The 72,089-nt window shown below is 45.8% G+C and overlaps 1 protein-coding gene and 1 non-coding gene across 2 annotated transcripts; both read right to left on the bottom strand.

Moving 5' to 3' along the window:
• Positions 1–7,954: 7,954 nt before the first annotated feature.
• Positions 7,955–37,674, bottom strand: HRH3 (histamine receptor H3). Its single transcript, XM_056845262.1, has 3 exons — positions 37,428–37,674; positions 20,177–20,343; positions 7,955–8,851 (listed from the first exon to the last, which is right to left on the bottom strand). The coding sequence occupies exons 1-3, from the start codon at positions 37,672–37,674 to the stop codon at positions 7,955–7,957; spliced, it is 1,311 nt and encodes a 436-aa protein (XP_056701240.1).
• A 24,346-nt stretch (positions 37,675–62,020) lies between these two features.
• TRNAA-UGC (transfer RNA alanine (anticodon UGC)) lies at positions 62,021–62,092 on the bottom strand. The gene has a single exon. It is a non-coding gene; the product is annotated as a tRNA-Ala (tRNA).
• Between the last annotated feature and the right edge of the window lie 9,997 nt (positions 62,093–72,089).

Genomic DNA, 72,089 nt, shown 5'->3' on the forward strand with positions numbered 1-72,089 from the left:
TTCCTAACTCACGAGATCAAGCATTCGCTCAGTGAACGCCTTTGGGCAATATCTATAGGCTATGCTAATTAGAGTAGAGTAGACATGTAATGTGTATTGGTGCTTTTGTGTATCAATCTGCTTGTCAGCAGCTATGGGCTTGCCCCATTCAAATGCATAAATGATACTGAGTTTCCTTTGTTCTCTGGTGAGTAACCCTGCATCTTATCTGTGGTTATTTCGCCCCAGGTCTGTGTTTAGCTAAATAAAGAACTGTTGCTTTTAACTTAACCTCCTCCTTGTTGTCTATCATTGGACTCTATAAGACAACCAGGCACATCAATAGTAGTTTACTCATTGAATTTATTATGCAGTATGTGATATAAATGGAAATTAAGGCATTCAACTAAGGCATCCACTATTCCACATTTATAACCTCACAGGTTAATACAGATCACAATGCATATAAGGCAGGTGTGTGTAGCTTTCGCTGCATTGATAGATACTTGGGAAATATTAAGTTGACTTTGAGGTTTTCTGTTCTACTACTAAGTATGTTTTAACTCCCCAGCCAGGGTAGGGATGAGAAAGGGAAGGGAGGACAAGAACAGAATAATTAGATGGGGGCCGGGAGAAAGAAATGAAGGCATACCAGGTTGGTTGATGATCTTAGGAACAATTCATGATAGGAAAATGGTTTCCTCAGCCTTGTAGTTTAAAACGTTTGCATCCCTGGAGAGCTTTCTAAAATAAAAATTACTGCTAAAAAAAGGTCAAAAACAGCATCAGGGACAGTTTCCTTCTGTTTGCCTTGCCTGTGCCCCTAGTGGCTGCAGTGGGGAATTGCATGAAAAAAAAACCCTATTTTGAAATGTATTGTGAAATTTAAATTTCACTATAAGTTTCTCGATTAGAGAGAATCTATATAAAATGGTATATATGTGGCATCTATCCCCTATTAGTATACAGAAAATGTCAAACTCAAAGGAAGAAGCAAATAAATGTTGGTTTTGTAATACGGATAAGGCAGATTTTTACCATATGTGGAGGGAGTGTATTAGAGCTACAGTTTATTGGGAAAAAAAGTGATAAATATAATATCTAAAGGTCTGGAAATAGAAATACTCATGAATCCAGAAATAATCTTGTTAAACTGTTTACCAACTATGAATAAGAAACATCTTGATGTATTCCTCCATATGGTAACATTAGCAAGGATAGATTTGGCCAGATGCTAGAAAAGAGCAAACTCTCCAAACTTAAACAGTTGGTTCGACAAAGTAAGGGAGACCTATGTATTGATTAAATTAACTTACTATCAAAATAACAAAAATATAGAGGAATTAGATGGAATATGGAATGCCACAATATCCAGAATGGAGAACACGCTTAAAAATCTAGACTCTGTTGGTGGTGGTTCATAAAGAAAGAGATTATTTAGAAAGTTATAGGTTTTATAGGTTTTATAAGTACTGGTCAATGTTTGTTTGGAAAGAAATTTGTTTTTAATGCTATATTATTGCTAATCTTAATAAATTTATTTTAAAAAAATAAAAAAGGCAAAAAATGGCATTGGTTGAAAGCAGGATGATTCTAGGTTCTCTGGGCTATCAAGCTGACGAGAATTTTGTATACCCAGTGTCCCCACCCCACCCCCGGAGCTCTGATGAGAGAGAAGCAACAGGTTGAAATTAAATCAAAAGAGTTTCCATCTAGACATTAGGAAGAAATTTCTAACAGTTAGAGCGGCTCCTCAGTGGAACAGGCTTCCTTGGGAGGTGGTAAGTGCTCCTTCCCTGGAGGTTTTTAAGCAGAGGCTAGATGGCCATCTGTCAGCAATGCTGATTCTATGAACTTGGGCAGTTCATGGGAGGGGGGCATCTTGACCATCTTCTGGGCACTGGGTGTGATTGGGGGAGGTAGTTGTGAGTTTCCTGCATTGTCCAGGGGGTTGGACTAGATGACCCTGGTGGTCCCTTCCAACTCTATGATTCTATGATTCTAAGTACGTGATATTTCCTGATACCCCCTCATCACTGCAGCACTCCATCCTATGGTGCACTTTGCTTGTGGTGGCCTCCTGACCCTCATGGGGCATTTTGGGCAAACAGCAAACTGCTCAGGAAAGGCAGGGAAAGATGCACACTGCCAACTCCTTCCGTAAGATTTTTGCTGGAGCAAACTCTGCCAGCTTCCACCTGCGTGGGATTGGCAGGAGGTCTTCGAGCTTTAAAAGGTGTGTCACCCCAGTGGATTTCTGCTGAAGTTCTTGTCCTTTTTCATTAAAACACTTCTTGCTCGTCTGAAACAGAACTCCGTAGCTTACTCAACATGGTAATTTATCCAGCCCTTTACTGACATAGTATGGATTGTACATCCTTGAAATGTCTCCAAAAGGTGAAAGTTCTGGCAGATTTCATTGCTGGCTCAAAGACCGGTTGCCAAAAAGAATGCCAAGTGTATTCCAGTTCCTGAAGGAAAAAGAAGGCTAAAACACCTGTGTTGGGTTGTTTTTTCTTGCTCTACTGGGGAGAAAATACAAAAGCCCCCCCCCCAGCTTCTGATATTCTCCCTAGTGAAAAAAGGGGGAGGGGGAGTGATCTAAAAGTGACACAAAACTTTAAAGCAGAAAACCCTACTAGGGCAATCCTCCTAACACCATCCCTGCAATTTTAAAATTCAAAAATCTCAGCATCTTTCTTGGAACTCTTTCTAGTACTCTGATAGGATAAGGAAGTAAGGGGATGGGAAGGAAAGAAGAAGAGTTGGGTTTTATACCCCGCTTTTCTCTACCTTTAAGGAGTCTCAAAGTGGCTAACAATCACCTTCCCCCCCCCCCACACACACACACACACAACAGACACCTTGGCCATTACCGCACCAAGTTTTTATAATGCTTTGTGAAATGTTGCATTCCCATGTGTTCGCACCTTATTCCCCCCGTTTGCTGTTGGAACCAATTTTGCAAACGTTTGATCGCCATGTTATCTGCAAACACTTTTATGGCGATTTATTAGAAACCTCCGTTTCTGCATGGGGGCTTATTGTTGGGTTTTGAGAATTTGGATGGGGAAAATGGGCATCTAGAGAGCGGCAAATCCAAGGCAAAACCTCCCATGCATAAACGGCCACATGGTTTTTTTTTTTAAAAAGCACCTTGTTTTTCTAGAAAGCATATTAAAAACATTAATGTAAGAAAATATCTTTATTGAGTTTCTTGCAGGTGAGTAGCACAGCAAGGAAAGCATACATCCAACACTAGACAGACAGGCACGGCAGCAGATCTCCGTAGATATTACATTGCTTTAAAAAGGCATGTTGTTGATAACCCATGTGCAATTATTTGTTAGGCTGACCTCATTACCAGTGCAAAACAATGCGCGTGCGCAAGAGACGAGACGTGGACATAATACGGCAGAAGGCATATTTATCTAACCAGTGAAGGTCACGGGGTTACCTCGATTATTATAAGAGTGCCTTTCATTTTCAGCAAAAATCAGCAAACATCATTATTTTTGTGGCAACAAAACAAAGCAATTGTAGATTTATTTATTTATTTTGTTCAAAGAAGGCAAAGTGTTTTAGGGCAGGAGCGCTCCTCAGCGCATAGATATGTGCCTGCAATTATCCGATGAATGAACTCTTAATTCCTTCTTGCATGCAGTTAATTGGCTGCTGTTCGGATCTGAGAACAAACTGTACTCAATATTGTCAATCTGTAATGAAAGAGTGTTTGGGGTGCATTGAGCTTTATTTACAAAGCATGCCAGAGAAATAACCGAGTACCCCAGCTCGTTCCGAAATACACCATTCAGATGTACTACTGCTTCTATCATACTGCTGCCCTTGTACGAACCTGTGGTGAGACCACTCTTGGAATAACTGTGTACAGTTCTAGTTACCACACCTGAAAAAGGATATTGCAGAGCTTGAGAAGGTGCAGAAAAGAGCAACCAAAATGATCAGTTAAAACGCTTAGGGCTGTTTAGCTTGGAAAGAAGGCAGTTAAGGAGAGACATGATAGAGGTCTATAAAATTATGCATGGTATGGAGAGAGTGGACAGGGAGAAGCTTTTCTCTCTCCAGAGTGGCCATTTTCTCCAGGGGAACAGATCTCTGTAATCTGGAGATGAGCTGTAATTTCAGGAAATCGCCAGGCCCCACCTAGTCATCTTGTATAGTTGTTGTTTAATTTACATCGTAAGCTGCCTTGAGTTCCACAAGGTAGAGAGGCAGTTAACAAATGTTGAAAATAACTAAAATGAATCAGTCTTCTCAATAAATAATATCAACCCACTTTCTGCTGCTCCGTGGGGACTCAAAGTGGGCATGCCAATAACAACAGGAGCCATCAAATACCACCAATATTTAAACCTAAGACTCTTAACAACCAATCGTACCTGCCATCAACAGACTTATCGGTAGCATTGCCAACCTCCAGGTATGGGCAGCAGTTCTCCCAAAATTACAACTGAATATGATGCCCCTGGAGAAAAGGATAACTTCGGAGGATGGACTCTATGGCATCACATTCTGGCCGAACTCCCTCCCCATGTTCCACCCCCAAATCTCCAGGTATCTCTAAAGCCAGAGTTGGAAACCTATGAACAAGGAGAAAGATGAAGATGAATATGATGAAGAAGACCTATGAACAAGGAAGAAGAGGAGGAGGAGGAGGAGTTAGTTTTTATATGCCGACTTTCTCTACCACTTAAGGAAGTATCAAACCAGCTTACAGTCACCTTCTCTTCCACTCCCTACAACAGACACGTTGTGAGGCAGGTGGGGCTGAGAGAGCTGTGACTAGCCCAAGGTAACCCATCTGGCGTCACGTGGAGGAGTGGGGAAACAAATCCAGTTCACCGGATCAGAGTCCGCCACTCATGTGGAGGAGTGGGGAATCAAATCCATTCCTCCAGATCAGAGTCCACTGCTCCAAACCACTGCTCTTAACCACTACACCATGCTGGCTCTCAGAGTAGAGACAGCTCTGCCCTAGATGGCAGTGGTGTCTTCTCAGGCACTTCCTCATCCCATTCCACCACTCCATCTGTATGTAATTCTATGAATATAATTTGAAGTAAGTCCAAATGTATTCTGTAGGACTTGCTGTCTGCAGCCATTCTTCTGAGCTCATGAGTCAGGGCCCAGGGGGGCTTCAGCCTATGATTGCCAACTCTGGGTTGGGAAACTCTTGGAGATTTTGGGGTAAAGCCGGGGAGGGTGTGGTTTGGGGAGGGAGGGACCTCATTAGGTTATAATGCCATAGAGTCCACCTTCCAAAGCAGCTATTTTCTCGACAGGAACTGATCTCTGTTGTCTAGAGATCAGTTATAATAGTGGGAGATCTCCAGGTGCCATGGGGAGGTTGGCAACCCTAGAGCTGTAGAAACTGCCTAGCAAGGAGGGTTAGCGAGTAGGGTTGCCAACCTCCATGTGGGGCCTGGAGATTTCCCAGAATTGCAACTGATCTCCAGAAAACAGAGATGTTCCCCTGGGAAAAATGGCTGCTTTGAAGGGTGGGCTCTATGGCATTATACCCTACTGAAGTCCTTCCCCTCCCCAAACCCTGCCTTCCCCAGTCTCCACCTCCAAATCTCCAGAAATTTCCCAGCCTGGAGTTGGCAACCCTAGTTAGCAGTGACCAGTTCTTCTCTGCTTCTCAAGACTCGATTGTACTGAACAGCTCAAGTGTGACAGGAAACCCCCCCCCAAAATTCATATTCCTCAATCACTTTTTTTGAAGTTTGCTTCTTTTTACATGTCACTAATAATTTTTCACATAAGAAATACATTCTTTTTGTTGGTTTTGTTTTTAAAAAAAACCACATTGTTAAAAAGTGCTTCTCTTTTAAAGTGCCTTTCTGTTTTTTAAAGCTCTCTGTAATGGAAACCAAAGCTTTGCATCTGTGGTTGATCAAAGCGGGCTAGCTGACGGGGGCAAAAATTGGAGGTTGGAGAAACATTTATGAATGTTGACAAACGGGAAGTGCTTTGGCGTGCCCCCTCTCCAAGACAGGTAAGCTGATGAGTCTGAAATTCTGCTCTTTCCCCATAAATATATAATAAGCCGGCTATTCAATGAGAATCTGAGGCCCACATCAAAAAGTAATAACTCTCCCGGTTCTTCTTATCTCTTGATCGCAACGGGCTTTACAAAGAAAATTGCTTTCCAGGCTTGTTCTTCAAATGAGCATCTCGACAACACCAGTCCCTGGTTCAAATCTTGCCTCTGCCATGAAGTAGGGTTGCCAACCTCCAGGTGGTGGCTGGAGATCTCCTGGGATTACAACTGATCTCCGGGCAACAGAGATCAGTTCCCATTGATAAAATGGCCTCTTTGGGAGGTGGACTCTGTGCCATTATACTCCATTGAAGTTCCTCTCCACCCTATACCCTGCCCTCCTCAAGCTCCACCCCAAAAATCTCCAGGTATTTCCCAACCAGGAGCTGGCAACCCTATCATGAAGGCTTTAAACCCTGTCTTGCAGCCCCTTTCCCTTCCATTAAAAATATGGCATAAGGATGCTGACCTACCTTATGGTGTTGTAAGGTCAATGCACCTACCTTATGGTGACCTACCTTATGGTGTTGTACAGACAATGCACGTGAAGCACTCCAAACAGGCAGGCGCTTTCACATATGCTGAATAATGCACTTTCAATCTGCTTTCAATGCACTTTAACGGTCATGTGCAAGTGGATTTTGCCATTTCACACAGGTCTTTTATGCAGGGACGTTTCCCCGTGGCCACCCCTGCCGACTGCTTCGGGGCTTCCTTTTGCTTATGCATGCTTTTCCCACCTGTCAGAAGTGTCCTCGCTCTCCCCCTGCATTTTGCCCACATTTATCCAATTCTGGCTAAAACAGCATCTGGAAATCATGGGCAAAACAGGAGGGGAGAGGGAGGCGACCTTTGACTGTTAGAAAAGGCATGCAGAAGCAAAAGGAAGCCCGAAAGCAGTCGGCGGGGATGACCACGGGGAAACATCCCTGCTTAAAAGGACAATGTAAAATGCAGCTTCAAAGTACATTAAAAGTGGATTTAAAGTGCATTGTTCGACATGTGTGAAAGTGCCTCTCATTGTTCCCCCCCATCCTCCTCCTGGCAATGGTTTGTAGGGTTGCCAACCTCCAGGTACTAGCTGGAGATCTCCTGCTACCACAACTGATCTACAGCCAATAAAGATCAGTTCCCCTGGAGAAAATGGCCCCTTTGGCATCAAAGTCCCTCCCCTCCCCAAACCCCGCTCACCTCAAGCTCCACCCCAAAAACCTCCCATTGGTGGTGAAGAGGGACCTGGCAACCCTAATGGTGTGGGATGGGGGGGATTACCATCAGCAGTGGGAGCCCAGCGGTGCACCATCACCAGTGATGTGGTGACGTTCCCGAAAGTGACATTAGCACATCACCAGCAACACTGGTTTCTGGGCAAAAATTCCCAGGGTGTCACCAACCTAGGCCTTCCCCCACTGCTGGCAAGTGCCCCCTCCAACCAGCTGTTTGGCGGCGGGGACCGTGGGCAGGAAATTCCCCACCCCAGCAGGGGGTTGGCAGCCTTAAAGGTGGGAATCATGGAAGGTGTTTAAGAGGCATGGCTCATTGTTGGATCATTTATGCAGCAGGTAGAACATTGCTGGTTCTATCTCTCGTTAACGAATCTCAAGTAGCAGGGGCTGAAAAGGACCTCTCGGCAACATCTTAGCGAGTTATTTCATTGATAAAAGATTCTCTTCCTTTCATTTCCCCCCCTGCTAAGCATCAATATCAGTTTAGCTGTGACGGTAAAGCACTCTTCGCGTGTACAAATGTGGAGATCACAGCACGAAACAGCCTGCCCGCCTGGAACCCTTTGATCATCGCGCTTCCACCCCTCGCGCATCAACACCCAGCCCCCTTGAATCTTCTCTAATGCTTGCATTTCAAACTCCAGGAAGCTGTCCTTTCCGACCTACAAATGGCTCTTTTTTCAAATCACTTCCAGCATTTTTGGAACGAGCTGTGGGGCTGAATCTTTAATTTCTTGGGGCACAGGAGTTTCACGAACGCCCTCCTGAAGCTGTAGTGGCACAGCGGGTACAGGACGGGGTTGATGGCGGAGTTGATCCACAGGAGCCAGAAGGAAGTCTCGTACCAGAATTCGGGGATGCAGTGGCCATGGCACGCGGCCCGGATGATCATGAGGAGGGTGTACGGTGCCCAGCAGAGACCAAAAATGCCCACGATCACTGCGAGCGATTTGGCGACTTTCTTGTCCCGGGACAGCCTGAAACGTTGCGTGATATTCTGGGAGACCACCTTCATCCGTTTCTCCAAGGAGAGGGTGGAGGCGGAATGCTTATAGCCCCTTTTGGAAGAGGGTTTCAGTTTGTGGCCTTGAGGCCCAAAATTCTCCATGCTGGACGTCTGGGAGTCTTTCGTTTGCACCTCCTCCTGGCCGTTCTCCTTCTGCAGGTCCCATTTCGGCACGTCCAAGGTTGGCGCTGGGTTTCTCTGTTCCCATTTGCAGCATTTCAGGGAGAGTTTTCCTTCCGGGCTGATTTCCATCTCTTCCATGAAGTTCTGGGACTGGTTTTCATGGAGCACGTCCAAGCGGATTTTGGTGCGCCTGTGGATGTTCAGGTAGATGCTCAGGTTGAAAAACATCACGCTGAGGAAAGGGGTGAAGAACTCGATGGTGGAGGCTGTAATGAGGAAATACCAGTTGTAGAAAAACTCTGCGTAGCAGGCCCCATCGGGGATGATGCTTCCACCAGAGATGTATTCCCAGCTGATAATAGCGGGTCCGTAAAGTAGGAAGGCCAGAAACCACACCATCGCCATCTTGAACACGGCTTGCTTGGTGTCCCCTTGCTGAGCTCTGTAGGAGACCTGCAAAGGAGGGGAAAAGAAATACTTCCATCATCTATGGGCCTAGGGTTGCCAATTCTGGTTTGGGAAATTCATGGAGATTTGGGGGTGGAACCTGAGAAGGGGAGAGGGGAGGGGTATAATGCCATAGAGTCCATCCTTGAGCCTTGTGAGTTGGTGAATAAGAACATAAGAAAAGCCATGTTGGATCAGACCAAGGTCCATCAAGTCCAGCAGTCTGTTCACACAGTGGCCAACCAGGTGCTTCTAGGAAGCCCAAAAACAAGACAACTGCAGCAGCACCATCTTGCCTGTGTTTCACAGCACCTAATATATTCAGCATGCTCCTCTGATCATGGAGAGAATAGGTATGCATCATGACTGGTATCCATTTTGACTAGTAGCCATGGATAGCCCTCTCCTCCATGAATATGTCCACTCCCCTCTTAAAGCCTTCTGGGTTGGCAGCCATCACCACATCCTGGAGCAGGAAGTTCCACAATTTTACTATGTGTTGTGTGAAGAAATACTTCCTTTTTCCTGTTTTGAATCTCTCACCCTCCAGCTTCAGCAGATGACCCTGTGCTCTAGTATTGAGAGGAAGAAAAACGTCTCCCTGTCCACTCTCTCCAAACCATGCATAATTTTATAAACTTCTATCATGTCTCCCCTCAACCGCCTTCTTTCCAAGCTAAACAGCCCTAAGTATTTTAACCTCATAGGGCAGTTGCTCTAGTCCCCTAATCATTTTGGTTGCTCTTTTCTGCACCTTCTCAAGCTCTGCAATATCCTTTTTTAGGTGTGGTGACCAGAACTGTACACAGTATCCCAAGTGTGGTCTCACCATAGATTTGTACAAGGGCGGTATGATATCAGCAGTTTTATTCTCTATACCTCGTCTAATTATGGCCAGCATGGAATTTGCCTTTTTTACAGCAGATCTTACAGAATAAGTCTAGCAATTGTTATTAGCCATAACAGGTACAAATGTAGGCTTAGATCTGCTGGAGTTTTTCTGCAGGCAGAAGGATTTCTACTTGCGGAGCACAGTTCTCTTCAAGCTCTCTCAGCCCCACCTACCTCATAGGGTGTCTGTAGTAGGGAGGGGAAGAGAAGGTGATTGTAAGCCTGTTTGATTCTTCCTTAAGTGGTAGAGAAAGTTGGCTTATACAAACCAACTCTTCTTTTTCTTCTTCTTCTGTTAGAGGTAGTGCATGGCCAATTAAATCCAAACTGACCCTCTTTGGCAAGGTAGGTCTTATAATTCAGCACCTTAGTCGGCAAACTTGTTATGATCAATAGAGGGTTGCCAATCTCCAGGTACTAGCTGGGGATCTCCCGCTAATACAACTGATCTCCAGCCAATAGAGATCAGTTCCCCTGGAGAAAATGGCTGCTTTGACAATTGGACTCTATGGCATTGAAGCCCCTCCCCCTCCATCCTCAGGCTCCACCCCCAAAACCTCCTGCCAGTGGTGAAGAGGGGCCTGGCAACCCTACCTAAATAGCAAAGCCATATGACTGAGCCCCTGGAACCACGTTTGTTCTGAAAAACTACCTCAAAAGGTTGCTTATTAATATGTTACCACTTTATAGCTGGGAGACCTGTGGCCATGACTTGCCCCAAGCCAGACAGTAATTTATTATTTTTGAGACACAATAGGAAGGCTCCTGCATTTATTTGCTTATTTATTACTTCACTTATACCTCACTTTTGTCCCCTGGGTGGATCCAACCATGTTCCCCTTCTCCATTTTGTCCCCACAACAACCCTGTGAGGTAGGCTAAGCTGAGAGAGAGTGTGTTGCTAGGGTTGCCAACCTCCACCCCAAAAATCTCCAGGTATTTCCCAACCAGGAGCTGGCAACCCTATCATGAAGCCTTAAGACCCTGTGTTCCAGCCGTTTTCCTTGCCAACCTCCCGGTACTAGCTGGAGATCCCCCACTATTACAACTGATCTCCAGCCAATAGTGATCAGTTCCCCTGGAGAAAATGGCCACTTTGGCAATTGGACTCTGAGGTAATGAAGTCCCCCCCTTCCCAAATCCCCCTCTCCTCAGGCTCCATCCCAAAAATCTCCAGGTATTTCCCAACCCAGAGCTGGCAACCCTTCCCATGGCACAGTAGGGATTCCAACCTGCGTCTCCTAGATCCTAGTCAGATACTCTAACCACTACTCCACACTGGCTCTCACAGGCCCAAATGTAACGTATTGCGAGCTTGAATCACAAATAGGCTGACAGTGGCAACAAAGCCAGCATTTGAATTGTGCATTGCAAGAATGCTAACTATTTGGGAGCGTGGAATCTGCTCCAAGGACACCTGTGCTCTGTACTCAGATTATCCCCACGAAGCATTTGCATAAAAGCAATATTAATTATATCACTGATGTAAAAAGCCTTTTAGCCTCCTCTGCATCTACTGCACACCATTTGAGGGAGGTTTTTTTTGTCGCTGCTCTTTCAATTAGCTCATTCGTTCCTATGTTGAAATGTATGATGTTAAATACAAAATATTAAAGGATCCCCTAGCGAACCCGTCTCGGCCATTAAAGCATCGTTTTGTAAGGGGCAGTTTCTAGGGTTGCCAATTGGCTCGGAGAAAAATGTTCTGTTCCTTTAATAGGGCTTAATAGGATATTATTTCCCGACACGCCATGAAAAGCGCCAACTGCCCATTTCCACATATTAAACCTCTGTTAAAGGGTCAGGGCAGAGGCAGGCAATTGCAAACCGCCTCGAACATCTCTTGCCTTGAAAACCCTACGGGGTCGCTGTAAGTCAGCTGTGACTTGATGGCCCTTTCCATCACCACCAAAGGAACAGTAATTTTTCTTCTTCAGGCCAGTTGGCAACCTGAGCACCCACTCTGCTTTTTTGCCCCTTCTTATTGGTGACTTTTTTGGGTCTGTTTACATTTAGCAGCCCCGCGTGGCCTAGTGTTTTGTGGGCTGTGCCAGCTCAAGCTGCAGGTGTCACGGTCTCTGACAGAATTATGGTATTTTGTGTACATGTGCAGGATTAATTCCATGTAGAGCTTGAACACAACATACAAACTGAACCACAAACTGCAGAGGCAGACATGATAATGCAGTCCAGGGAAAGCATTGGTCACATCTGTCTCCTGCATGTATAAAATGGAAATAGCTGACAATGGATAGTTTCAAAGGGTCGCCGTGTTGGTCTGCAGTAGAACAGCTAAATTCAAGTCCAGTAGCATCTCAGAAATCAACAATATTTTTGGGGGTGTAAGTTTTCAAGAGTCAAAGCTTCCTTGGTCAGATATGGTATCTGATGAATAGGGTTGCCAGGTCCCTCTTTGCCTCCGGTGGGAGGGTTTTTTTTTTGGGCGGAGCCTGAGGAGGGCGTGGTTTGGGGAGGGGAGGGACGTCAATGCCATAGAGTCTAATTGCCAAAGCGGCTATTTTCTCCAGGTGAACTAATCTGTATCAGCTGGAGATCAGTTGTAATAGCAGGAGATCTCCAGCTAGTACCTGGAGGTTGGCAACCCTACTGATGAAGAGAGCTTCGACTCTCAAAAGCTCATACCACCCAAAACCTTGTTGGTCTATAAGATGCGACTGGACTTGAATCTAGCTGACAATAGAGGATTTAATACAGCAGATTTTCTTTTAATTGCAAGGCATCAAGAAATGCAATTTTAAACCTGACTCTACCGTAATTATCACATGTAGCAAATTCACCATGAAGTCATTTCATTGTTTGACTTTTGCAGTGTGAATATTTCACCTGAATGCATGCTGGGCCGGTACAATCCTTTGTTTACTGCACCTGGGTAGTTCCCAGGATCCACTGGTAAGTGGAGCGCATGCATGGTAATCCCCCGATTTTGCTACGGTGAATTCAAACATAATAATAGCTATCATCCCAAGCTTGGGTGTAAAAACTACCTTCTAGTAATTTTGACATTTCTAAGCTCTGTCTGAGCAATGGATCCCAAGGACAGTAAGAAAGGAGGAGACCAAGAACCTAGAGTGTTAATCCAAAATAATAAAGGGTTACAGTACATGTTTTTTATCAAGGCTGAAAGCTGTAAATCTGTGCATTCAGGGGATTAAAATGAGAGCTGTATCCAGCCTGGCCAAGGTTTTTCCCCCCTTGCCAGTGCAACGAAGTCCATGAGGTTTCCCATGGCCCCTCTCTTCCAAGATACAAGATGGGCCAAGAATAAACAGAAGCCAGGGGGAGATTAAATGTGGCGGGCAGCAATCTTGACTATGGCAAGGTGTTTGATATGGCTGATCTTGTTCGCAAATGGTACACTCATGTCTTTGTATGGGAGTGTTTAAACATGGTGCAATAAACCTTGGCTTTGTGTTCTGCCCAAACTGAGCCAAAGTCTGCATGGCTTGATGCTCGTTCTGTGCAAGAGTCAGCCGACCGATCCCAAATATTCTCCCAGCTATGTCGGAAATGCTTGTGGATAAAGAACGTGAGAGAATATCTACAGGGCGTCCTGGATTCTGTTGTCTGAGTGATTGCCAATTAAAGTTGCCAGTCTTTGCAGGCTGGAGCACTTGCTTACATTTGCCGGAGGAAATTAATAAAGACGGCTTTCCTGTCTCTGATTTGAATGCATCAGAGTTAATTTGAGATTTGTTTATTATATCTGAACTGAGCCCCACGTCTGCTATAAGGGGCTACTAACTCTAGCCAACCTTAAAGGTAAAGGTCCCCTGTGCAAGCACTGGGTCATTCCTGACCCATAGGGTGATGTCACATCCTGACGTTTACTAGGCAGACTTTGTTTGCGGGGTGGTTTGCCGTTGCCTTCCCCAGTCATTTTCCCTTTACCCCCAGCAAGCTGGGTGCGCATTTTACCGACCTCAGAAGGATGGAAGGCTGAGTCAACCCTGAGCCGGATACCTGAAACCAACTTCCGTTGGGATCGAACTCAGGTCGTGAGCAGAGCTTGGACTGCAGTACTGCAGCTTACCACTCTGCGCCATGGGGCTCTAGCCTACATTACATGGCTGTTATAAGGATTATAGCAAAATCTAATGGCTTTTCCCATTGAGTGACCCTGTTTCGGCCATTCTCTCTCAGCCTAACCTACCTCACAGGGTTATTGGGAAGATAAAATGGAGGCAGGAGAGAATAATATCTTAAACTGCCTTGGGTCCCCAGTGGGGAGAAAAGCAGGATATAAATATTACAGTTATTGTTACTATTATTATTTCATTCCTCCAGGGAGATCAGAGGGGCATACATTGTTTTCCCTTCCCATTTTGATTCCTGTAACAACCTTGTGAGGAAGGTTAGGTTGAAAAAGAAAGACTAGCATAAACTCACCCTGGTCGCTTATGCATGGGTACTTTCACGCACGTTCACCCCTGGTGTGTCTCAGTTGTTCCTTGGAGTTATGCACGAGTTTTCCATCCATTAGAGATGACTTCGCTGCCAGCTCTCACAAATCCTGGGACTTCCCATCCCTCCATTAGCCCGATTCTTCCATCTCCCCTGATCTCAGACCAGGTGAAATCCCCATGCATAAGGCAAAGCGCGGGACAAGCAAGCTTGGTTTCTCTCACAGAAAGAACTACAGCCAATTACAAAGCAGCTTATCCAGAGGCGAGGATTCAAATGCTTCCTGCTTCCTGGGAGTTCTTTCTGAGCAGAAGAAAGGTATTTCGAAACTAGGCTTGGATTTCTCCCCCCCCCCCCCCGTTTCTTTCAGGCAGCTCCGTTTTTTGTTTTTGTTCTTAAAATGCATTTTTTGGGGGAAGACTTTTCTCTCACAGTAAGCACTACAAAGTAAACCAATTACAAAGCAGCATTTCAAGGGGCGGGGACTTGATTTGAGCTTGGAGACTGCTGGTGCAGAGATTCCCAGCAGGAAAGTGTGAGTCCAGCGAGCAATGAACCTCAGGTAAAACTCCCATGCATAAACGACACCTGTGAATTTTGTGGGAGGGGCAGAATTTGAACCTGGGTCTCCTTGATCCCAGTCCAACACCCAAAACACTACACTGCACTGCTGTATATAAAACCCTTTGAGCATTGAATGTGCTTTATCAATTATTTTACTGTATTTTAAGTTATACTTAAATCCCACCTTTATCAAGAGTCCTCAAAAATCATGGTTTTAAATCTGATGTTCGATGTAAAATTATCTGTTAGGAACATTTTGAATCTGACGTTTCTTAGATGCCCACCTATTTTTATTAATTTATTTATTTTAGAATATTTTTATGCATCTATCCAGGAACCTGCCCAAGATGGCTTACAAAATAAAAGTAATTAAAAACAAAACATGAAAAGATACGAATTAAAACCCAGCATTAAATACCCAGCCCCTGCATTAAAAAAAAGACCAATCCCTTAATTACAACTTCAACAGAAATATTTTTGCAACGTAGGTGCCAGGTAAGTTGCCAGAGCATTCCACAAGCAAGGGGCCACTGCTGAAAAACCTTGTCTCTTGTTGTCACCTGCCTCACCTAGGGATAAGGTTGCCAACCTCCAGGTGGTGGCTGGAGATCTCCTGCTATTACAACTGATCTCCAGGCAACAGAGATCAGTTCCCTTGGAGAAAATGGCTGTTTTGGAATGTATATGCATTATACCCCACTGAAGTCCCTCCCCTCCCCAAACCCCACTCTCCTCAGGCTCCACCCCAAAAATCTCCAGATATTTCCCAAACCAGAGCTGGCAACCCTACCTAGGAAGGTGCGGGCACAGAGAGCAGGGTTTGTGAGGCAGATCTTAACAGGGGGCTGGACCATATGGGGCCTAAAGCACCTAAGATGCTTTAAGGGTACCTCTGAAAATATAAAATGTGAATAAGAACACCAAATGCCTGCAAACGCGGGTTGCCAACCTCCACATGGGTATTCAAAAAAATGTAAATTCAACTGTAAATTGGTAGTATTCAAAAATCACAGATGTAGGCTAACAATTCACTTATATCAATGTTTATAAATATAATTTCCTCAGATTGCACTATTACTTCATAGTGCCTTTTCAAACAACAAAATTAAATGTACGGTATTATATATACAACAAGGCAATACTCATAAAAAATAATAAATAAAATTCAACAGAAATTAGCAATTGACTTGTGGTGTCTTTCTTTCTTGAGTTAAGTATATATTATATCCATAAATGTCCTTGAGTCCAGTTGGGTAGAACAGGATTCCGGTATCTTTGCCCCAACCTCCACATGGGGCCTAAAGATCTTCCGCTATTACAGTTGATCTCCAGGCAATAAAGATCAGTTGCCCTGGAGAAAATGGCTGCTTTGGATGATGGATTCTATGGCATTATACCCCACTAAGGTCCCTCCCCTCCACAAAACTCACTCTCCCTAGACTCCACCCCCAAATCTCCAGGTATTTCTTCACCCAGAGCTGACAACTCTATTGCAAACACATTAAGGTACACTAGAGGGAGAGCCGCTTTGACCTGGTTGGTCCAGAGTAGCCTGATCTCGTCAGAACCCTACAAGTTTGCCGTAAGCCAGCTACAACTTGATGGTACTTTACAACTTCAGAGGGAGAGCTATAGTAGCCCTGACCTCCCATTGCATGTCCCTTGGGAAGAAAGACTGTGTTTGTCTCAGCAACATTTTGTGAAATGGCTCTTCCTGAGCAGGATAGAGTGATGACTGTCAGGCTTAGATGTAGGAAACCCAGGCTTGAAGCCTCACTGCGTGGGATGCTCATTGGGAAGGTACATATTCTCACCCTGCTTGCTTTCACAAAGTTGTGGTAAAGCTCAGCTCATATTCCTCAAATGCTTTTTTACAAAGTGTTTTTAACAAAGTCCTTGGGGAAAGGGCAGGGTACAGATGCAATAAATGAATAACACCTAGTGCAAGCCAAGCATCTGATTAGATAATAGATCTTTCCCTGGTAAATTGCTCCCGTTTTTTTACGACTTTAAATATCTCGGCTTATCTCCTGGTGAGATAATTGAGTTTTTAACACGTGTATGATAATCCATTAAAAATAACATATTTCCTATTTCAAATCTTTGCTCATCTTTCTTTGTACCATGACTTTGAACTGTTGTTAAAAGTTTCATGCAATCCTCCCCACCACCACCACCACCACCATTCTCCTCCTTTTTGGGGGTGAGTGAGACAGACAGTTGAATACTGATGAGTTGTCCCGGTCATGGATCCTTGAGTGACAGGAGGTTTGAAAGGAAAATAAAAACAGAGAATTCTATGGTTGGGAGTTGACAGCTGGGAAATGACAGCTGGAGAAACTGACAGGTAGAAGCTGAGAGTTAACGGGTAGCAGCCAGGGTAGAAGGAACACAGCTGTGGAGGATCAAGAAAGATCCCGTGTGACGGGAGTGAATTGAGTGTCCTTCCCTAGGGGAAATAGCTCCAAAGAAAAGGGGGTGATCCCTAAACAGTTTTAAGGAAGCAAAAAGGGGAACTGTGTGGTTTGTTCCTGATTCCATCAACTTTAGAAATATTTTTTCAAGAAGCTTATAACTGTTCAGCTAAGTAGTGACTGCCAAGAGTTCTTTATCTCATTCTAACTCAAAAGTATCAACATCTAGCTGTGAAATACACCAGTCACATACTGAATACAGAATATAGTTCATAAATATCCTAAGTTTCCTCCTTTCTGTTGTTGTTTGACCTGCCAACTTGATTTCCTGAAACCTCCCTGACAACCTGGCTTTACCATTTCCCCAAAAGAGAAAAATAAAAACAGTTTGGAGTTTTTATTTCATTAAGCCTCTCTTGTGCCATATTCTGACATAAATAAAGAATTTTTGGCGGATTCCTCATCATCTTAAGTGTGGAACAGGAAAACAAGAGACAATTCATAAGCCTCTAGAGTGATAGTGGTGGTTGGTGAGGCATCAGTAATGTATTCTCAGCTAGGGTTTGCTTGTTTGTTTTTTGCTGTAGCAAAAGAATGAAAATTAGTTTCTTGCACAAAACCAAGGACTTCCTGTTTCATAATAATGCCAGCCTTCAGGAGTTTTAAGGTTACTTTCTTGTCATAGTGTATAGAAAAGTTTGAAATCAAGTGTGTAGTATCCCAAATTGAAGTCAGCCTTGGAGAGGGGGAGTGATTCTATCTCAGTGATTCTCTGCAGGGCCTCAATCTTTCTCCCTTTTTATTCCTGTTAACTTTGTATCCTTCCTAACTTACCACTCAATTATTTGCAAAAAATATCTGAAAAGACCAAATTGTACAATCAAGTACAGTAAAACATACACATTAAATACTGTTGCAAACTTGGCTTTTGATCATCATGGATCCATGTATCTTACTTGACAAAGGAAAGGATTACATCTCTTTTTTTCCTGCTCCTCAAATTATCGAGGGCCAGGGACTGGGGGTGGGGGTGGACAGGAGATTGTTCCCTGCCACCAGGCAAATAGTAAGCCTAGGAAGAAGTGAACTTTCCATTCAGCTGGGAAGACATATATGTATATGTAAAAGAAGGTTTAAGTGATGGAGAGTCGGGGAAAAACAACTATCAGAAGTATAAGTTGGCTGAAGGCCCTTGAAGTGCAGGCTCTCTCTACTTGGGGATCTGACCTGGGGAGATCGGCTGACCCATGGAGATGCCTCTTCTCCTTCACCTCTAATCTACCTGATATTTGCAAATCTATTCAGAGAACAAAGTTTACATCATGTACGTGTGAAAAGTGCTGTCAAGTCACAGCTGACTTATGACAACCCAGTAGGGTTTTCAAGGCAAGAGACTAACAGAGGTGGTTTGCCATTGTCTGCCTCTGTATAACGACCCTGGTATTCCTCGGTGGTCTCCCATGCAAGTACTAACCAGTGCCAACCCTGGTTAGCTTCTGAGATCTGATGAGATCAGACTAGCCTGGGCCCTCCAGGTCAGGGAGCAACGTGTACACTAGTTTAGAATTCTGCCCACTATATGTCATCAAGTAATTGTCAGTCTTCAATTGGCCACCGTTTCTCTACCACTGCCTGAAAAAAATCTTTCTGCTTGGATCTGGAATTATTATTACAGAAGACCTAGGCTTTTCTCTGACAAATTATCCTCCCAGAAGGGAAAGTCTCGGACTGAAAAAGCAAAAGAAAAATTTGAAATCAACTTGTGCATCAACAAGGACTTTATTGTGGAAGGTGACAATACAGATTGTGATTCAGTCAAGGAACCACTGGCCATCTCTGTGTGGGCAGCAGCCCTTCTGGGGGAACCGAATGCTTATAAATAAATAAACCAGGAGAGGAAGGAAGCGGAATTGTTCTCCAAAGTCTCAGTTCAACTCTCCTTCTGAGATCTCTCTTTGTTTCCTTTTAACCTGATCTAGTTGTTAATGTTTCCAAGCCAGCCTTAACCTATAGCCTTGTATTGACAATCATAGCCAACCTGGACTCGACCTGAAGAGCATGCATTCTGGTCCATGTTTCCAGCACCTTGGACAGAGTACCTTGCTCCTGACCAGAGCTCCCCTTGACTCTGCTTTTTGACTGTCTGCTTGCCAGCAACCTTAGCTACTCCTGACCTCGCTACCTGTTCTTCCCAATAATTCTCAAGACTGCTTACCCAGTCTTGGTAATGATTTCCAAGTACATCTGCCTTTTTTGCTTCTTTTTTGCAGGCATACCCTGAGGTGGGGCAGCTGCCGGGGTCCAGGGTTTCGGGGGGGAGCACTGCTGCCAGCACCCCCTTCCCATGCCGTCTCTGATCCCCGTTTCTGATCCCTCACCTGCAGGGATTTGAGCTTCCGTTTCTTCATGCTTGGCTCCTTCAAGCTATGGTGGTTCCAGAGAACCGGGTTTGACTCCCTGGTCCTCCACATGAGCAGCGAACGCTAATCTGGTGGCTTGGGTTTGTTTCCCCATTCCTCCATGTGAAGCTAGGATTGCCAACCTCCGGGTGGTGGCTGGAGTTCTCCCGCTATTTCAACTGATCTCCGGGCGATAGAAATCAGTTCCCCTGGAGAAAATGGCCACTTTGGCAATTGGACTCTATGGCATTGAAGTCCGTCCCCTCTCCAAACCCCACCCTCCTCAGGTTCCACCCCAAAAATCTCTAGGTATTTCCCAACCTAGAGCTGGCAACCCCACTCCTCCACATGAAGCCTGATGAGTGATCTTGGGCTAGTCACAGTTCTCTCAGAACTCTCTCAGCCCCACCTACCTCACAAGGTGCCTGTGGTGGGGAGAGAAAGGGAAGGTGATTGTAAGCCACTTTGATCACTCATCAGGCTTCATGTGGAGGAGTGGGGAATCAAACCTGCTTCACCAGATTAGAGTCCACTGCTCATTTGGAGGAGTGGGGAATCAAACCCGGTTCTCCAGAGTAGAGTCCACCGCTCTTAACCACTACGCCACACCGTTTGTCGGCTCTTTGCAAGTCAGGACTCACCGCTCTTGTCACGGAGAGGAATCGGTCGTAGCTGATCAGCACAATGTTGAAGACAGAAGTGGTGCACAGCAGGTAATCCATCACCAGCCAGAGCTTGCAAAAGCTTCGCCCAAAGGTCCATTTCCCGGTTAGGACGTAGGGTACGTACAGCGGGATACAAAAGGCCCCTGAAATCAGAGAAGTTGATTTGGGTTTTCAAGCATTTCTCTGCTACATCCAGCATAGACTGAACACACACCAGGGTACACAAATGAATCTGCCTTATGCTGATTCTTGGTCTATCAAGGTCAGTATCAGGGTGGGTGTCAGCATACCCTGAGGTGGGGCAGCTGCCGGGGTCCAGGGTTTCGGGGAGGGGGGCACTGCTGCCAGCACCCCCTTCCCATGCACTTGCTAGCGCTGCACCACCCATGGCCCATGCCACATGCACAGTCTGATGCCACTAAGGAAAAATCTGCAGGCAGCTGTGAGTATGGGCTGTGGGAGTGCTTGTAAGCAGACAAGGGAAAGGGACATGAGCAGGTCGGAGGCATGCAAGTGGGTGGAAGGAAGAAGAGAGGGGAGGGGCTGTGGCTCAGTGGTAGAGCATCTGCTTGGCATGCAGAAGGTCCCAGGTTCGATCTCCGGCATCTCCAGTTAAAGGGACGAGGCAAGTAGGTGATGTGAAAGACCCCTGCCTGAGACCCTGGAGAGCCATTGCTGGTCTGTGTAGACAATACTGACTTTGATGGACCTAGGGTCTGATTCAATATAAGGCAGCTTCATGTGTTCAAGAGTTGGTTTCTATATGCCAATGTTCTCTACCTTTTAAGGAGAATTAAACCAGCTTACAATCTTCCTCTTCCCACAACAGACGCCTTGTGAGGTAGGTGGGGCTGAGAGAGTTCTGAGAGAACTGTGACTGGTCACTCAGCAGGCTTCATGTGGAGGAGTGGGGAAACCAACCCAGTTCACCAGATTAGAGTCTGCTGCTCATGTGAAGGAGTGGGGAATCAAACTCGGTTGTCCAGATTAGAGTCCACCACACTTAACCACTACACCACACTGGCTCTAGGAGGACAGGAGCGCCTAGTGGTGGGCAGAGGAGAGAAGGGAGTTCCCTGACAACTGCCTGCCCGGGACCTCTAAATACTTGGAGCCTGGTCAGTATTGTCTACTCTGACTGGCTGTGACTCTCCAAGGTCTCAGGCGGAGGACTTTCACATCATCTACTGCCTGGACCTTTTGACTGGAGATGCTGGGGATTGAACCTGGGACTTTCTGCTTCCAAATCAGATGCTCTCCCCTATTCCTATCCATGTCATAGAGGATGGTAAAAACATGGTGCCATGAACTGCTGTGATATCACCTCCCAGTTATGAACAATCTAGTCGCTGAAGGGGATGGGCCAGTCAGAGAATGTTACACTCTATGTGATGGAAGAGGGAGATTTGCCCTGAAGGGGAAAAATGTACATCATACCCCAAGGGGGGTCTGCTAGGGAGAGGAAAGGAGATGAAGGAACTGTGGTGGCAGGAGAAGCCAAAGATGTGGAAGTGGGAATGGAGAAGATCTATGGGGTTTAAGACACTTAGGGCTGTTCAACTTGGAAAGAAGGCGGTTAAGGGGAGACATGATAGAGGTCTATAAAATTATGCATGGTTTGGAGAGGGTGGACAGGGAGAGGTTTTTCTCCCTCTCCCATAATACTAGAACGCGTGGTCATCAGCTGAAGCTGGAGGGTGAGAGATTCAAAATAGATAAAAGGAAGTATTTTTTCACACAACACACAAATTGTGGAACTCCCTGCCCCAGGATGTGGTGATGGCTGCCAGCTTGGAGGGCTTTAAGAGGGGAGTGGACATATTCATGGAGGAAAGGGGTATTCATGGCTATTAGTTAGAATGGATACTAGTCATGCTGCATACCTATTCTCTCTAGTATCAGAGGAGCATGCCTATTATATGAGGTGCCGTGGAACACAGGCAGGATAATGCTGCTGCAGTCATCCCGTTTGTGGGCTTCCTAGAGGCACCTGGTTGGCCACTGTGTGAACAGACTGCTGGACTTGATGGGCCTTGGTCTGATCCAGCAGGTCCTTTCTTATGTTCTTATGTTATCTTTACAAAGAGAGTGCTGTAAAAATAAAAAAAAACCCTTCAGGCCCTCCTGTTCTACCAGTGAGGTGAGGAATTTATCCAGCTGACCCAGGTCGCAAGTTGTGTGTATAAAGTGCTGTCAAGTCACAGCAGACTTATGCCAACCCAGCAGAGTTTGTTTGTTAAGTGACTTATAGCCCACCCTCCCCGGCCGAGGCCAGATTCAGTATGGGTAACATTTAAAATACATCGATAGTAAGGCAAGAGATGTTCAGAAGTGGTTTGCCATTGCCTGCCTCTGCTTAGTGACCCTGGACTTCCTAGGTGGTCTCCCATCCAAACCAGGGCTGACCCTGCTTAGCTTCCGAAGTCTGATAAGGTCAAGCTAGCCTGGGCCAGCCAGGTCAGGGCTGAAGTTGCTACACCTTAACCAGGAGTTCACTTCTCTAACCATATTTTGCCACCACCCCTCCCAGAAGAGCCTGTCATAGCTTCCATCACCAAGAGCTCGGGTTATACCAGACTGACTTCCTCCCCTACAACATGGTGGGAAACATAAATTTCCCAGCATTTCGTACAAGATTCAGAAAACAACAGTGTTACCATAACCAGGTTTGACCCTGGTGCTGTTGAGCCAATAACCATGCACCAAGGGGGGGGGGGGGAAGGAATAAAAGTTTATTTCTGGGCACACAAATAAGATGCCCCCCTTCAGCTCAAGGGGCTGTTGAAGAGAGAAGCACACCGTCACTCCCAATCACAAACAATATATAGCATCTCATTTCCTCCTTCCACTATACATATTTGGAAAACATGTTTCTAACTGGCACATCTACTCATTATTATTCAAGCATGCGTACAACTTACTATCTTATATAAGTAAACTCCCACTGCGATTGAGCAGCCATCCTTGGAGGAGGACCACTTTGAAACAAGAGGTGTGTTTTGGCCATCTTTACATCGCTGAGTAACTCTCGGTCACTTTTCCAGGCTGGCCTGTGCTTGCTGTGATCTTCCAGCTGATCCTGTTAACTTTTATTCCCCCCCCCCAAGCTGTGGACGCTGGACACATCTAAATTATGCCTCCCTCAAACCTTTAGGTCTGCACGTTTGAGCCTAATGAAACCTTAAGGGTCTGAACCTTTATTTAGGGCCTGGGCCTTCCAGGTCTGGGTATCAGCAGGAAGAGAAGATTGTTCTAGTTAGATCTGGGGCTGCCAATAGGTGAATACCAACAAAGAACACAAGTCTATGCATACTTAAGCACCACTGAACATATTGAGACTTTCTTCTAAGTAGACGTTCCTAGGATTTTGCTGCATATCTCCTCCCTTTGATTCTTTAAAAGCTCTACTTCAAATAAAGGACCACAGGCCTTGCCTGGCCTCCTGCATCAATCTATGATTCTTTTATTTATTACGTTCTGCTCTGACCACAGGGGCACATTTTAGAAGTCTAACATAATTCATATTCAGGCAGGTGTTTCCTCGCTTTCTCTTTGTGCGCTGCAAAGTACTGGGCGTAAGTTTAGGCTTTTATGTGTCGTAAGTGACAAACTGACATACCAATTTTGAGAAAGAACAGAGAATATATAACTTATACACAGAACCACTGATTATGAAAAGAAAACATTGAGTCAAGCAAAAAATGTCTGAGAAAATTATAAATAAAAGAACAACCCTCTTTTCCTAGGTTTAAACTTGGATGCTGCTTTGAGAGAAAGGAGAAATAAACTATGATCACAGAAATTTCTAGATTTTCTTAGTTGGAATATTTTCTTGTCCCCCAAAGTCTAGGAGGTAGGGTTGCCAACCTCCAGGGACTAGCTGGAGATCTTCTGCTATTAAAACTGATTTCCAGCTGATAGAGATCAGTTCCCCTGGAGAAAATGGCCGCTTTGGCAATTGGACTCTATGGCATTGAAGTCCCTCCCCTCCCCAAACCCCACCCTCCTCAGGCTCCACCCCAAAAACCTCCCATTGGTGGCAAACTAGGAGGTGGTATGCATACAACATTCTTTTGGTTAACAGCATTAACTGCTGCTGTAGGAATTAATACAGTCCCCAATCAATATGGTGTGTTAATGTCTCCAACCATTATAATCTTTTTAAGGCAAAGGTAGACAGATGTGTTGTGGAGCTGTAGTCGAGAGGAATGAATGTTCGAGAATGGCCTTAATTTCTCAAGAAATTATTGGTTCTTCCAAATGGGAACTTCCTTGAGTTTTGTTGTCTGTGTTTTAAAAAAATTGTATCCCACATTAGGGCCTACCTAAACATAATTGTCCATTAGAAACCTGGTCACAATAAGCAGTGGCTAAATGGTATCTATCAGCAAAAATAAAATATCCTTTACTTAAGAAAAGCCAATAAGTAAAGATAACATGGCAGTAATCAGAGGAGGGGAAATGAATTTCGGCACACATTAATCAATCCACTCTTCCACCCACCCACACCAGTCAACAAAAACGACAGGAGTTAACAAAAAGCCCAGGTGAACAGAAGAGTTTCCACCTGACGTCTCCAACTAGATAGGCCAGGTGCTAGGTAAACAGCTGCGGGGTTCCAAAGTCAACACACAGTGGCAGAAGAGCCCTTCCTCTAGTGACTGCCCACCACTGCAGAAGCTCTAATGAGATTCTCTAATGAGAACAGATCCTGGCTTATTTCTGTAAGCAAAGAAGCATGGCATATCGGTGAACCCCTGAGGACCGTGATTTTATTCAAGAGATGTGGCAGAAAGGGAATAGTGATCTGGGAAGACAAAATTCTGTGGGGCGCTTTGTGCAAAAGTCGTAGTGTCCACATTTTAATTGCCTATGAAAATGCTAGGCAGATTTCTTTTTCCCCTCCATCTTCATGCTATGTTGTTAACTGAAGATGTTATACTGTCTTTATCTCACTGTGAAATCCAGTTTATTGGATCCTGCAATCTGTGAAACCCAGGCATCTGGATCTATAATTCTGTTTTCATTTCATTGTTTTTGAAGTAGGCAATCCAGTTTTATGGCTTTTCTAATTGGATATATTATACCAGTCTTTGTTGCATTGCTCTTGAGTGTGTTACGTGCCATCAATTCAATTTTGACCCTATGAATTAATGACTTCGAAAACATCCTATTGTTAACAGCCTTGCTCAGGTCTTACAAGCTAAGGGCCGTGGCTTCCTTTATTGAGTCAGCATTGTTCTTATAACTCTGTAATCTTCCTTCCTTGAGTTTCAAGGAGAAAGGCAGATGACCCATAAAGTCAACAAACAAACAAATGAAGCAAGCAAACAAAACAACATATATATCTAGAATGCAAGCCTTTCTCTAATTGCTAACCCAAATCTCAAATGACATTAGAGATCTCTGTTTCAGAAGAGTCTTCCTTTCTTCCTTTCTTCCTTTCTTCCTTTCTTCCTTTCTTCCTTTCTTCCTTTCTTCCTTTCTTCCTTCCTTCCTTCCTTCCTTCCTTCCTTCCAGATTAAAGGCAAGGCTGTGTGTGTGTGTTAAGTGCCATCAAGTCACTTCCAACTCAGGGCGACCCTATGAATCAACGACCTCCAAAATGTCCTATCTTTGACAGCCTTGCTATGGTCTTGAAAATTGAGGGCTGTGGCTTCCTTTATAGAGTCAATCCATCTCTTGTTGGGTCTTCCTCTTTTTCTGCAGCCCTCAACTTTTCCTAGCATGACTGTCTTTTCTAGTGACTCTTGCCTTCCCATAATGTGACCAAACTATGGGGGTTATCGCACTTTGTATTCCCAGCGATGTATTAAGAGTTTGAGAATGTATAAAAGACATCGCTTTAAAAGGGTTTTTGGATACCACGGCTTATAAATGGTTGGAAGACGTCTTCACAGCTAAAGGGGCCAAACAAAGCGCGAAATGTATTTTTTATAATGTTTTCAAACTCTTAATACATCGGTGGGAATACATAGAAAGCGCGAACAGTATTTTTTATAACATTTTCAAACTCTTAATACATCGCTGGGAATACAAGTGCGGTAACCCCCTACGATAGCCTCAGTTTAGTCATTTTAGCTTCCAGGGTCAGTTCAGGCTTGATTTGATCTATAACCCACTGATTTGTTTTTTGGGCAGTCCACGGTATCCTTAACACTCTCCTCCAAGGCAAGGCTGGGTGAATCTAATATGCTATCTTCAGCAGTGAGAAGCAACAGCAAAGCTATTAAGCTGAGCGTATGAACACACATACGGAGCTGCCTTCTGTTGAGTCCTCCTATTGGTCTATCAAGGTGAAGATTTTCTACTCTGACTGGCAGCAGCTCTCAGGTAGAGGCCTTTTATGTCATCTACTACTGAAGATTCCTTGGATGGAAACTGGGACCTACCACATACAAAGCTCTGAGCCATGACCCTGACCCATGCGGCATCCAAATTTAATCGTGCAGTTCTGCTCAGGAACATCTTGCCTTGAAACTGTTTTTGAAAGGTCCGTGAATCCTGTGGTCAAAGAAGAATCAAACCAGTTTACAATCTCCTTCCCTTCCCCTCCCCACAACAGGCACCCTGTGAGGTAGGTGGGGCTGAGCGAGCGTGACTCGCCCAAGGTCACCCAGCTGGCTTCGTGTGTAGGAGTGGGGAAACAAATCCAGTTCACCAGATTAGCCTCTGCTGCTCATGTGGAGGAGTGGGGAATCAAACCTGGTTCTCCAGATTAGCGTCTACCACTCCAAACTCTTAACACCACTCCAGCTCTTAACCACTACAACACGCTGGCTCTGAACTGACCTGCAGCAGAGGCTCCCAATACACACTGGATCCCTCCCTCCTTCTTTCATCTGTTTTTTTTTTTTTTTGCAGAATAGGACTGGTAATCTTTGCTCCTCTCTGCTCTGGATACCTCTGTCCCAACTGTTTTCACTTTTCCTCTCTTCTATTCCTCATTTCCCCCCATGTGCACCTTTAGCTCAAAGAGTAACTCATGCTCCAAACCAGAGTAGCTCTACTGAACATTTGGTTGTTGTTGCGATATTAACTAGGATAAGGAATGTGTCTGGGCTTTGATTAAGTACCAATAGAATTTGCTTAGGATAAGCCCCCACCCCACACACTATTGTACCAAATCTCTCAATAAACTCTTTATTCCTTTTAAATCGGGTCTCTGTCATCCTTTTCACACTGAAAACTTGCTGTTCACAGCCACCTCTTTAGGTAAAAGATCCCTGCACAACTATGCAAGCTAATTCCCCATATCAGCCTGAATGTATGTTCACGTGTTCATGGGGGTGTGGTAACACAAGCCCGTCCCAGGTAGGCAGTCCAGCAATTCCGCGATTGGTACCAGCACCAACCAACAGAACCTCAGCCTTGTCTACACTGAGCTTTAGTTTATTGGCTCGCATCCAGCCCCTTGCTGCATCCAGACACTGATTCAAAAACCAACAGCCTCACCTAAGTCAGATGGAATAGAGAGAGAGCAATATAATTCTCCGGTGTATAAATGACATTTAACTTCAAATCTCTCCCTGCAGTCTCATGTTAGATATTTCAAAAAACTTCCTTGGAGCAGAGTTTGCTGAGGGGAAACTCGCAAGGTATTTTTTAAACCCCAAATGTTATTTTCAGATTGTGGTAAGAAAAATCCCAAATAGAAAATAAAAAGATTTCTGGGCTTAAGAACGTAAGAACATAAGAAAGGCCCTGCTGGATCAGACCAAGGCCCATCAAGTCCAGCAGTCTGTTCACACAGCGGTCAACCAGGTGCCTCTAGGAAGCCCATAAACAAGATGACTGCAGCAGCATTATCCTGCCTGTGTTCCACAGCACCAAATATAATAGCCATGCTCCTCTGATACTGTAGTAGAGAATAGGTATGCATGATGACTAGCATCCGTTTCAACTAGCAGCCATGAATACTCCTCTCCTCCATGAACACGTCCACTCCCCTCTTAAGGCCTTCCAAGTTGGCAGCCATCACCACATCCTGGGGCAGGGAGTTCCACGATTTAACTGTGTATTGTGTGAAGAAATACTTCCTTTTAGCTGTTTTGAATCTCTCATCCTCCAGCTTCAGCAGATGACCCCGCGTTCTAGTATTATGGGAAAGGGAGAAAAACTTCTCCCTGTCCACTCTCTCCGTACCATGCATAATTTTATAGACCTTGTATCCCAGGTGCTTTTTCATTTACAGAATGAAAACTGTAGGTGATGAGTGGCTGTAGTTTTGCAACATAGTTTATTAATGTATGGCTAACAATGTCCTAAAAAGACAAAGTTGTCGAGACACTTCTTTATGTATTCTGCGAAAAAAAGTGTGCCTAGGGTTAAAATTTAACCTTATTATTGGTGGCAGAGTTCTTAAAGGCACAGGGGATAGAATTCAGCCTTTTGGAGGAGGAAGAAGAAGAAGAGTTGTTTTTTATATGCCAACTTTCTCTACCATTTAAGGAAGAATCAAACCAGCTTACAATCACCTTCCCTTTCCCTCCCCACAACAGACACCCTGTGAGGTAGGTGGGGCTGAGAGATTGTGACTAGCCCAAGGTCACCCAGCTAGCTTTATGTGTACGAGTGGGGAAACAAATCCAGTTCACCAGATTAGCCTCTCATGAGGAGGACTGGGGAATCAAACCTGGTTCTTCAGATTAGAATCCACCACTTCAACCTCTCCCACCCAGCCCCACATTTTGGAAACAACTAGAAAGGCAGGAATGGAACTACCAGAGAGCAGCGCTACCAATACCCATCCTGGCCAAAGGTTGCAGAAAGATACCATGCTTGGTGGTGTTAGTCACTGCTGGGAGGTCCAGCAGAATGAATACAGACACACACAGGACACACACACTCTGTCACATTCCAGGCAAAAGTTATCCATCAGTAGGACCAAAGTACTTTCTGCTCCAAAGCTAGGCCTGAAACCCACCTGCAATTGGTCTAGATCATTTGAATACACATAAGCTGACTTACAATGAATCAGACTCCTGGTCCATCAAGCTTTCCAGGGTCTCAGGCAGAGCTGTTTTACATCAGCTACTGCCCAGTCCCTTTTTTAACCTGGTGATGCTGAGGATCGAACCTGGGAACTTCTACATGCCAAACAGATGCTCTACTGTTGAATCACAGCCCCTATCCTGATGAGATGATGGGTGATGTGTTTCATCCAAAGATGCTTGAAATTGAGCAGCTATCGCATAATTACTAACAAAAGCTTCTGAGCCACCTTCAAAGAGACCTCAGCAAAGTGTGTATTGTATGCATATTGTACGCACCTGAGGACCATCAAGTCACAACTGGTCTATGGTGACCCCAGCAAAGGCCTTTCAAGTCAAGTGAGAACCAGAGGAGGTTTGCCATTGTTTTCCTCTGCAGAGCCTTCCTTGGTGACCTCCCACCCAAGTACTGACCATGCTTAGCTTCTGAGATCTGATGAGATCGGCTGCACCTTCCTTCCCAGTGTATTGTAGTAGGACTGAAATGTTAATAGGATTGAAAGACATGTTGAAGTCACATAGAGCCAGCATGGTGCAGTGGTTAAGAGCAGTGGACTCCAATCTGGAGAACCGGGTTTGATTCCCCACTCTTCCACAAGGGTGGCGGACTCTAATCTGGTGAACCGGGTTGGTTTCCCCACTCCTACACATGAAGCCAGCTGGGTGTACTTGGGCTAGTCACAGTTCATTCTGAACTCTCTCAGCCCCACATATCTCACAAGGTGTCTATTGTGGGGAGGGGAAAGAAAGGTGATTGGAAGACGGTTAGATTCTTCCTTGGTAGAGAAAGTTGGTGTATTCTTTAAGCAGTAGAGAAAGTCGGCATATAAAAACCAACTCTTCTTCTTGTTCTAGACATGGATGACTACTGTTATATTTTCCTCCTCTCCCAAAAACCCAGCTGCAGCCAAGATGTCATTGATTCAAGACATGTACAGTGTGGGCCTAAGCCAAGTCACACCCTTCTAAGCCAATTGACTTTAGAGGACATTGAAGGGTGTAACTCTGCTTCAGATTTTCCCTACTAGCCACAGCTGCTACCTAAGTTCCCAGCAGCAGTGTTAAATTCAGAAGTACTTTCAGTTTAAGAGCAGGTGACTGTGGTCAGGAAAATGCTGAAGAGGGAAAAGAGAAGGTGTTCGGCTGAGTATATGGAATGAAAACAGGTTCTCCAGGCTTCAAACTTTGATCCCTCCAATAAAAAGAAAGCAGGCTTGATATTTCCACTATGAAGGAAAGGTACATATTGGGTGTTGTTTTTTTTAAAGCCAGGAGTTCATCTCTATATAAGAGAAGCAAGCACAGGAAATGACAGCAATCTCCACCCAATTATGCTCCTTAAATCTCACCGGGATTAGGGAGGGGGCCTGCCTGTCCTGCCCCCTCTGTCCTTCTGAAGAAGTGAGCTGTGACTCACAAAAGCTCATCCCCTCTCAGAAATGTAGTCTTTAAGGTGCTACCGGACTCTTGCTCTTTTCTACTGCTAGTGATAGACTAACACGGCTACCCATCAAGATTGACCCCCTCCACCCCAGTATTTCAGAGGCCATGACGATTTGGAGTGCCTGCCCAGATCATTCGTTCTACTCAGCGAGACAAGCTATGTCGACAAGCAAAAAACACAAAGAGGGACAGAGTTGCCTGTTGCTATAGTTATTATGAAGTTGTTGTCTTTTTTTTTAATTGCAAGGAATGTTCTTAAAATACATTGCCTTTAGGTATTCAAGAGAAGAGCTCTTACGCCTTGCAAGGTGATCCTATGGAGATTTACTCCGGTCAAAACCCATGAGAATCAATGGACTTAGATTGGAATAACTCTGCGCAGGGCAGCACCATCAGGCTCACACCCACCCTACACCATGTAGCTGGAATCTGAGATAGTTCCTGGAATCCTGCTCACTTCCATGGGTGTGGAGTATTATTCATTTATTTATCTATTTCATTTATACCCTGCCTTTCTACCCAAGGGGGGCCAAGAGCCACTCACGTCGTTCTCCTCACCTCCATTTTATCCTCACAACAACCCTGTGCGGTAGGTTAGGCTGAGAGTGTGTGGCTGCCCCAAGGTCACCCAGCATGGTGTAGTGGTTAGGAGTAGTGGACTCTAATCTGGAGAACTGGGTTTGATTTCCCCACTCCTCCACATGAGCGGCGGACTCTAATCTGGTGAACCAGGTTTGATCTCCCACTCCTACACATGAAGCCAGCTGGGTAACCATGGGCTCGTCACAGCTCTCTCTGAACTCTCTCAGCCCCACCTACCTCACAAGGTGTCTTTTGTGGGGGGGAGGAAGGGAAGGAAATTGTAAACCGGTTTGATTCTCCTTAAAAGGTAGAGAAAGACAGCATATAAACTCTTCTTCTTCTTCTTCTTCGAGCTTCTGTGGCATCAGTGGGGATTTGAACCTGGGTCTCCCAGATGCGGGTCTGCAACTTTAACCACTACACCAGGCTGACTTTCTGAGTAGCCTTTCGGCGCCACAGTGGCTGCAACAATGAAGACCCAGGGCTTGGTTTTAAATCAGTCTCTAAGCACTGCTTCACGCAGTACACGTTTGCAGAACCAAGAAGCACCGTGTGGGAAATAACAGGATGTGATTTAGCAATACCCATACCTGGCTCTCAGAAAGACTCAGAATGCAAAATGCTTCAGCATTCTAAAGCATGCGGTCCCCGCAGGGAGGCAGAGTGGTATCACATGCTGCTTGTAGGCATGGGAATCCACTAAAACAGCCCTCCGCTTGGAGTCCAGGGGTTGGATCCAACCAAGTTTCCCCCAGGTGAATAAGGAAGGAGGGGGGAACCCTGAGACTACCAATAAAGGTTATGCTGGGGATCATGGGACCTGCCGGGACAAAAGCCATGTGGGATGGGGGGATGTGCTAAGGAGGGGGATTGGGAGAGTGAAAAAGCTGGCTGGATCCAACCCCAGGGCTCTAACAGCCCGATCCTAAGCAGTTACACTCTTGAACACATGAACACATGAAGCTGCCTTATCCTGAATCAGACTCTTGGTCCATTGAAGTCAGTATTGTCTACTCTGACCGGCAGCGGCTCTCCAGGGTCTCAGGCAGAGGTCTTGCACATCACCTACTTGCCTAGTCCCTTTAATTGGAGATGCCGGGGATTGAGCCTGGGACCTTCTGCATGCCAAACAGAGGCTCTACCACTGAGCCACGGCCATGGCCCTTCCCCTTCTAATCCCATTGACTTCAAAGGCGGTAACACTTTTTTTAGGATCGCACAGCAAACAGAGTTACTAATCTGCGAAAAGCAGAATTTGGCTTTCTGTTCTTGCATTTCCCCTCCTTTGCTGATAACGTTCCTCAATGCAATAAAAGCTGTTCTTTCCTTAAGGTTAGTATTCCTGAAGGATCATCTCAGGGGGGTTTCATTATGCTCGTAAATGACTTGGCAAGGAGCTAGTCCACCTCGTTCCCCTTTTTGGTTAGCGTCTTAATCCACCTTGGCACGTCATCCATCTAAATCGGCACCAGCGGGGAAATCTGCACTCACCATCGCTTTGCTTAATCCCCATTTCCCCAGGCTGCCTGGCACGACCATCAATCTGTGTTTCGCCTGCTTTGTATTCAGGGACTGTACCTTATGGCACAAGGAGGCTCTCCTTTGGGTTTCGCTATCCTACGGTGAAATCTGATCTTCGAAAACGCTATTGGGCAAATGGGAAGAGGGGTTTCTCTTTGATCGGTGGAGTGAGATGGCATAGTGGTTAAGAGCGGTGGACTGGGAGAACTGGGTTCGATCCCCCACTCCTCCACATGAAACCTTGGGCTAGTAAGAAGAAGACGAGTTGGTTTTTATATGCCGACTTTCTCTACTACTTAAGGAAGAATCAAACCGGCTTACAATCACCTTCCCTTCCCCTCCCCACAACAGACACCCTGTGAGGTAGGTGAGGCTGAGAAAGTGTGACTAGCCCAAGGTCACTCAGCTGGCTTCGTGTGGAGGAGTGGGGAAACAAATCCAGTTCACCAGATTAGCCTCCGCCGCTCATGTGGAGGAGAGGGGAATCAAACCTGGTTCTCCAGATCAGAGTCCACTGTTCCAAACCACCGCTCTTAACCACTACACCTCGCTGACCCTCCGGCGTGTTCTCCCCGAACTCTCTCAGCCTCACCTACCTCACAAGATGTCTGTTGTGGGGGGAGAAGGAAAGGCAATTGTAAGCCACTGAGACTCCTTGAAGGTAGAGAAAAGCAGGTTATAAAAACCAACTCTTCTTCTTTGTTGGCAAGAGCAAAGGGGTAGAAATGGTCCCTGCCCTATCCAGACACGAATACTGGGAATCACTCCAAGAGGGAGGGGCCGTGGCTCAGTGGTAGAGCCTCTGCTTGGCAGGCAGAAGGTCCCAGGTTCAATCCCTGGCATCTCCAGTTAAAGGCAGGTAGGTGATGGGAAAGACCTCCGCCTGAGACCCTGGAGGGCCATGGCTCAGTGGCAGAGCATCTGCTTGGCAGGCAGAAGGTCCCAGGTTCAATCCCAGGCATCTCCAGATAAAAGGGAGTAGGCAAGCAGGTGATGGGAAAGACCTCTGCCTGAGACCCTGGAGAGCCGCTGCCAGTCTGAGTAGATAGTACTGACGTTGATGGACCAAGGGTCTGATTCAGTATAAGGCAGCTTCATGTGTTCATGTGAGCCATGGTAATAGGATGGCGGTTGTGAATGTCTACCCTCTTACAGCACTCATCAGCAGCATTGCTTCTAGAACGTTTGCTTCCATCAGATTCTTGTATCATTTCTTCTCCTCTCGTAAATGAACCCTCTCCCAAAGTTGACACCCCACTTCTCCGAAACAAAAATCCCTGCTAAGCTTTTATTCTTCCACAACCCCTTTTCAGAACTAGCTTATCTCTGACACAGGCTGCTGTCATGAGAACGTTTGTGCCAAATTGAATCAACAACCATTCAGTAAATGGTAACTCCTAACAGCAATTCCTACTGTTCGAAAGAGGTCTCATTGCCTGCTGTTGGTTCCCATATTGGAACACCCTAGGAGTCTAAATAGGAAGGAGGGAAGATGATAGAGTTATCTAATGGTGATAGAGAAATCTTAGAAGAAAACAGAAGGGGAATACATGAACACATGAAGCTGCCTTATACTGAATCAGACCCTTGGTCCATCAAAGTCAGTATTGTCTAATCAGACCGACAGCGGCTCTCAGGCAGTGGTCTTTCACATCACCTACTTGCCTGGTTCCTTTAATTGGAAATGGCAGGGATTGAAGGGACCTTCTGCATGCCAAGCAGATGCTCTACCACTGAGCCACTGCCCCTCCCCACAGCTCATCCCTTTGCCCACATACACTCTTGACACATGGGAGCCAAGGGCTACCAATACATGGTACCCTGGAACCTCAGTGAGAGAGAAGAAGCACATAGAAGCTAAATCTCATGCTTGGAGTTTGGCAGGCTCGATGGAAACAAGCCGCCTAGGGAAGCAAAAGAGAGCAGGTCTTGGAAGATGCACGTTCTTTGATGCACATCTGTCCAGTCCAGTTTCTGGGCCCCCATACCATTTCATAGTGTGTGTGTGGTCCACTCTCCACTACAGAAATGAATGTGGAAAGGGGGAACATCCTGCAAGCTCAATATACGTCTCTGATCCCTACAAAGGTAGTTCAGCATCATCCCCCCAATAGTATTTATTATTGCTGTAGATTATTGTTAAATGCCTTGAGAGTCTTCATGGCAGAAAGGTGCAGGAAATCCTAGCTTTGAGGGTAACTTATCAACTGAAAAGAGGACTAACACGGCATCCCATCTGTACCTATCGGTAAGTGTTTTGTATGTGCGCTTGTACATGTTAGCACATGCACACATCAGCAAGGCTGGCTTGCCACAGTTCATCTAAACTTCCTGGACTTGAGCCAGTTTAGGCTGTGTTCCCAAAGACTCTTATTATTTGGAATGGAGCCTTTTTCATACCAAGGGGGTCTTATTTCTAAGTTACCGTTCAGAAATCCACGTAGTTATTAAATGCGAGCAGGGAAGCTGAAACCAGTTGTGAAGTGGATGGGAAGTGGGTTCCACCCTATATGCCATGGTTACAGGGTGGGAAGAAAATGCCCAGTTACATAAACTGAGTTTGATAACCGTCGCAGATATAAATCCCAGCCAGCCCTCTTTGTGACAATTACCTTTCTTCTCCTCTTGCATAAAGTCCAAATATTTTTTCTGACTCTGAAAGTCACGAGCAGAAGTGTTGGCCTTCCAAAATACAATGGGAAAGAGCCTTTCAGATGTACCCTAGGGGGTGTGGTGGTAGGGAGAGGCTGAACTACCTGTCTTGAACACATGAAGCTGCCTTATACTGAACCAGACCCTTGGTCCATCGAAGTCAGTATTGTCTACTCAGATCCTCAGCGGCTCTCCAGGGTCTCAGGCAGAGGTCTTTCACATCACCTACTTGCCTAGTCCCCTCAACTGGAGATGCCACTGGGGATTGAACCTGGGACCTTCTGCATGCCAAGCGGATGTTCTACCACTGAGCCACAGCCCCTCCCTCTTAATATACCTCTAATTCCTCTTGACCAGCATTGCATTGCCATCTCCAGGGTATTCCAGCTAAGCTTGCCGTCACCATGTTTGTTTGTTTTTTGCTTTAGCCCAAATCATAGAATCATAGAGTTGGAAGGGGCCACACAGACCATCTAGTCCAACCCCCTGGTCAATGCAGGATCAGCCTCAATCATCCCTGACAAGTGTTTGTCCAGCCGTTGCTTGAAGACTGCCAGTGAGGGGGAGCTCACCACCTCTCTAGGCAGCAGATTCCATTGCTGAACAACTCTTACTGTTAAACCTTTTCCCCCTAATATCCAGTTGGTACCTTTCCACCTGTAATTTAAACCCATTATTGTGAGTCCTATCCTCTGCTGCCAACAGCAACAGCTCCCTGCCCTCCTGGAAGCAACAGCCTTCGAAATACTGAAAGAGAGCAATCATGTTCCCCCTAAACCTCCTCTTCTCCAGACTGAACATTCCCAAGTAGCTCGACCTTTCCTCGGAATCAGAGTCGGAGGGGCTGCCGCTCAGTGGTAGAGCATCTGCTTGGCGTGCAGAAGGTCCCAGGTTCAATCCCTGGCATCTCCAGTTAAAGGAACCAGGCAAGTAGGTGATGTGAAAGACCTCTTCTTGAGACCCTGGAGAGTAGTCTGAGTAGACAATACTGACTTTGATGGACCGAGGGTCTGATTCAGTTTAAGGCAGCTTAGTGTGATGAACACATGAAACTGCCTTATACTGAACCAGACCCTTGGTCCATCAAAGTCATTATCGTGTACTCAGACCGGCAGCCAGGGTCTCAGGCAGAGGTCTTTTACATCACCTACTTGCCTAGTCCCTGGAGATGCCACTGGGGATTGAACCTGGGATCTTCTGCCTGCCAAGCAGAGGCTCTACCACTGAGCCACAGCCCCTCCCCTAAGAATACATGAACACATGAAGGTGCCTTCTACTGAATCAGATCCTCGATCCATCAAAGTCAGTATTGTCCACTCAGCCCCACAGTGGCTCTCCAGGGTCTCAGGCAGGGGTCTTTCACATCACCTACTCGCCCAGTCCCTTTAACTGGAGATGCCAGGGATTGAACCTGGGACCTTCTGCCTGCCAAGCAGATGCTCTACCTCTGAGCCAGGTCCCCTTCCTCCAAAATCTATGAGTGCATCTACTCAGCCCCACAGTGGCTCTCCAGGGTCTCAGGCAGGGGTCTTTCACATCACCTACTCGCCCAGTCCCTTTAACTGGAGATGCCAGGGATTGAACCTGGGACCTTCTGCCTGCCAAGCAGATGCTCTACCTCTGAGCCAGGGCCCCTTCCTCCAAAATCTATGAGCCCATCTACTCAGACCGGCAGCGGCTATCCAGGAGTTAGGCAGAGGTCTTTCACATCACCTACTCACCCAGTCCCTTTAACTGGAGATGCCAGGGATTGAACCTGGGACCTTCTGCCTGCCAAGCAGATGCTCTACCTCTGAGCCAGGTCCCCTTCCTCCAGAATCTATGAGCGCATCTAAGACTGGCAGCGGCCGTCCAGGAGTTAGGCAGAGGTCTTTCCCATCACCTACTCGCCCAGTCCCTTTAACTGGAGATGCCAGAGATTGAACCTGGGACCTTCCGCCTGCCAAGCAGATGCTCTACCTCTGAGCCAGGGCCCCCTCCCTCCAAAGCCCCCCCCCCCCAACGAAGAGAGGTGAAACCGAGGTGGGGTACTTTACCTACTAGGAAATCGGAGATGGCCAGGTTGAGCAGGAAGAAGTTGTTCTGCGTCCGCAGGCTGGAGTCCACCACGAAGGCCAGCATCACCAGCGCGTTGCCCACCACCGTGGCCACGATCAGCAGGGCCATCAGCGCCGCCAGGGCCACGGTCCACGCGGTGGAGAAGCGGCCGCCCAGCTGTTCGCCGGCCGCCTTCTCCTGGCCGCCGGAGCCGTTCAGGGGCCAGGAGCCCGGGGAGCTGTCCATTGCAGCACCCCGCGGCTCAGCGCCGGCCGCCCACCCCAGCTGTCCGCACCATCGCTGGGCTGGGAGGCTGCGCCCCGCGGAGGCTCCAATCCAGCGGGTCGGTCAGAGGAGCGACCCCCTCTGCATCGCCGCGCCCCCCACCCAAGACCCCTTCCCCCTCCTCGCAGGTCTCCAGGACAGTCTTGGCCGGCGATTCCTGCCCCTCCAAGCACTCAGTGAGGGGCTGGGGGGGGGGATGAAAGAAAGCCCCTCTCTGTTGGCGGGGGTCTCTGGGTCTCCACTTCTTCCCGCCTCTCCGGAGCTTTCCTTCCCCTTCCTCTGCTTTCCTGGGGTTGTTTTCCTCCCCCCCCCCCAAAAAAAAAAAGAGTGGAGGAGAAGGAGGTAGGACCAGCCGGGGGGCCAGCTCTGCTCGATTTTGGGACTGTGGGTCCTCGTTCAGTTGCGCAAGTGATGGACTGGAGTACCCGCAACAAAAAAAAGACCCTCTCCAAGCCTCAAGGTCTGCTTCCAAAAGGTGGAGCCACGCTTCTAACTCCGGAGCTGAACGCCGCTGCCAGGGGAGAGCGTCAGAGCCGGACCAAGGGCTTTGTGGGCAGCGCCCAGCCCTCCACCCCCACCCCCCACCCCCCCTTCAACCAACCCGCATCTGATCTTCTTCCTTTCCACCCTGCCTTTCCGACTGCTGCCTGGCAAACTTCGCTCGGGGGGGTGCAAAGGCAGAGAGCCACGACCACCGGGAGGCGAGCTGCGCGATCGGGGCTGGGGGACAATTAGAATTGATTGCATGAATAATCAGCCAGGCTAAGCTTGGAAGACATTTGCTAGGAAATTAGGGATGTGAGTGTGTTTGCGTGAGGGAGAGATCCCTGTTGAAATAAAGTGCCTTTCCCTCCAACTCCAGGAAATGGTACCTAATAAATTCAGGTATGTGTTGTCTTTCTGATGAATATTTACGAGGCGCTTTCTGATCCGCAAAATTCATTAGGATCTTTATTGCATCCCTTGACCTTATACATCCCTGTGCTGTCTATTTTCTGTTTGGTTGTAATGATTTTATGATCACTTTTATTATTTATGGTGTTTTATTAGTGAGTATTATTATTATTATTATTATTATTATTATTATTATTATCATAGAATCATAGAGTTGGAAGGGACAACCAGGGTCATCAAGTCCAACCCCCTGCACATCATAACTACCTTCCCCCACACCCCCAGTGACCAGAAGATGGCCAAGATGCCCTCCCTCTCATCATCTGCCTAAGGTCACAGAATCAGCATTGCTGACAGATGGCCATCTAACCTCTTCTTAAAAACCTCCAGGGAAGGAGAGCTCACCACCTCCCGAGGAAGCCTGTTCCACTGAGGAACCGCTCTAACTGTTGTAAAATTCTTGCTAATGTCTAGACGGAAACTCTTTTCATTTAATTTCAACCCGTTGGTTCTGGTCCGACCTTCTTGGGCAACAGAAAACAACTCGGCACCATCCTCAATATGACAGTCCCTCAAGTACTTGAACATGGCTATCATATCCCTTCTCAGTCTTCTCTTCAGGCTAAACATACATTATTGTTGTTGTTGTTGCTGTTATTCCAATTGGAGTGCCAGCACAATCCACAGCACCACTGGGGTTTGAATCCCATGGCTTTCACATTTTTAAAAATTCATTTTTATCCCATCCTTCCTTCAAGACATGAGTCCCATGTCTTTCACACTTATTTATTTCATTTTTTATTCCATCCTTCCTCCAAGGAACTCAGGGAAGCTTACTTGGTTCTCTACTCCTCTGCTGTGTCGTCACAACAGCCCTGTGAGGCAGGTGAGGGAGAGAGTGGCTGGCTCAAGTTCAGCCAATAAGCTTCATGACGTTCTAGATCTCTGGCCTCCACACCATGCTGGCTCTGGATATAAGTTTCATATGCTGGATATCAATGTGGACACCTATAAACATTAGAGATTTATTGAGATTTCTGCTTGAAACAGGACAGAAAGTCCTCCAAATCATGTTTTATTAGATCAACTGTGGATAACACTGTAATTTCCTGGATGCACAGAATTCTTCTGTAGGTGGGAAAGGAGAAATCTGTTCCATCTAGGACTGATGTCCGCAGGGCTATGGAAATCTTCAAATGTGTGGTACTCAAGAATGCCTCACTAGCAAGAGAGATGGTCTAGACCAGTGGTTCTCAACCTGGGGCCAAATGGCCCTGTGGGGCCCCCCAGGATATTTTAAGGGGGCCACAGGTGAAAATTGCTGGGTGCATTTTGTGTGGCTGTTTATGCTTCTTTGTTCCTTGGCTATTTACAATCAAAACATTTAAATAACTACCTTTCTACTGGTAGGACAGGGGGCCACAGGAAGGAAACAAGGTCGGAAGGGGGCCACGGTCAGAAAAAGGTTGAGAACCACTGTTCTAGACATACACCAGGATGCTAGTCAAGTTCTGAGATGACAGAATGGACTGCACCGCTTAAGACTCCAAGGGAGGAATTACATGTTTTTGAAGTTCCCATACATTAATAACTCCATGTCAGTGGAAAGATCACACAGCAAGCAAAGAGCTAGGTCAGAAGCTTTCTTTTGGGGGATACTAATTTTTCAGGTGCAGTTATTTTACATGGGGGGGGGGGAGCTGAAGAAGAAGAAGAAGAGTTGATTTATATATGCCGACTTTCTCTACCATTTAAGGGAGAATCAAACCGGCTTACAATCACCTTCCCTTTCCCCCCCCCCCCGCCCACAAAAGACACCCTGTGAGGTAGGTGGGGCTGAGAGAGCTCGAAGAGAGCTGTGACTGAGGGTTAGCCCTCTTGGCCTGCAGTAGAACAGTTAGAATCGTCTTGTTTGGGGGCTTCCTAGAGGCACCTGGTTGGCCACTGTGTGAACAGACTGCTGGACTTGATGGGCCTGGGTCTGATCCAGCAGGGCCTTTCTTATGTTCTTATGCTTATGTTCAGTGGCACCTTGGAGACTAACAAGAGTTTCAGGCTATAAGCACCAGAGAGTCAAAGCTCCCTTCGTCAGTCACAGTAGAGGGACAGTGATGGATTCTCCCCAGCTTTAATTGGCCCATTTCCCCCTCCCACAAAATTCACAAGAGGTGACAGTGATGGATTTTTCAACTTCATTTTGTCCCCCTCTCCCCTCCGAAAACCCCTGCATTACTAGGAGAGACAGAGATGGATTCTCAGTTGTCTATTTTTCTCAGGCGACAAACTGAGTACTATCGTTCCAATCGGAGACGGAAAGTGGAAGACACAAGGGGAGAAGAGAGAGATGGGAGACAGAGGAGGCGGAAGCGAGTGACGAGCGCGTGATAGACATTTTGTCTGCAAAAATATTGGACTCTGCTATCAGAAGAGAGTAATGAAGGAACCAGAAAAGTAAGAGATTGAAGACAAGGACTGAAAGGAACCCACTGATCACTTCTCTCTTGGTGAGGATCATCAGTCTTCTTAGCAAGCTAAAGATTTCGGACATTATCTTTCTTTTTTCCCTGCTTCAACTCATGTTACTACTTCAGCGAAGGACTGCTGGCTTCCTCTCGGTAATATTTCTGAAATCCGGCTGACCAAAACCCTCATTCAGACTCTCATTCTATCCAGCACATGTTGGCCAGCGTAATCTTTTGTGTATCAATCTTCCTGCTTCTCAACTCAGGCCTATTATCTCTGTTCTCAACCCCCCTTCCTCCCCCCCCAGCCTGCTTAATTTTTCCTTTCTTCGCATTTTCATGTCACACCTCTGCCGCTTTCTCTTCCGTGGCTTCCTCTATTGTTTCATAGTCAGTTTAAACCTCTTTATCTAACGCTGAAGTGTCTTCGTGATCTTGCCCCGTCTCATTTATCTTTGTTGCTTTCTTTCTTCGCAGCCCCTTCATTCTTCGAACATTAGTCTTACTAATCCTCCTCTCCTCTGAGCCATTCCTCTGCAGTAGCACCTTACGCAAGCAACTCTCTCCCTTTATATAGTTTGCTGGGCTGCCTTCTTCTTTCATCCCAAATTAAGTAAATATGAACAGCTCACTTCCTTCTCCTCCCCTCCTCGTTGAATTTCTATAATATCTTTCTTTTTGTTCCTGCTTTTCTTCATATAGTTATTTATACCCTGCTTTTCTCCCCAGTGGAGGGCCCAAACTGGCTTAGAACAGTCTTAGAATCATAGAATCATTGATTCATAGAGTTGGAAGGGGTCATACAGGTCATCTAGTCCAACCCCCTGCTTAATGCAGGACCAGCCTAGAGCATCCCTGAAAAGTGCTTGCCCAGCTTCTGCTTAGACTGCCAGTGAGGGGGGAGCTCACCACCGCCTTAGGTAGCTGATTCCACTGTTGAACAACTCTTGCTGTAAAAAATTTTTTGCCTACTATCCAGCCTGCTATTTAAACCTTTCCGCCTGCAATTTAAACCCATTATTGCGAGTCCTATCCTCTGCTGCCAACAGGTACAGCTCCCTGCCCTCCTCTAAGTGACAGACCTTCAAATACTTCAAGAGAGCAATCATGTCCCCCCTCAACCTCCTCTTCTCCAGACTAAACATTCCCAAGTCCCTCAGCCTTTCCTCACAGGGCTTGGTCTCCAGGCCCCTGATCATCCTCGTCTCTCTCCTCTGCACTCGCTCCATTCTGTCCACATCCTTTTTGAAGTGAGGCCTCCATATGCACAGAATACTCCAGGTGCAGCCTGACCAATGCAGCGTACAGCGGAACTATGACATCTTGCGATTTGAATGTTATGCCTCTGTTGACGCACCCCAAGATTGCATTAGCTTTTTTTGTCACTGCATCACACTGGCTGCTCATATTTAACTTACAGTCCACCCGTACCCCAAGATCTTGTTCACACACACTGCTGCCCAGATGTGTACCCCCATCCAGTATGCATGTATTCCTAAGAGTCAGTGTGACATAGTGGTTAAGAGCAGCAGACTCTAATCTGGAGAACCGGGTTCGATTCCCCACTCTTCCACATGAAACCTGCTGGTTGACCTTGGGCGAGTCACAGTTCTCTCAGAACTCTCTCAGTCCCACCTACCTCACAAGGCACTTGTTGTGTGTGTGGGGGGGAGGGAAGGTGATCGAAAGCTGCTTTTAGACTCCTTAAAGGTGGAGAAAAAGTGGGGCATAAAAACCAACTCTTCTTCGTCTTCTTCTTCCTACAGGAACTCGCCCCTCAGATAAAATCATCCTCAGAGGTTTTCTGTATCCCCTTTTAGTGCTCACACTTTCAGCAACAAGACAGATAAGCACCAGGGACAGACCTTTTTCTGCTGGGGGGCAAGACTTTGGAATTCACCCCCACTCACACTCACCTGGTGCCAAAAGTCCTCTCCTTTAGACACCAGGCCAAATTATTTTTCTTTTCCAAAAGATCTCCTTAATTATTTTCTTTTACACCTGGAGTATTGCAGTACCATGGCTGGCGTGTATTGTTATTTTATTTCATTGAGGATTCTAGTTCAATATTGCCGTTCCCAGGCTTTCGTCTGCCTTTCCATGACTTTTTTCATGACTTTACTGTTGCGTCCGCTGATTTTTATGCTGCTGGTTTTGTAGCGCTCTTTTTTTGCATGATTTAATGACTGCTGCAAGCCACCTTGTAAATCTTTTATCGAGAGCATCAGTGTTTCAATTACGTGGCGTAGTGGTTAAGAGTGGTGGTTTGGAGCGGTGGATTCTGATCTGGAGAACCAGGTTTGATTCTCCACTCCTCCACGTGAGCGGCGGAGGCTAATCTGGTGAACTGGATTTGTTTCCCCACTCCTACACACAAAGCCAGCTGGGTGACCTTGGGCAAGTCACAGCTCTATAAAGAGCTCTCTCAGCCCCACCTACCTCACAGGGTGTCTGTTGTGGGGAGGGGAAGGGAAGGCGATTGTAAGCTGGTTTGAGTCTCCCTTAAGCGGGAGAGAAAGTCAGCATATAAAAAACAACTCTTCTTCTTCTTCTACATATAAATTATTGCACAGGCTTTCGTTTAGTCTAACCCAGACTGCACAGAGTTTTCTTCTTCTCCCTCTCAGCTTCTTTTATGTTTTTTTTAGGTTGTGAGTCTGTGATTTGGACCACTGTGCCACTGAGCCACACCTCCTCCCGATGATGATGACAATAACAATAAACTGTCTAACGTTTCTCTTGGGGATCTTGGGGCGGTGGTGGATCGCTCGAAGAAGTTGTCAATCCAATGTGCGGCTGCTGCGGAAAAGGCAAATTCCATGCTGGCCACAGTTAGACGAGGAATAGAGAATAAAATTGCTGCTATCATTTTGCCCTTGTACAAATCCACAGTGAGACCACACTAGGAATATTGTGTACAACACCTAAAAAAGGATATTGCAGAGCTTGAGAAGGAGCAGAAACAAGCAACCAAAAATGATCAGGGAACTATGGCATTATACCCCACCCTCCCCAGGCTCCACCCCTCAAATCTTCAGGAATTTCCAACCTGAAGCTGGCAACCCCATCTCCTTCCTGCCCGACAGCCAACCTACCCTTATCTGCCTGTCAGTCTTAAGTTTTCCATCTCATCCCTCCCTGCAGCCTCTACCTTGGAAAACTACAGTGTGGACCAAAACAGCTTACATTAGTCTCCTCTCAGCCTTTTTATCTGCACAACAACCCTGTGAGGTGCTGGAAGTATGTGGAAGAAGAAGAAGAAGAAGAAGAAGAAGAAGAAGAAGAAGAAGAAGAAGAAGAAGAGTTGGTTTTTATATGCCGACTTTCTCTACCACTTAAGGGAGACCCAAACCAGCTTACAATCACCTTCCTTTCCGCTCCCCACAACAGACACCCTGCGAGGTAGGTGAGGCTGAGAGAGTGTGACTAGCCCAAGGTAACCCAGCTGGCTTCGTGGGGAGGAGTGGGGAAACAAATCCGGTTCACCAGATTAGCCTCCGCCGCTCATGTGGAAGAGAGGGGAATCAAACCCGGTTCTCCAGATCAGACTCCACCGCTCCAAACCACCACTACACCATACCATCTGGTCCAAAATCACCCAGCAAGGTTCCACAGCCAGATAGGGATTTGAATCTGGGTCTCACAGACCATGCTCTGAAGCTCTAACCACTACACCACACTGGCTTTTATATGGTGGCTGCTGTTCAACGGTAGCAAGCAGCCAGGCCTAGTTGAGTCATGCAAGTTGGGTGGTCTCAAATCCCTCAGAGGTTGCTGCCAGGCCTGGAGATCTCCTGGAATCACAAATGAACTCCAGATGACAGAAATCTGTCCCCCTGGAGAAAATGGCTGCTTTGGGGGTGGACTCTATGGCATTATACCCTACTGAGATCTCTTCCGTCTCCAAATCCTGCCTTCCTCAAACTTCCCCACAAAATCTCCAGGAATTTCCCAACCTGGAGCTGGTAACTCTAGCCAGGCCTGACCTCAGTGAGTAGTCTCTCAAAGGCTAAAATAGGCCTGGAAAAGGCCCTGCCCCCCCTTTTACTGGCAGACCCATATCTGGAATCTGTGGTTGCCTTACAACAGCCACCAAGGGACTCTGTTGCTTAAAGCCACAGGTGCTCCTGTTATCATTTTTGACTTTTTAAAAACTCCTCAATGTATTTTTTTTTTTAGATTTCAGATTGGTCAGCAAACCTTGGACCTTTTTCAGGTTTGTAGAAAGATCTATCTTGCCCATATGCAGTCACCAGATTTAAGAATCCAAAGATTTGCAAACTTCACTATTAGAATACAAGATATTTTGAGAGTCAGCATGGTGTAGTGGTTAAGAGCAGTGGTTTGGAGAGGTGGCGTCTGATCTGGAGAACTGGGTTTGATTCCCCACTCCTCCATGTGAGTGGTGGAGGCTAATCTGGTGAACTGGATTTGTTTCCCCACTCCTACACATGAATCCAGCTGGGTGACCTTGAGCTAGTCACACTCTCTCAGCCCCACCTACCTCCCCAGGTGTCTGTTGTGGGGAGGGGAAGGGAAGGTGATGGTAAGCTGGTTTGATTCTTCCTTAAGTGGGAGAGAAAGTCAGCATATAAAAACCAACTCTTCTTATTCTTCTTATAGATGGAAGACCTGAGGAACAGGGTCTCATCTGACTTCATGGCAGGAGCAAGAATGACTTTCCTGATCCATAATCTGATCTCTATGCCACTATGCCCTACCTGCTCTCATCTCCACTGCTTGTGGGCCAAAGCTTGTTAGCTTGCATGTGCGAACAGGCATTTCAGAACCCCACTGATAAAACATCCAGCTCATCTTTATTCTGGTGCTTTGCAATGGAGTCATTTCATCCAGCTGTCAGTTTCAAGAAGAGAGCACTAAGTGAAGAGTAATGAGATGAGCATGAATGTGTACCAGCCCCCCAGCCCAGCTCCAGTGTTTTGGAAGCCCCCAGGAAAGATGCCGCTTCAATTCATAAGTCAGTAAACAAAACAGCCTTGGCATTTACTATGGAAGAACATTCTGTCCCAGCACTTGCATTTTCCTGGGGCTGTCGGTAGCAAAAGGAAGCATTCAACAGGAGTATAGTGTCCAGATCATGCGAAGTGATGGTATCGCTTTACTCTGCTCTGGTTAGACCTCATCTAGAGTATTGTGTTAAGTTTTGGGCACCCCAATTTAAGAAGAATGTAGACAAGGTGGAACATGTCCAGAGGAGGGCAACAAAGATGGTGAGAGGTCTGGAGACCAAGTCCTATGAGGAAAGGTTGAAGGAGCTGGGTAGGTTTAGCCTGAAGAGGAGAAGACTGAGAGGGGATATGATAACCAGCTTCAAGTACTTGAAGGGCTGTCATATAGAGGAGGGTGCCAAGTTGTTTTCTGTTGCCCCAGAAGGTTGGTCCAGAACCAACAGGATGAAATTAAATCAAAAGAGTTTCCATCTAGACGTTAGGAAGAATTTTCTAACAGTTAGAGCGGTTCCTGAGTGGAACAGGCTTCCTCGGGAGGAGGTAAGCTCTCCTTCCCTGGAGGTTTTTAAGCAGAGACTGGATGGCCATCTGTCAGCAATGCTGATTCTATGACCTTAGCCGGATCATGAGAAGGAGGGCATCTTGGCCATCTTCTGGGCATGGATAGGGGTCACTGGGGGTGTGGGGGGCGGAGGTAGTTGTGAATGTCCTGCATTGTGCAGGGGGTGGGACTAGATGACCCTGGTGGTCCCTTCCAACTCGATGATTCTATGATTCTGAGATTATATGATTCATTTCTCTATTCATGTGTTGCTGAAAAGCTGAGAAGTTCCAGGGCCTGAGACTGAAGACCAACCACCAGCTTATTGAACTAGCTCCCCTTTTTCGGAATTCAGATCGAGGACCTGAGGTCATCGGGGATGGTAGCTGCTTGGATGTTGATTTTGAGCCGTTCGTATGAACTGGATAGAGCACATGGACTTTGCTCCCCTCTTATTTAAGTTTGTCATATCCAAGGGCCTCTCCTGAATATTAAAAATATGTAAATGTTCTGTTGTGTATATAAATAGTTAGGTGGGTAAGCAGGGGAAGACCTAGGAGCTTAAGTCCCAGACAAAGGCTCCTAAACCCTGCTCGCGCTATTGGCCCAAGCCAGCGCGCCCCATCGGCCCTAAGCCGGGTCTCGCCATTGGCAACCCGGGGGTTGCTACTGGAGTGGTGGTCAGCTCGGTCTCGCTGGCGGCTGGAAAGGTGGTGTCTGACAGCTCCTCGAAAGGGCAGGCTGGCGGACGCTCCCCGTCCTGTTCAGCCTCTTCTGGTGCTACTGGCACCGGCGCTTGGGAGGACGCTGGAACTTCTGCAGCGGAGGCGAGGTCGGGGGCATCAGCCGGCCGGCGGCGCAACTGGTCGATGTGCGGCCTTAAGACGCAACCCTCGGGGTGGCAACCCTGTAGGAGACCGGACTTGTGGCTTCTTGCACGGTAGTTGGAAGCCAGGCTGGTCCTGTCCCGTAATTGCAGGCGTAGACCGGATCGTCCTGCTCTACGACCCAGGGGTGGCGGTCGCGTCCCTGTGGGTCGGGCACTCAGGCGCCAAGTCTGGGTGCAGCCGGTCGAGTGTGGTCTTGGGCCAGTGGCCCATGAGAAGCTCGGCGGGGCTCTTACCGGTCGCGGAGTTGGGGTGGTGTGTTGAGTCAGGAGGAAGTTCGCCAGCTTCGCATCCCAGTCACCCCCGCCGAGGCGGCCCAATGCGTCCTTGGTTGTGTGCACCATGCGCTCGGCCTGTCAGTTGGTGGCAGGGTGGAATGGAGCAGAGGTCATGTGACAAATCAGGTTGTTCACCATGAATTCCTGGAATTGTGCCAATGTGAATTGTGCCCCGTTGTCCGAGACCACCGTGTCTGGCAGCCCGTGCATTGCAAAGAGCTGCTGCGGCACCCAGACAACGACCCGGGAGGTCATGGAGGAGATGGCTACAACCTCCAACCATTTAGAGAAGGAGTCCACGACAACCAGGAACAGCTTGCCCTGGAACGGTCCCACAAAGTCTATGTGGATTCGGGACCAGGGAGTGCGCGTCGACTCCCAGTGCTGGGTCGGCGCGCGCGGCATCTCAGGACGGGACTCTTGGCAGGGACGGCAGCGCTTGACCCATTCCTCCACGGTGGCGTCAATGCCCAGCCACCACACATAGCTCCGTACCAGTGCCTTCATGCGCACGATCCCTGGATGGCAGGCGTGTAGAGCCTCCAGGACCTTCGTGCGCAGCTTTGCCGGAACTACAATGCGGTTCCCCCAGAGCAAGCACCCCTTGTTGAGCGAGAGCTCATGCTGGCGCATGGCGAACAACATGAACTCTCCGTCCGGCCTGGCGGCTGGCCACCCCTTCCCCACCCAGTTGAGAACCAGGGCGAGGGTGCGGTCCTTAGCCGTGTGGGCGGCAATGTCCGAGGCGTGCAGCGGCAGCTCTGGCAGGGTCTCCAGCAGCATGACGTCGTAGGCCGGGGACGGGTCGGGATCAGTGTCCTCGAGCGGCAGGCAGCTGAGGGCGTTCGCGTTGCAATGCTGGACCAGGGGCAATGTGACAGCCTGAACTCGTAGGCGTTGAGGAAGATCAACCACCGGAGCATGCGGGGGGACAAGATCTGCGGCGTCTGTCGATCCAGCATGAACAGACCTAGAAGCAGTTTGTGGTCCGTGACGATGGTGAAGGGACGGCCGTACAGATGGTCGTGGAATTTCTTGACGCCGGCCACAATGGCGAGAGCCTCCTGGACAATCTGGGTGTAGTTGGGCAAGTGGGCAAGAAGGTGTGGTAGAAGTTCAACAGTCCCAGGAATGACTGGAGCTCCTGCTTGCATCAAGGTGGGGGGCACTGTGGATGGCCTTGATCTTGTCGGGCGTGGGGTGGATCTCATCCTCGTCGCCACTGTTAAGTCTGCGTGGGGAGGACACATGAGGTCGAGACGGAGTTCCAACACAACGCGTTTATTGTGGTACAGAACAGAACTGAGAACTCTGTAAAACGGCCCTACTTATATTGTCGAAGGCTTTCACGGTCAGAGTTCATTGGTTCTTATGGGTTATCCGGGCTGTGTGACCGTGGTCTTGGTATTTTATTTCCTGACGTTTCACCAGCAGCTGTGGCCGGCATCTTCAGAGGAGTAACACTGAAGGACAATGTCAGTGTCAAGTGTGTAGGAAGAGTAATATATAGTCAGAAAGGGGTTGGGTTGAGCTGAATCATTGTCCTGCAAAAAGTATCAAAGGTAATGTGCTAATCATTGTCCTATAAGTATCAAGATCATGTGCTAATGAGGGTGTGGTATGTTAATATGGAACCATTGTATCCTGAAGTGATTTGTTGATGTGTGAAATCCAAAGCTAATCTGCATGGCTATTGTTGACTGTAGTCTTTGTTAGTCTGGAGGTTTTCAGGACAGGAAGCCAAGCCTTATTCATTCTTAAACTCTCTTCTTTTCTGTTAAAGTTGTGCTGATGTTTATGAATTTCAATGGCTTCTCTGTGCCCTGCTTATATTCTCCCCTGGCCACTTGCGGCCACTCCCCCCCTGACGCGGACTTAACATGTTCCATGATAAGTGTGAGTGTAAAGTGCCGTCAAGCGGAGAGAAGAAATGATGTGGGAATCTGACGAAAGCAAACATTTTAGAACAGGGGTGTCAAAACATATGGCCTGCAGGACGGATTTGGCCCCTTACCTGGCTCGCGAGCCAGCCAAGGCAGCCACCCCTCCCCAACTCTCGATCTGGGCTGGTGAGGCCCGGCCCGACCCAGTGACATTTATGTCATATCCGGCCCTCGTAACAAATGAGTTCAACACCCCTGTCCTAGAAGCAATGCTGCTGACGAGCAAGGGAAGAGGGTAGACATTCACAACCATCAACCTAAAACCGTGGCTCACTCTTGGGATGACTCCCAGTATTCATGTCTCGATGGAGCAGGGACCATTTCTCCCCCTTTGCTCTTGCCAATAAAGAAGGAGAAGAGTTGGCTTTTATACCCCGCTTTCCTCTATCTTTAAGGAGTCTCAAAGTGGCTCACAATTGCCTTCCTTCCCCACCCCCACAATAAACACTTTGTGGGGTAGGTGGGGCTGAGAGATTTCGGAGAGAACTGTGACTGGCCCGAGGTCACCCAGCAGGCTTCATGCAGAGGAGAAGGGGAACAAACCCAGTTCTCCAGATTAGAGTCCGTCACTCATGTGAAGGAGCGGGGAATCAAACCTGGTTCTCCAGATTAGATTCCTCCGCTCTTAACCACTACATCACAATAGACTCCACAATAGAGGGCTTCCTTTATCTCTCAGTTAATTTGCAAATTCACATTTCCCCCTGTATATTTGGGAAGCCCCTTGAGTAGGTAGAGACTCCTGCTGTGACTATGGGTGGCCTGCTTTGGCTGCTTTCATCATCCACATTGGGGGTGGGGAGGGAGCCGGTTTATTGTCAGAGTGATCCCTAAACCAATAGCACAGCTCGGCACTCGCAGCAGAAAAGTTCTGACCTTCTGCAGTCATGTTAAAACTTGGACAGCGGGTGTCACTGTCTACTTGGAACCTCAGCCGCTTAAGAAGATGAGCTAATTAAAATAAGAAAGGGATAGTAAATAAACGAAAATGGTGGAGAATACAAACCATTTAGTAAGTGGATATAGCTAGAAGAAGAAGGAGGAGGAGAAGTGGAGAATACGAACCATTTAGTAAGTCTGTGGATATAGATAGAAGGAGAAGGAGGAGGAGGAGGAGAAGGAGGAGGAGGAGAAGGAGAGTTGGTTTTTATATGCCGACTTTCTCTACCACTTAAGGACGAATCAACCCGGCTTACAATTGCCTTCCCTTCTCCTCCCCACAACAGAGACCCCGCGAGGTTGGTGGGGCTGAGACAGCTCTAAGAGAACTGTGATTAGAGTTTCTTCAGATTAGAATCCATCGCTCCAATCCACTGCTTTTAACCACTACACCTCGCTGGCTCTCAGATGCCTGTGTAGACTTTGAGGATTTTCGTATGTGTAGAAAAATGTGAGAAACATTTGGTTTAATGTTTGTTAAAAATGTGTGTGTGTGTTAAGTGCCGTCAAGGCGCTTCCGACTCATGGCGACCCTATGAATGAAAGTCCTCCAAAATGTCCTATCTTTGACAGCCTTGCTCAGATCTTGCAAACTGAAGGCTGTGGCTTCCTTTATTGACTCAATCCATCTCTGATACATTACCTTTGATACTTTACCTTTGATACTTTTTGCAGGACAATGATTCAGCTCAACCCCCCCCCTTTCTGACTATATATTACTCTTCCTACACACTTGACACTGAGAGACACTGTCCTTCAGTGTTACTCCTCTGAAGATGCCTGCCACAGCTGTGGGCGAAACGTCAGGAAAGAAAATACCAAGACCACGGTCACACAGCCCGGATAACCTACAAGAACCAATCCATCTCTTGTTGGGTCTTCCTCTTTTCCTGCTGCCCTCAACTTTTCCTAGCATGACTGTCTTTTCCAGGGACTCGTGTCGTCTCATGACGTGACCAAAATACGATAGCCTCAGTTTAGTCATTTTAGCTTCTAGGGTCAGTTCAGGCTTGATTTGATCTATAACCCACTGATTCGTTTTTTTGGCAGTCCACGGAATCTGTAACACTCTCCTCCAACACCACATTTCAAAGGAATCTATTTTTAAAAATAGCATTTGTTTATTCTACTGCAACTGGGATATCCCACTAAGCCTCTATTAAAGAGGTAGGAAATTTTCCTGCACGCTTTTGAGCAACCCTACAAAGTAGTAATGAGGGAAGAAATCCCCCTTGAGTTGCTATGACTATGAAAAAGATAAGGCACCTTTAAATGAGGGAGGCCATTATAAGTGGATAAAAGCCGGACGGTAGTGTAAATAGTAAAGACATTTTGTATTGTATTTACAATAATGCAATACAAATTCAAATATAGTATGTAAATAGTAAAGACATTTTGTATTGTATTTAGAACAATGCAATACAAATTCAAATACAATATGTAAATAGTAAAGACATTTTGTATTGTATTTAGAATAATGCAATACAAATCCAAATACAATATGTAAATAGTAAAGACATTTTGTATTGCATTTAGAATAATGCAATACAAATTAAAATACAATACAATTCAAGCCTGATGTCTCCCTAAAAGCTAAAATGACTAAACTGAGGCTGTCGTACTTTGGTCACATTATGAGAAGACAAGAGTCACTGGAAAAGACAATCATGCCAGGAAAAGTTGAAGATAGCAGGAATAGAGAGATGGATTGACTCAACATGAGATGGATTGACTCAATAAAGGAAACCATGACCCTCAGCCTGCAAGACCTGAGCAAGGCTGTTGACAGTAGAACATTTTGGAGGTCATTCATTCATAGAGTCAGTACAGAGAGCCAGCGTGGCGTCATGGTTAAGAGCGACTCCGATCAGGAGAACGGGGTTCAATTCCACATGAAGCCTGCTAGATGACCTTGGGCTGGTCACAGTTCTCTCTGAACACTCTCAGACACACCTACCTCACAAGGTTTTGTGGGGAGAGGAAGGGAAGGCAATTGTGAGCCAATTTGAGACTCCTTAAAGGTAGAGAAAAAGTGGGGTATAAAACCAACTCTTCTTCATCTTCTTCTGTCAGTTGGAAGTGACTTGATGACACTTAAAACACGCACATACAAATTTAGAATAATACAGATTGAATGTTTAACTTTGGGCTGATGGCATTTCATATAATTATTTATTATGATCTCTCTCTTTTTCTCATTCATATGTTTATGGTTATCTTATTGTAAAATCTGCATTTGTTACATCTATGTTTGTTAAAAATAATAAAATAAAGTAGGTAAAAGCTTCAGAACAAGACCTCTGCCTCTCTAAATCCCTAGTAGCACTCACCTGAAAGATGGAGTTTGGGCACTCTTTGCTTCTTTATCTAGGTTGGGGGTGTCAAACATACGGCCTGGGAGCCAGATCCGGGCCCTTGAGAGCTCGTATCTGGCCAGCAAGCCATCCAAAGCAGCCACCTCCCATACAGTCCCGAGGTGTCAAGGATCAAAGACTGGTAAATAAAAGAAAATACTATACAAAATTTATTTTGTTTTGTATTTTAAGTAAAATAATAATAACATTAATTGGCTTTGCCTGTATCTTCTATAAAGTTTGTATCTCCAGTAGGTAAAGGTAAAGATAATCAGTTCTTGTAGGTTATCCGGGCTGTGTAACCGTGGTCTTGGAATTTTCTTTTCTGACGTTTCGCCAGCAACTGTGGCAGGCATCTTCAGAGTAGTAACACTGAAGGACAGTGTCTCTCAGTGTTACTACTCTGAAGATGCCTGCCACAGTTGCTGGCGAAACGTCAGGAAAGAAAATTCCAAGACCACGGTTACACAGCCCGGATAACCTACAAGAACCAATGAACTCTGACCGTGAAAGCCTTCGACAATATTATGTAAAGATAATCCCCTGTGCAAGCACCGGGTCATTCCTGACCCATGGGGTGACATCACATCCCGATGTTTCCTAGGCAGACTCTGTTTACGGGGGGGGGGTGGTGGTTTGCCAGTGCCTTCCCCAGTCGTCTCCCCTTTACCCCCAGCAAGCTGGGTACTCATTTTACCGACCTCGGAAGGATGGAAGGCTGAGTCAACCTTGAGCCGGCTACCTGAAACTGACTTCCGTTCGGGTACCTGGTATTAAATTTTACGGTTACCTGAAACTGACTTCCGTTCGGGTACCTGGTATTAAATTTTATGGTACACATGGCCCGGCCCGAGGAAGCGACATTTCTGTCATATCTGGCCCTCATAACAAATGAGTTGGACACCCCTGATCTAGGTGGTTCAGTTGAGCTCCAACCTTTGTTAACCTTTGTTAAGGTAACATGGTACTCGCCTGGGAGCTCTCCCAGGTCCTGAAACGATTTCTCCATTTAACTCCAGCTTTGGCTCTCTAGAACCCAACATCTGTTGCCTAATATCTCCCAAAGAGCCAGCGTGGTGTAGTGGTTAAGGTGTCAGACTTGGACCTGGGAAACTCAGGTTCAAATCCCCACTCACGCCATGGAAGCTTGCTGGGTGACCTTGGGCCAGTCACACACTCTCAGCCCTGACCCTGGCTAGTATTTGGATGGGAGACCTTCAAGGAATACGAGGGTTGGTGGAGGCGAGCAATGGCAAACCATTGAATGTCTCTTGCCTTGAAAATCCTATGGGGTCACCATAAGTCAGCTGTGACTTAACAGCTCTCTCTCTCTCTGTGTGTGTGTGTATCTCTATCTCTATCTTTATCTCTCTCTCTCTCTCTCTCTCTCTCTCTCTATCTATCTATCTATCTATCTATCTATCTATCTATCTATCTATCTATCTAGTCCTGCTGAATAGCTCCAGTTAAGCCCCATTCAGCTCCTAGTTATTTATTCATTTAGCAAAGTTAAATTCCACTTCTCCACTGGAAATGCTCCTGGTGACTTGAAACATTTAAACAGTAAAAATGAAAACAGCCAATCCAAATATAACTAAAATAAATAAATAATCCTATATCTAAATATTGTCGAAGGCTTTCACGGTCAGAGTTCATTGGTTCTCGTAGGTTATCCAGGTTGTGTGACCGTGGTCTTGGTATTTTCTTTCCTGACGTTTCGCCAGCAGCTGTGGCAGGCATCTTCAGAGGAGTAACACTGAAGGACAGTGTCTCTCAGTGTCAAGAGTGTAGGAAGAGTAATATATAGTCAGAAAGGGGTTGGGTTTGAGCTGAATCATTGTCTGCAACATATTAAAGGTAATGTGCTAATGATTGTCCTGTAAGTATCAAGATAATGTGCTAATGAGGGTGTGGTATGTTAATATGGAACCATTGTATCCTGAAGTGATCTGTTAACATGTGAAATCCAAAGCTAATCCGCATGGCTATTGTGGACTGTAGTCTTTGTTATTCTGGAGGTTTTCAGGACAGGAAGCCAAGCCTTATTCATTCTTAAACTCTCTTCTTTTCTGTTAAAGTTGTGCTGATGTTTATGAATTTCAATGGCTTCTCTGTGCAATCTGACAAAATAGTTGGTAGAATTGTCCAGTATTTCAGTGTCTTGGAATAAGACCTTGTGTCCAGTTTGGGTCAGTCCATGTTCAGCAACTGCTGATTTCTCAGGTTGGCCAAGTCTGCAGTATCTTTCATGTTCTTTTATCCTTGTTTGTATGCTGCGTTATGTGGTCCCGATGTAAACTTGTCCACAACTGCAGGGTATACGATATACTCCTGCAGAGGAGAGGGGGTCTCTCTTGTCTTTTGCTGATTGTAGCATCTGTTGTATTTTCTTGGTGGGTTTAAACACTGTTTGTAGGTTATGTTTTCTCAAACGTTTCTCCATCCTATCAGTGACTCCTTTAATAAATGGCAAGAATACCTTTCCTATGGGAGACTGTTTTTCCTGAGTTTTCTGATTTTTGTTTGGTTTAATGGCCCTTCTGATTTCATTTCTGGAATAGCCGTTTGCTAGCAGTACGTGATTTAGATGATTAATTTCTTCCTTGAGAAACTGTGGTTCACAGATCCGTCTTGCACGGTCCATTAATGTTTTGATTATTCCTCTTTTCTGTCGGGGGTGGTGGTTGGAGTTTTTGTGTAAGTAGCGATCTGTGTGAGTTGGTTTCCGGTAGACCTTTGTCCTAACTGAAAGTTTGTTTTACGGATGACAAGGGTATCAAGAAATGGGAGTTTACCCTCAATTTCTTTTTCCATGGTAAACTGAATGTTTGGATGGATATTATTGAGATGGTTTAGAAAGTCCATTAATTTTTCTTCACCATGGCTCCAAATAGTAAATGCATCATCCACAAACCTGAACCAGACTGTAGGTTTGTAAGGTGCCGATTCTAATGCTGTCTTTTCAAAATATTCCATGTAAAAGTTTGCTATTACTGGACTGAGAGGACTTCCCATAGCTACTCCTTCAATCTGCTCATAATTTTTTTTTTATCCCATATAAAATAACTTGTTGTCAAACAATGGTGAAATAAGGCTGTTATATCTTCCGGAAAAATCTGGTTGATCAATGAGATTGTGTCTTTTACTGGAACCTTGGTAAAGAGGGATACAACATCAAAACTGACTAATATATCCTGTGGATTGAGTCTCAATCCACAGGATATATTAGTCACTTCAGGATATAATGTTCCACATTAACATACCACACCCACATTAGCACATTATCTTGATACTTACAGGACAATGATTAGCACATTACCTTTAATACTTTGCAGACAATGACTCAGCTCAAACCCAACCCCTTTCTGACTATATATTACTCTTCCTACACTCTTGACACTGAGAGACACTGTCCTTCAGAGTTACTCCTCTGAAGATGACTGCCACAGCTGTGGGCGAAACGTCAGGAAAGAAAATACCAAGACCACGGTCACACAACCCGGATAACCTACTAGAAACAATCCTATATCTGTTTCTGATGCTAGCAGTCCATGGATATTAGGGTTGCCAGGGCCAGCCCGGCATCCAACAGGAGACTGAAGAGGCAGGGACTTCAGGGGCATCAGTGATGGCATGATGTCACTTCTGGGAAAACTTGGAAGTGATGTCAATCTTCTCTAGGAATTGGTGGAAATTGTATGGTTTTACCGTATAGATTTCATCAATTCCTAGAGAGACATGATGTTACTTCTGGGTTTTCCTGGAACTGACATTGCACCATCGGCCTAACTGCCACCATCATGGGGATGCCAGCCTTCAGGTGGGATCTGAGGATCCCCCAGAATTACAGTTCCTCTCCAGGCTACAGAGAAACAAGGCAAAAAAGATTCTGAAGAAAATGGCTGCTTTGGAGGGAGGACTCTGTGCCATTGTACCCCACTGAGGTCCCTGTCTTCCCCAGGCTCCTTCCCTAAATCTCCAGGAATTTCTCAACCAGGATTTGGCCTACCACCCTCATCCCCAACTGGTGGCAGGGGAGACCTGGCAACCCTACACCATTCCAGGGGCTGGTAACCTGAACCCTGAGCTTGACAATGAACAAGAAGGTTGGTTTTTATATGCCAACTTTCTCTACCACTTAAGGGAGACTCAAACCAGCTTACAGTCACCTTCCCCTCCTGTGAGGTAGGAGGGGCTGAGAGAGTGTGACTGGCCCAAGGTCACCCAGCTGGCTTCATGTGTAGGAGCAGGGAAATAAATCCAGTTCACCAGATTAGCCTCCACTGCTCATGTGGAGAAGTGGGGAATCAAACCCGGTTCTCCACATTGGAGTCCATCGCTCCAATCCACCGCTCTTAACCACTACACCACACTGGCTCTCAATGGAGTCAGATTTTCTAGCTGGCTATGAGGAATTGCTGATTCTCCATTTGTTTCTTTGATACCCACCTGGAAACAAGGCCACCCATCAAGCTGACTACACATGAACACATGCAGCTGCCTTAGACTGAATCAGACCCTTGGTCCATCAAAGTCAGTATTGTCTACTCATACCAGCAGCAGCTCTCCATGGTATCAGGTTGAGGTCTTTCACATCACCTACCTGCCTAGTCCCTTTAACTGGAGATGCCGGGGATTGAACCTGGGACCTTCTGCATGCCAAGCAGATGCCGTACCAATGAGCCACGGCCCCTCCCAGCCTACTGATGATGGCCCATCTGTTTTAGCTTTCCCCCTTCTTTCCTCCTTTCTTCCATATTCTATCCAGTCCATCCAGGGTTTTCTCAGGTGCAACTGAAGACCTTCCAATCTGCCAAGTGGAGTTACGCAAACGTTTCTCCCATTAAAGTTCTGCAGTGTTTCCAGTGCCTTCCTCGCAGTTCCTCGTTCTTACCGGAGCCAATTTTAGGTTTTCTTTGTCCAGATAATCTTCTAAGTGCAAATTGATTTAATGGTCCCTCCTGTGACTCATGCACGCACATATTTATCTGTTGGGGCTAGCAAGCTCACTGAAGCTTCTCGCCGTTTAATACAATTTCTGTTTACAAAACAAAAGTTCAGCTGAAGACTCCTATCTTTGTCTCCCTGAGAGGCCGCTCCTGGCAAGATGGAAGCAGCTCGTCCTTCCTTCTGCATGGAACACTCTTTCCTTCTCCATATTTTTGGTTATGTTTCTTAGAAAAGAAGCAAGACACAAATTTATTGACTGTTTATTTCATTTACTTTATTTTTCGCATGCTTTTCTCGCTGAGACACGAAGTGCATTGCAGAAAGTGCTTGTCCACATGAGCGGCAAATGCTAATCTGGTGAGCTGGGTTGGTTTCCCCACTCCTGCACATGAAGCCAGCTGGGTGACCTTGGGCTAGTCACAGCTCTGATAGAGCTCTCTCAACCTCACCGACCTCACAGGGTGTCTGTTGTGGGGAGGGGAAGGGAAGGTTTGATTCTCCCTTAAATGGTAGAGAAAGTCGGCATATAAAAACCAACTCTTCTGCTGCTGCTGCTGCTGTCAAGTCACAGCCGACTTATGGCAACCCCTTATGGGGTTTTCAAGGCAAGAGACTAACAGAGGTGGTTTGCCATTGCCTGCCTCTGCATAGCAACCCTGGAATCCCTTGGTGGTCTCCCGTCAAGTACTAACCAGGGCTGACCCTACTTAGCTTCTGAGATCTAATGAGATCAGGCTCGCTTGGGACATCCAGGTCAGGGCCACAAAAAGGGACACAAGGTACAGTCTAAAACAGGGATCTCCAGCATGGTACCCATGGGCACCACAGTGCCAGCCAACATCTTTTCTGGTGCCCGCCAAGTGTTTTTAGCAAGTGGGTGGGGGCAGTCAGGACTTTTGCCTGGCAAGGCTTCTGATTGACTATTGGAGAGTTGATTGGCTGTGCAGAATTTTTTTTAATGTTTCTTTGGCAGCAGCTTGCCAGTACGGCACAAAGATCTGCACTGTGTCGCCTGAGTTAAGCTGCGGCAATCATGTTGTGGCTGGCTCCGCCTCTTGTGGCAGCCATTTCGTTGCTGCGCCCACCAGGCTGTGCCAGAATTCCAAATGTGACCGTAGGCTCAAAAAGGTTGGGGTCACCTGGTCTAAAACAATGCAGTCAACTAGCTCATGACATTCAACAAAGAATGCAGTAGCACTGGGATCACGAAACTTAGAAACAAGGCAAAAAAAAGTAGCAGACGAAAAACAATGCAAAAAAGGAATGGAGCAGCAAAAGTAGAAAGCAATGCAACAAAAGCAAGATAGTGCATACAATTGTTCCACCGCAAAAAGAGAGCTTGTATGCCAATGAGCATTTAGGCGTAATTTGATTGTAACTTTCGGTGTATCTGCAAAGTGGCTGTTAAGTAGTAAACTACAGATGGCCTTATCATTACCAGACAGCAGATAAATGAGAGCCAGTGTGGTGTAGTGGTTAAGAGGGGTGGTTTGGAGTGGTGGACTCTGATCTGGAGAACTGGATTTGTTTCCCCACTCCTACACACGAAGCCAGCTGGGTGACCTTGGGCAAGTTACAGCTCTGTTAGAGCTCTCTCAGCTCCACCTAACTCACAAGGGGTCTGTTGTGGGGAGGGGAAGGGAAGGTGATTGTAAGCTGGTTTGAGTCTCCCTTAAGTGGTAGAGAAAGTCAGCATATAATATCAAACTCTTCTTCTTAAGTGGTAGTCATGAAAACATACAGGAAAGTGTGAAATCAATGGAGTAATCAAAGAAGATCTTATAGAGGTATATAAATCACAACTGAATAAAAAAAATGGGTGTTTAAGTCTTGGCCTTTCCACACAGGCAGACTCTCGGTTCGATTGGGGTTTTCAAAAATCTTCCAGTTAATTCATTGAGGGGTGAGGCATTGCACATACAATAAACAGCGGACTAGATGGCAATCAGGTTCCCTTTATAAAAACGCCCTCCATTCTGTTACGCTTCTGCCTTCGCAACTTTAGGAAAATCCCTTTCAACCTTTACTTTGAAGATCTGTGATAATTAGCAGGTCTTTAACGGCTTGCGAGAAACTCAAAGAATTTAGCTATCTTGGTTGCAGAATCCCCCCCCCCATTTTTTTTACTAGTAGTGATACCGGTGTCAAAACTAGATCGGGGTTGTAATTGTGGTTTAATAGTAGTTTGTTTTCCTTCTCCCCAACTATTATGTATTGATTTACAAATGTCATGAGTCCCGAGGAGAATTCGATATGATGGCAACAATAACATCAGAAAACAGCCATTAAGTCCCAGGGAAAACAGTGCGACAAACTGAAGTCAAAAGAAACCCATCAGCATTCAGCCCACAGATCCAGTTTTGTGAGCGTTGTCAGCCTGGAAGCCCCTATGTAGACAGAAAAGAATTTTTCAACAGAACCCAGAAGATGTCCAGAGAAAGAAGAAGAAGAGTTGGTTTTTATATGCCGACTTTCTCTACCACTTAAGGGAGAATCAAACCGGCTTACAGTCACCTTCCCTTCCCCTCCCCACAACAGACATCCCATGAGGTAGGTGGGGCTGAGTGAACTCTAATAGAGCTGTGACTAGCCCAAGGCCAGCTAGCTGGCGTCGTGTGTAGGAGTGGGGAAACCAATCCGGTTCTCCAGATTAGCGTCTGCTGCTCATGTGGTGGGGAATCAAACCCGGTTCTCCAGATCAGAGTCCACCGCTCCAAACCACCGTTCTTAGCCACTACACCATGCTGGTGTTTTACAGCTGCTCTTTGGAAGGAAATGCTATAGAAAGTGTGCCCGTATGCCATAACAGATCTCACAAGAAGAGACCATTTATTTATTGACTTTATTTATACCCCTCCCTTTCTCCCCAATGGGAACCCATAGCAGCTTACATCATTACATCATTCCCCTCTCCTCTAATTCATCCTCACAACAGCCCTTTGAGGTAGGGTTGGGCTGTCAGTATGCGACTGGCCCAAGGTCACCCAATGAGCTTCCATGGAAAGGGATTCAAACCTGGTTCTTCCATATCCTAATCCGACACTCTAACCATTACACCACCCTGGCCCTATCAGCTGATTATAATATCACTTTGGTATTAGGCCTCCTGTTTACTCAACTAGGATTTGGATTTGTCCACCCCAGCCACAATTTCCCACCCCCAAGGAAATGAACGGTGGGAGAAAAAAATGGCCTCCCCATAGTGATGCTCCAGGAATTTCCCCTAGTTTTTGTGGTAAAGACATAGAGACTAAGGGAGGCAGCCTAGAGTGTCATACAGAAGTAATATCACATCCTCCCCAAACAAGGTACCACCACCCAAATCTCCCAGCACTTGCAAGGCAGTGTTGGGAACCCTATCTGGTATGGACCAGTACCACCTCCATTCATTCATTCATTCATTCATTTATTCATTCATTCATTCGTTTGTTTGTTCATCTATTACAAGCATCTGTATCTGACCCTTCCATCTCAGTCTGGATCTACACGACAGGTTATAATCAATTCAGAATATAAATGTGTGTGTGTAAAGTGCCGTCAAGTCGCAGCCAACTTATGGCGACCCCAGCAAGGGGCTTTCGAGGCAATTGAGAAGCAGAGGTGTTTTGCCATTGCCTTCCTCTGCAGAGTCTTCCTTGGCCTCCCTTCCGAGTTCTGACCCTACTTAGCTTCCGAGATTTGATGGGATCGGTCTATACCATGCCGCCTTCTCTTCCTCAGAATATAAACATACAATATTAAAACAAAAACAACTTCCAGCAAGAACAAGCAGCCAACCATAAAAATTGCATAATTAAAACCGCAATTTGTCACCTTTCTGAAGAAACTTTTGACACGCACATTATTTAACAGTATGAACTAAAACCTGATTACAAGCCAAAGGCCCACCTGACAGAAGAACATCTTCAAGATGCAGAAAAAGCCAGAAGGGATATGGCCAGGCAGATTTCTCTGAACACATGAAGTTGCCTTAGACTGAATCAGACTCTTGGTCCATCAAAGTCAGTATTGTCTACTCAGACCGGAAGTGGCTCTCCTGCGTCTCAGGCAGAGGTCTTTCACATCACCTACTTGCCTAGTCCCTTTAACTGGAGATGCCGGGGATTGAACCTGGGACCTTCTGCATGCAAAGCAGATGCTCTACCACTGAGCCACAGCTCCTCCCCAGAACCACAGCCACATTCTTCCTCTCACTCTCCCCAGGAGCAGAAGTTCAGGCAGATCAGTGGGCTACAGTAGAAGGGGAGGAATCAGGAAAATGCCATTCCACTGACGGAAATGCCTTCCATTAATGGAACGTCCAGCCAGCGAAATGTAGTGGTTAAGAGAGGTGGACTCTGATCTGGAGAACTGGGTTCGATTCCCCACTCCTCCACATGAGCGGCGGACTCTAATCTTCTGAACTGGGTTGGTTTCCCCACTCCTACACACGAAGCCTGCTGGGTGACCTTGGGCTAGTCACAGTTCTCTCAGAGCTCTCTCAGCCTCTCCTACCTCACAAGGGGGTCTTTTGTGGGGAGAGGGAGGGAAGGTGATTGTAAGTTTGTTTGATTCTCCTTAAAAGGTAGAGAAAATTGGCGTATAATAACCAACTCTTCTCCTCCTCCTCCTTCTTCCTCCTCCTTCTCCTCCTCTTCATCCTGTTTTCGAGGATGGGGCCATGTAGAGAAGGCCCTCTTAATGAGGACTTCCATGCTCAGGCTGCTCCTTGGCAATTCACATGGCTTTCCTTTCTTCATCTGAGGAGGAGAACTGGGCCTCCAGCTGTATAACCTTTTTGCCTTTACCGCGCTTGTTTGTTACATTAGCAGTTTGCTTCCCCCCCCCCCGCCCCAGAAATGTATGTACATCGATACGATGCTGTCAGCACCCTTTCAAAAGCTCCCATTTCCCTCCTTGTCAAAAGCAGCATCTGTTGATCTCGACTGACATCTAAAGTCAAAGGGAGGAGGCAGAAATGCATTCCACAAAACCTTCATCCTTCGGAAGAGGCCGAGCTGTTGCCGAACGCCTCTCCCCATGAATCACTCCCCACCAATTTGGCCTGGTTTAGATCTTAAAGTTGTTTACACCGCTGTGCTCCTTCTGCACGGCTATACGCCGGCGGAGTTTGTTTGGCGCTACATTTTCTCCGGCAGTAGAGAAAAGCCGTCCGCCAATGAGTGGCAGAGCGGCTGTGTGACTGGAATTTCCTCCGTTTCACAAGCGGCAGGAAACCCCAAAAAAGAGCTCTTGTGGTCATTATGACTGACCTGAAGAAAAGCAGGATCAGACCCTGAGGTAAGCAGGCTTGGAGCTGGGGGAAGGAGCGCCCGGGGCAGGGGAGGAGGGAGGAGGGGACGTGCCATGCGTGTGTGCATGTGCACGCGCGCACTGAAGCCAGGCACTGGTTGCCCCAGGGGCCAGCCACAGAGCTGGGGGAAGGAGCTGAGAGAAACGCGCAAGGTGGGATGTGCGGTGGCTGCCCCCACAGAAAAAAGAGAGGGAGAGCAGAGGCTGGTATGATCTGAGGGTGGGCTGGCAGGCGGTGGCACTCCTTCTCCCCATGCCTGCGCTGGTGCCCTCCCTCTCCTTGCGCCTGGGGCAAGGGCCCCCACCAGACCACCCCAAGGAGGTAAGATTAGTACTTATTAACTAGTGAGAGGCCCATCAGGTGGGAGGGACAGGAGCCACATGAGTCAGCTGTGACTTGAACATAAGAAAGGCCCTGCTGGATCAGACCCAGGTCCATCAAGTCCAGCCGTCTGTTCACACAGTGGCCAACCACGTGCCTTTAGGAAGCCCACAAACAAGACGACTGCAGCAGCATTATCCTTCAGCACCTAATAGAATAGGCCTGCTCCTCTGATCCTGGAGAGAATAGGTATGCATCATGACTGGTATTCATTTTGACTAGTAGCCATGGATAGACCTCTCCTCGATAAACATGTCCACTTCCCTCTTAAAGCCTTCCAAGTTAGCATCCATCACCACATCCTGGGGCAGGGAGTTCCACAATTTAACTTGACGGCACTTTACACACGCACACAGAGCTCAGCTGAAGGATGGGGTTTGGCCCCTCTGCACAGGCTTGCTTCTCTATTGAGGTGGTCCAGTGGAGCTTCAACCCTTGCCAAGGTAGCTACTTACTTGCCTGGGAGCTCTCCCAGGTCCTGAAGAGATTCCTCCCCCCCCCCCCCCGCATTTAACTCCAGCTTTGACTCTCTGGAACCCCATATCTGTTGCCTAACATATCCCGAGTGCTGCTGGAAAGCTCCAGCTAAGCACCATTTAAGCGCCCTACAATATCTCAGCTTCTGACCTGTATGGCCCAGGCTAGCCTGATCTCTTCAGGTCTAGGAAGCTAAGCAGAGTCTGCCCTGGTTAGTATTTGGATGGGAGACCACCAAGGAATTCCAGGACCACTGTGCAGAGGCAGGCATGGCAAACCACCTCTGTTAGTCTCTTGCCTTGGAAACCCTATGTGGTTGCCATAAGTTGGCTGCAACTTGACAGCACTTTACACACACATACAAGGTCTCAGCTCGTCCAGTACAGTGCAGTTTGTGAGCTCCTCAGCCACAGTTGGAGGCAGAGTCCTGGAATAAATGGATCATTGGTCAGATAAAGCCAGGCAATTCCTTTTTGTTCTCCTGGGCCATAATGCTACTGTCCAGACCACCATGAACTGGTTGCCAGGCATCCGTGGACTGATGAGCCTATTCTATTTCCAGGGTAACATGCTTCCTTGCGATTCACAAAACTGCGTGTTATGCTCTTAATAACCAAACAGCGAAGAAGACGAAGACAAAGAAGAATAAGAAGAAGAAGTTAGGTGTGTTATTTTAAGCTCTCTTGATTTGAAAACAATCTTGACAGTCAAATGCTTATGGATTTTGTGCCCAGAAAAAAAAAAGAATTCAAGTGATTGACAATTTGTCAGGATCACAGGGAGAGGTAAATGAGGGAGGGGTGTTGACCAAGATCGATGAAGTCATCACAGCTGCCTTTGGATACATGCAGATGCACATTTCCTCGTATATTTGGGCATGCATGTGTGTGGCAAAAATGCTCCATGGGTTAGTGACAGGATGCGTTACTAATTTACTTCTTCAGCTGTGGCTCACGAATGCTCATACCCTGCCAGAAATTTCGTTAGTCTTTAAGGTGCAACTGGACTCTTGCTCTTTTCTACTGCTGTTGACAGACTAACACGGCTTCCCATCGTGATCTATCCCCATAGGTGATAAGGAGAGGAAGGAACATATAGGGGGCCGATTGCAAAGGTCAGCTTCTCAACCTCCTCCCAATTTCCATTACCCCAGGAATCCCAGGGAACTTACACCTGATTGGTGTCTTTATAAAATATTTAAAAGACTTCCTGAACTAATTAAGCAAATGATTTTCTATAGTATCTCAACTATATCGTCTCCATATCAAAATTTAATTGTGAGTCATTTGCAGCTGCCATTCAAAACCATGGGCCAAGTTCACAGTACTACCACCAGGCCCCGTGAAATTAAATCTGAAGTGTATCAGAGGAGGAATTTATTTTTATTTTTTGCCAGAATAAATGAGAAAATAATCTAATTTGAGGATTAGCACTTTGCCCTCTGATAAATTAAAATAAATATAATTAAGTCACCCAGCTGGAACGTAGTTACAAGTGATTAATAATCATAAGCAATACCTCTTATTAGGTGAGAATAACAGCCTGTCTAGCCCACTTTCCTGCCTCTGACAGAGTTCTTTGCAAGCCAATTAACCTGAACTTCGAAAGCTAATTAGTCCATTATTTTGCAGTACAGCTCAGCTTGCAGATTTGCTGACCAAGAGATGGACTGTGGTGTGATCAGCTTTCCTTTAACCAGCAAGCTCAGCTCTTGGACTATTTTAGTTATAGTAACGTCTACTTAGCTCAGGTCTAAGGTCCTGAAAAAAAAACTAGTACAAAGTTTACAAAATGAAAACAGTACATTTTCTAGCTGGTAAAGGAGAGCCAGCATGGTATAGTGGTTAAGATGGTGGACTAGGACCTGGAAACCCAGGTTCGAATCCCCACTCGGGCCATGGAAGCTTGCTGGGTGACCTTGGGCCAGACACACACTCTCAGCTCTGACCCGGGCTAGTATTTGGAGGGGGGGGGACCATCTCTGAACATCTCTTGCCTTGAAAATCCTTTGGGGTTGCCACAGGTCAGTTGTGACTTGAAAGCAAAAAAAAAAAAAAAAAACAAAAACCCAAAGGAATCAATTAATTTGTACCCTGCCTTTCTCCCCAACGGGGACCCAAAGGGCCTCCTCGCTGGTTTCCAAAAGTTAACAGCAGCAGGAACTTGGCAGTAGCTGGTTCAGCTCTGGGTTGCAAGAGAAAGGGGTTTGTCTAAGGTTGGCAATTCTGGGATGAGAAATTGTTGGAGATTTGGGGGTGGAAACAGGGGAGGGAGCAGCGGGAATGAGATACCATAGAGCCCATCCTCTGAAGTTGTGGTTTTCTCCAAGGGATCTTATCTCAATAGTCTGGGGATCAGTTATAATTCTGGGAGATCGCAGGGTGCCACCTGGAGGTTGGCAAGCCTAGATGAAGAAGAGTTGGTTTTTATACCCCAATTTTCTATACCTTTTAAGGAGTCTCAGACTGGCTTACAATCATCTTCCCTTCCTCTCCCCACAATAGTCACCTTGTGAGGTAGGTGGGGCTGAGAGGATTCGGAGTGAACTGTGACCAGCCCAAGCATACCCAGCTGGCTTCATGTGGAGGAGTGGAGAAACTAACTCGGTTCACTAGATCACAGAAGCTAAGTAGGACCAGCCCTGGTTAGTACTTGGATGGGAGACCTCCAAGGAAACCCAGGGTTGCTATGCAGAGGCAGGCAAGGCTAACCTCTGCTGGCCTTGTAAACTCATAGGGTTGCCATACGTCATCTGTGACTTGACAACAGTTTCCACCACCAGGTTGGGCCATCCTTTAAAAATACCTAGTAGGCCAGGACCACCTGAATTGCATCCCTTGAATGAAGCCTCCAGGCTAGAGGGAAACCTAATACCACTCTGCCTGGCCTACTGCTCCCACTAAGCCTCTAAGCAAGCGGCTATCTAGCATTTACCCTATTGTGATTACTTATTTCATGCTGAACAGGACAAAATAAAGAAAAGGTGGGAACAATATATTGAAGAACTATACAGAAGAGATGAAAGGATAAAAGATTCTTTCCAAAAAGAATCTTCTGAAGAAGAACCTACAGTTTTAGAAAGTGAAGTGAAAGCTGCACTGAGAGGAACTGGGAGAAACAAATCACCAGGAGCAGATGGGATATCAATAGAGCTATTCCAAGCCACAGAAACAGAGTCCATTAAAATCTTGACAAGAATATGTCAACAGATATGGAAAACAAAACAATGGCCCACAGACTGGAAACGATCCATTTACATTCCAATTCCCAAGAAAGGAGACATTAAAGATTGCAGCAACTATCAGACCATCGCATTAATTTCTCATGCAAGTAAAGTGATGCTCAAAATCTTACAGCAAAGGCTGTTACCATATATGGAACGAGAAATGCCTGATGTTCAAGCTGGTTTCAGAAAAGGAAGAGGCACTAGAGATCATATTGCAAATATACGCTGGTTACTGGAGCATATGAGAGAATTTCAGAAGAAAATCAGCTTGTGTTTCATAGATTACAGCAAAATTTTTGACTGTGTGGATCACAAAAAGCTATGGCTGGTTTTAAAGGAAATGGGTGTGCCACTACATCTGATGGTTTTGATGCGCAACCTGTACTCTGGACAAGAGGCCACAGTTAGAACAGAATATGGAGAAACGGAATGGTTTCCAATTGACAAAGGTGTCAGACAAGGATGTATTTTATCTCCCTATCTCTTCAATCTATATGCAGAACCTATAATTAGGAAAGCTGGATTAGATTTAGATGAAGGTGGAGGCTTCCGGTGGTGCGCTGGGACGAGTAAGACGTTCCCTCAGGCTGTCCTGGGGGAAATCCAAGTTTGCGCTAATTTAGGGGTGATATATGCACCCCAATCCGACCCTTGCAAGTGGGTCGGACAGCAGGAACTCCCTGCAGCCCGCAAACGCAGTGTGACCTCCCAAAGACTCTGAGGGAGCTTTATAAGTCCCCCAGAGCTCTGGACGCTGGTCCTGCGAGGGCAAATAGGAAAAGGAATCGCCAAAACACAACTTTGGCATAAGGCTCTACCCTCCACCATCTTAACACCAACATAAGGACTATTTTAAGAAAAGAACCTCACCTCTCGATGCCTAAGTGAGTACAAAGAACCCTTCGTCTTTCACTGGCATTCTCGAATAACTGGGGGGTAGATGAAGATATTCCCAGTACCTCTGCTCCTCCCTTATTTTAATCGGGAAAGTTTGATTTGTAAATTCCATCAGGATTAGCGGCAGGAGCCTTATCAAATAGATCAGCTTAAACCAAAACAAAGAGTTGGAAGGACGCTTAGATGACGGACTAAAATCTCTACCAATGAGAAGCAACTTTGAGGGAAGGGAAGGGCGAATTTCTTCCTGATTCTCTGGTGAAAAAGAATTTCCTGCCACGTTAGCAGCAAGGGATTCATCAGACCGGAAGCCCCTCTATACCACCCTCTCTATCATCTGAGTTACAATAACAGGATACAAGTCGTAGGACCGGATATGCGTCGCACTTGAGTAACACAGAAATAATTCCTGAAGGAAACAACCATCGAGATGAGGCGGAAGAAGGTCCACGGCAAATTCAACTTCCGGAATACTTCCTGGTAGATCCGACCTAGAGCGTCCAGTAAAACTCGTTGGTATTTCAAAACTTTATTAAGCTGTTTTAAAGCCAAATTTGGCTCTTTTCAACCTGAAAAAATTACTAAGCTGATCATTGAACTACCTTCTATTAATCACCATCTGGAGGGCCCTGTCTGAGGACATGACTTTTACCAGCCTTATTCCAATGTAAATGTCTGGAACCCGACCCCGTTCTGGCTCACTGCATAGCCCTGCCTATACTAAACTAAAGGAGTCAGCACAAGTTTTAGCTATGGATAAGAAATTACAGGATATGTTAGCCAAACAAACAGAGGCAACAAACAAGCAGCTTGAACAGATGTCTACACAGATGTCTACACAGATGGCACAGTTAACTTCTATGATGACAAATCTAGGTCAAGCATCTCAAGCTATTAACCACAAATTGGATGGGGTAACAGAAGATCTTAAAGAAGTAAAAATTCAAATGAGTACCATGCAGTCAGATATGCAAGCAATGGATTCATCAATAAAGAAAGTGATGGAAGAGCATAAGGATACAAAGAAAAAATTAGCAAGCCAAGAAAAACAGATTGAAACAATACAATTAAATCAGTCAGCTGTAAAAGATCAAATAGCCATGATGGAGATGAGAGTGAGAGAGACCAACCTTCGTCTGCGCAATCTTCCAGATATGATGGGAGATAACAAAGAAACTGTAGTTCCAAATCTGGCTTATCTGTTTCAGATGGACGAACAAGAATTGAACCAAGCTATTAACAGAGTATACAGAATACCATTACCTGCTAGAATGAAAAGATCTAAGCCAAGAGACCTGATGATAGTGTTCTATGACGCTAGGATTAAGGATAAGATCATGAAGATGCATTATGACAACCCGGTGTCAGCAGGAGACATTCCTCTAATTTTATTAAAGGACATACCAAGACATCTACTCTCACAGAGGAATAATTACAAAGAATTTGTGTCTGTTTTGAAAGCTAATGGTATCAAATATCGCTGGATTATGCCACAAGGCTTGGCTTTTACCTACAAAGAAATGAAAATGACAATTACATCTACAGCAGATGTGGGAAAATTTCTGAGAAAATATAAATCAGATCTTAAAGGATTAACTGGGGATCAAAAGGAAGAGAAAGAAGAACAACAAGAAGAAGAAGAATCACAGGGAGCAGCAGGAGGAACTAAATTATAGACTGTATATTTTGCTTCAATAATCATTGTACCATGGCAAAAGTAATTTCTTGGAATGTGAATGGTTTGAATGAAAAAACTAAAAGGGCTAGAATTTTCAAATATCTACAGAAATACAAATACTCCCTAATTTGTTTACAAGAGACTCATATAGCAAAAAAACACACAAAATATTTGGATAGGCAAATGCTTGGACAAGCATTTGTGGCATCGGCCAAAACAAAAACTAAGGGAGTAGTAATATATGCTCATTCTAGCCTTAGTCCTGAACTACTATATAAAGACAATGAAGGGAGAATTGTAATTATAAAAACCAAAATATTGGGGCAAAAGACGATTGTGGTAGGAATATATGCTCCCAATGAAGGAAAAACAAAATTTTATGAACAATTGCATGAACTGATCTCTCAGTATGCCAATGACCAGATTTTATTGATGGGTGACTTAAATGGCGTTATTCTCCCAATTTTGGATAAAAAATCAAAAGCAAAAGACGAAAATGAAGGATGTTTACCCAAAACTTTCTTCACCATGGCTACAGAATTGGGATTACAAGACATCTGGAGAACAATGAATACTACAGCCAAAGAATATACCTTTTATTCAGCGAGACATGACTCACACTCCAGAATAGACATGATTTGGTCTAGTAAATCAATTTTTACGCAACTACGCAAAATACATATTTTACCAAGAACTTTTTCTGATCACAATCCGGTTACATTTGAATGGAACAATAAACAAGCATTTAGATGGCGATTGAATGATAAACTTTTAAAGGAAAAGAAGATTCAAAAAGAATTATATGATCTGATTAAAGACTTTTTTGAAGTTAATCTTAATGGAGAAACTACGCTGAATATAGTGTGGGATGCGTTTAAAGCAGTTCTAAGAGGATTTATGATACAGAAACATGCAGCGTGGAGGAAAACTCAACTACAATTTACCAATAATATACTTTGGGATTTACAAAATTTGGAACAAAAACTTGTTATGGCGTTACAAGAAGATGAGAAAAACGAAATACAAATGAAGATCTCTGTATCTAAACATCAATTAAATTTGGTTATAATGGAGGAAATGAACAAAAACTTAAAATTTGCCAAACAAAAATATTTTGAACATGCTAATAAACCTGGGAAATTTTTAGCAACACAATTGAAAGACTCATTTCAGAAGAAGATTATAACAAAAATTCAAACTGTTAAAGGACCAGTTCATTCAACTACAGATATACAAAAAGAATTTGTTTCATTTTACACTAAGCTGTATCAGAAAGAAAATATTTCAAAACAGAAAATAGATAAGTTTTTAAGTTCAATACAGATGAATATTCTTTCAATAGACCAACGAGAATGGATAGATGCTCCAATTACAAGGGAAGAAATACAAGAAGCAATAATGAAACAAAAACCGGATAAGACACCTGGACCAGATGGAATTACTGCACTATTTTATAGAACACTTAGTGACAACTTAGCAGACTTTTTTGTATTACTTTGCAATACAATTTTGGATAAGGGAGTAGCCCCAGAAACTTGGTCGCATGCATACATATCGTTGATACCCAAGGAAGGAAGAGATCCAGAAAAAACATCAAACTATAGACCTATTTCGTTGTTAAATATGGATTATAAGATTTATGCCTCGGTCTTATCAAATAGGATAAGAAAATTCATTAAAGACCTTATACACGAAGATCAGGCGGGCTTTGTTCCAGGAAGGCAAATTAAAGACAATATAAGAATTTTATTGGACTCATTAGAATATTATGATCAGAATATTCAACGATCAGCCGCCTTTGTATTTTTGGATGCGGAAAAAGCCTTTGATATGGTCTCATGGGACTTTATGGAAAAAACATTGGAAAAATTAAATTTTGGAGACCGTTTTTTGAAAGGTATATCGGCTATTTATACATCCCAACAAGCGAAAATTTTGGTGAATGAATCAATGTCGGAAAATTGTCAAATTAAGAAAGGAACTAGACAAGGCTGTCCTTTGTCTCCGTTATTATTTTTGTTGGTGTTGGAAACATTATGTTGTAAACTAAGGAGCATGGAGGACATTCGCGGTCTAAAAATTAAAAAACATGAATTTAAACTGAGAGCATTTGCGGATGACCTCCTGTTAATTCTGGAAAACCCAACACAATCAATGAAGATACTACAAAAGACACTGGACGACTTTGGGGAAATATCGGGATTTA

Source organism: Euleptes europaea, chromosome 2 (assembly GCF_029931775.1).
Source record: "Euleptes europaea isolate rEulEur1 chromosome 2, rEulEur1.hap1, whole genome shotgun sequence".
Lineage (NCBI taxonomy): Eukaryota > Metazoa > Chordata > Lepidosauria > Squamata > Sphaerodactylidae > Euleptes > Euleptes europaea.

Coding starts and splice junctions, on each gene's coding strand:
- HRH3 (XM_056845262.1), bottom strand. CDS start 37,674: ATGGACAGCTCCCCGGGCTCCTGGCCCCTGAACGGCTCCGGCGGCCAG. Junction 20,344..37,427: donor CATCTCCGATTTCCTAGTAG/GTAAAGTACCCC, acceptor CTCTGATTTCAG/GGGCCTTTTGTATCCCGCTG. Junction 8,852..20,176: donor TCCTCTCCGTGACAAGAGCG/GTGAGTCCTGAC, acceptor CCTCCTTTGCAG/GTCTCCTACAGAGCTCAGCA.